The 72,089-nt window shown below is 32.1% G+C and overlaps 2 protein-coding genes and 3 long non-coding RNA genes across 6 annotated transcripts in view; 4 read left to right on the forward strand and 1 right to left on the reverse strand.

The window, feature by feature from the left end:
- Positions 1–2,246: 2,246 nt before the first annotated feature.
- Positions 2,247–6,013, forward strand: LOC133034640 (uncharacterized). The gene is made up of 3 exons (XR_009686033.1): positions 2,247–2,634; positions 3,052–3,099; positions 5,481–6,013. It is a non-coding gene; the product is annotated as an uncharacterized LOC133034640 (long non-coding RNA).
- A 1,259-nt stretch (positions 6,014–7,272) lies between these two features.
- LOC115721295 (uncharacterized) lies at positions 7,273–8,968 on the forward strand. Of its 2 annotated transcripts, XR_009685926.1 has the most exons (4): positions 7,273–7,814; positions 7,895–8,083; positions 8,185–8,540; positions 8,640–8,968. XR_009685926.1 is itself a non-coding variant. In XM_061108969.1 (3 exons), the coding sequence occupies exons 1-3, from the start codon at positions 7,561–7,563 to the stop codon at positions 8,288–8,290; spliced, it is 549 nt and encodes a 182-aa protein (XP_060964952.1). In that variant the 5' UTR covers positions 7,273–7,560; the 3' UTR covers positions 8,291–8,968. The 2 variants fall into 2 exon arrangements, 1 of the variants encoding a protein (XP_060964952.1); XM_061108969.1 differs by having other exon boundaries at positions 8,185–8,968.
- A 51,723-nt stretch (positions 8,969–60,691) lies between these two features.
- On the forward strand, positions 60,692–64,179 carry LOC133033896 (uncharacterized). Its single transcript, XR_009685927.1, has 4 exons — positions 60,692–61,013; positions 61,133–61,174; positions 61,602–61,649; positions 64,035–64,179. It is a non-coding gene; the product is annotated as an uncharacterized LOC133033896 (long non-coding RNA).
- Positions 64,180–66,679: 2,500 nt separating this feature from the next.
- LOC133033897 (uncharacterized) lies at positions 66,680–67,646 on the reverse strand. Its single transcript, XM_061108970.1, has 4 exons — positions 67,465–67,646; positions 67,262–67,363; positions 67,008–67,182; positions 66,680–66,908 (listed from the first exon to the last, which is right to left on the reverse strand). Exons 1-4 carry the CDS (start codon positions 67,626–67,628, stop codon positions 66,810–66,812), a joined length of 540 nt encoding a protein of 179 aa, XP_060964953.1. The 5' UTR covers positions 67,629–67,646; the 3' UTR covers positions 66,680–66,809.
- Positions 67,647–71,492: 3,846 nt separating this feature from the next.
- Positions 71,493–72,089, forward strand: part of LOC115695761 (uncharacterized) — a 2,921-nt gene continuing 2,324 nt past the window's right edge. Inside the window, exons 1-2 of the long non-coding RNA XR_004007543.2 lie at positions 71,493–71,648; positions 71,765–71,852. This is a non-coding gene — a long non-coding RNA (uncharacterized LOC115695761). The remainder of the gene's footprint in view (positions 71,649–71,764; positions 71,853–72,089) is intronic.

Here is a 72,089-nt window from a genome sequence, read left to right on the forward strand (position 1 = left end):
CGTAATAACCATAACTTTATTATGGTAGACGATGCGCTAGGTGAGACAGATGACTCTTTGTTCATGATTAGGCATGATGCACAGACGAACCAAAAGGCATTATATTGTGTGGGAAATGACAAGTACTGTGACTCTTTTACCCTAAGCCCAGCACAGGACTGTCTCAATGCCAAATCCTCCACAGTGGGCGAGGCTGCTAAGTTGGATGTCATCGACATTTAAGGGGTCTCTTCTATATAAATATATATATATACACACGTACGTATTCTGGTTTAATTATTTGGCAAAATAAGGGTCTCCCCTAGCTATATTAATTAATAACTAATATCTGTCTATGTGTATGCAACACTTAAATTGTTGCAACAGATAATTAGTTAATTAATTAATTAATATTGATCCATATTCATATATTTGTATGTCTTTCCATTTCCATGTACTTGTTCTTGATCATGAGTTCTCCTCTTTATTGTAATAAATAATTAAGCTCATCATGCATATGATGAGACTACGTACCTAGCTAGCTACGTACTGATCATCATCAGGGCTTAATTATTTATTAATTATATATTGTTTGTATTGTTATATATACTTTAATCTTGATCATGTTATATATTTTGTTAATTAAATAATATAAATTAACTGTCACACACAATATAATACATATATATATAAATATAATTATATAGCTACCACTTTTAATCCTTTAATTATTAAATGTCATGTGATCGTATACTTATTACGATCATCTATAAGTATTTATTTTCCTTAATACTATAGTTAATATTTAATAATATATAGCAATTGTATGACAAAAACTTGAGAAAGATACAACTTTGAAAAATTAATAATTTTTCTGATGATGTATAGAGAGATTAAAGAGGCTCTTAGTTGGGAAAAGAGCAAAAAGATTGCAGGTTGTAGAAATATAGTATATGCTCACTATTCAATGCCTTTTTGATTGTCAACTTTTGTTTTTCTCTTTACATAATGTGAGTTTATATTTTATTATGCGATCAGCAAATTTAGTAGCAGTGTTGTGGCTAGACATTTTCGATTTCTCTCTAGTCGTAGCATCTTTGGGCATAATGTTTGAGCTAATTTCCAAGTTCTTTTGTATTGTGAATGCTAATATCTTTAAAGAAGTTGCTATTTTATTTTCAAAAAAAGAAAAATAAATAACAATTTTTGTATGAGTATATTGGTGGCTCCAGTTCTAAGAAAATGTAAAATTTTATGATCAAACTTAAATTTTTTCATGATTTTTCATTTAAGGAAAAAGACGTAAAAAATATATATATTTTTCCCAACTTTCTAAATCATGTTGAATCAACTCATTTGGTATTCGAATGAAAAAAGTTGTCATTTTCGAGAAGTATTTTGAGTCAAAAAAATGTCTAGAATTCACCTTGTTCACAAAAAATCTACCTCATGGTCTTTCTCTCTCTTCTTTAGTGTCTCTCCATCTTTTACTCATCGGTTTTAAGCTTTGGCTTTTTTTATTAATACAAGCATCATCTATTATGATAACTTCTCGTTCGTGTTATTACCTATTTACTTTAAGAAAAATTACCATATTGGAAGAACCAAAAATACTCCATTATAAGGAATGGATCTACTCTAACATTCTACGCATGCGGAAGGAAATGATTTGGGCTTCTAACTATCTCATCTACCCTATCGATGATGATCTAACTATAAGAAATATGGGTCAAAGCCCCCCTAATCTCAATTCAAGCTTGCCAAACTTGGAGCAAAAATTAAATGGAACGGAGAATTACCTATTCCGAATGTACTCACTCATAGAGTACGTCCATTCGGAACAACTTCCTTAAAATGGATCTCAAGCTCTCACTACTACAATATTAGCCTTTAGAGGCAGTTTTTTCAACCCTATTTATAAAAAGGGAAGCTAAAGGGTGTGAAAATACCCGCTATGTTCGAAATTGACATTTAGAGGCGGTTTTTTGATAAAAACCGTAGGTATAAAATTGTATTATACCATTTAGAGGCGGTTGGAAATAATTTTTTTTTTCTGAACTACCCTATGGCGTCGGTTCCTGTATAGGAACCGACGGCATAGGGTACACAGTCTGCTGACACGTGTACCCTATGCCGTCGGTTCCTATGAAGGAACTGACGCCATAGGGTCGATCAGAGTATATCTTTGCTCGACCTTCCTTCTTCCTCCCCACTTCACTCGGAACCCGGAAAATAAAAAACCGTAGACCCCATTTTCTCAGCCAAAACCCTCGCCTCCACCACCTTCTCCCCACCCTATCTCCCTCATTTCTCAACCATTTCAGCCCATTTTTTTTTAAAAATCCTCCATTTTCGATACTTAATAACATACACCTAAAAAGTTTTGATTTTTTAGCCTCTAAAAGTGTCATCCGAACCCAAATAGTAAATTTTGGGTGTGAAATCCGGCCACCCATTTTTGTTGAGAAATTGTTCAATCTCAACCTCGTTTAAGGTATAAATATTGCTTCTATTCTTATTGTATTATGTATATTGTTTTATTTTTTGTTTTTGTAAATTATTATTTGAGTTTTTTTATTTTATTAGTAATATTATTGTGTTTTATGTGTATAGTGTCGGGATTTTTTACGGTGGTCGTCGGATTGCGGTTATTAGGTAATAATTTATACCACAATGTATAGTATATATATGTATTTGTATATTTTATTGAATATTTGTATATAATGTGTGTATATATTGTGTGTGTATATTGTGTGTGTATATTTTTTATGAAAATAAATTTTGTAATTGTATTTTATATATTTTTTGCAATATATATTTATTGTGAATAAAATGACATTAGAGGGATTTCATTAGTTTCAAAAAAAAAAATTAGTTTAGAAATAAAATTTTTAAAATGGAATTAGTGTGTGATATAATTTTATTTTTTTGAGATAATAGTGTGAGATATAATTGATTATATATATGTATGTATAATTTAGTAACTAAGTAACTTGCTACAATTTTTTATAACTAGTTATAAGTTATGAAATAATTAATTTTGTAATTTCGTTGTATTTCTTTATATTATAGGGGTTCGGCATAATTTTGTGTGTAGCGTATTTGGGCTTGCAATTATAGGTATATACTTTTACTAACTTTTTCTTAATATATAATTAATTATCAATGCATGTTAGTTGAGTTTGAATATCTTAAATATTCATCCGTAGTGAAGTAGGTTCTGCGAATACATGTACTGCGGTCGGATGGGTGGATTAATTTTGTATTGTTTATCTGTTTTGTTTGTTATTTTAGGCACTTGTAAAATTTTTGGGAACGTCCAATTACAGCCGTTATGCTGCCGAAATTTCGGTAGAATTAGGATAAATCTTACTAAAACCATTCATAATATAGTTAATTATAACATAGTAATAAGAAGTTAGGTCACATAAAAAATAATAATATTCACATTTATGTAAACTTTTTAATTTTACCAACATTCTAATCAACTAAACAACCTAATAACATGAACTAATGTAAAACGAAAATTTGAGTAATTTTTAGATTAATATGAATAAATTGTGTGAGAGACTTAGTTAGTTACATTGTGTAATTAGTAACTAGATATAATTAGTTACTAAATAAATTAACAAAATAAACATATAAAATCCTTCTTTTTTTATTTTTTTTTTCTTTCATTTGAGAGGTTCAATGTGGATTTTTATTTTTCAAAGAAAATAAAGAGCAAAAGTTAATTAAAAGGGGAAAATATTAGTTAATACCTTTATTGCTTTACCAAAAATTTTTCCCCTCAATTTTATTTATTAAAAATATTTAACATTTTAATAACATTCTAATCAACAAAACAACCTAATAATATGAACTAATCTAAAACGAGAATTTGAGTAATTTATAAATTAATATGAATAAATTGTGAGAAACTTAGTTAGTTACATTGTGTAATTAGTAACTAGCTATAAGTAGTTACTAAATACTGAATTTTTTTGGATAGGATTTTTGTTATGGATAAATCATGGATGCGTGAGGAGAGAGACACAGTGCGATTTCAAGTAGGGTTCGATGCATTTTAGAGTTTGCCTTAAAGAATTCTACAAATCACGATCGTATTCATTGTCCGTGTGTAGATTGTTGTAATGTATCTAAAGGGAATATTACAATGATTAAGGACCATGTGTATTAACGAGGTTTCAATAGAAGTTATACTAATTGGTATTACCATGGCGAACATTTACCTAATGATCCATATCCATTAGGAAAGCGGGGGTAGATGATATCGAGGGTAATGATTTCGATGATTATCCATTGGACTTGCTTAACGAAGCACAGGAGGAATTTCTTAATGATCCTGAGAAATTCGATAATTTTCTTAGTGATGCTGATAAACCTCTGTTCGATGGTTGTAAAAAACTAAGATTACCAACAATGGTAAAGTTTTACAACATAAAAGCAGAAAATGGAGTGAGCGATAAATGTTTTACTCAATTTTTAGCTGCTTTTAAAGATATCTTACCATTTGCCAACTGCTTTTCGGAATCTACTTATGAAGTGAAAAAAACGTTAAATTCTATAGGATTGAAGTATGAAAAAATTCATGCATGTCCGAACGATTGCATTTTATATCGTAAGGAATATGCAGACATGAATTATTGCCCGACTTGCGGTTTATCCCGCCATAAAGTAAACAAGAGTAAGGAGAATAGGAAACTTATCCCCCAAAAAGTGATGTGGTACATGCCTTTGATTCCGCGACTGAAACGATTATATCGTAGTGCAGAACATTCTGAAAATTTGATTTGGCATGAGACCAAGAGAGTGAAAGATGGAAAACTTAGACATCCCGCATTCCCAAGCTTGGAAAAAAGTGAACTACATAAATCCCGAATTCAAATCAACCAAGACACATTCGTCTCGGTACGTACGCGGATGGAGTAAATCCACATAGATCTCTAAGTAGTCGTCATAGTTCTTGGGTTGACAACAACGTTGGAGTAAAAACTGACGAGCTTGGTTTTACTTTGGTTGATTTAAGTAAGAGAGGAAGCAAGAATGATCCATTCATCATGGCTAGCCAAGCAGCTCAAGTTTTTTACATTTCTGATCCGGCTAATGATAAATGGTCTATTGTTTTATCGACACCAGAGAGGAGGTTCTTAGAGACTAAAGAGGATGAGGAGAATGCTGACTTATGTTACGATGACTTCATTGTTGGACAACCAATTCATGAGCAACTCATGGGAATTGATCGTAACATTGAGGAAGACGACGCTGAATACATTAGAAACGATATCAATGAGGGAATATGGGTCAATTGTGATTCAGGAAAACATAAACAAAAAAAGAAAAGAAAATGTGTCTAATTGGTAACTTGATATATAGCTTACTTTATATTGTGGTTGTGAATGGTCCTGAATACTTAACAATTTGTTTATGCTTTTAATATTTCATATACACTACTTGTTATATATGTTGCTAACTTTGAAGTTTGTTTGTTAATGGTGTAGACATGGCGAACTCAGAATCAGGATCTGATTCGGGAGCAGAAAATGAGTGTCCAACCACAATACCTACACGAGGGCCGACGCAAATGAATGAAATATCCAAACTAATGGATCAGGGCAAAAGAGTGGCCCTCGAAGTTAATGATAAAGGTCAATACTGTGGAAAAAGCTACGCGAAGCTCGTATCCACTCTGGGAGTCAGATGTCGGCAGACAATAGGGTTGGCTTATAAAAACTGGAAAGAAGTCAACCAGACTCTGAAAAATAAAGTTTGGAAAGACATTCAGGTAAGCTATTATTTGTTAGAATTTTGATTTGTTTTTCTATTACTCCAAATGTTGACTCTAACCGTGTTTGTTTTCCTTCAAAATAGACGGGGTTCATTGTGTCGGACACCTTCAAACATGATTGTCTCATCCTAGCTGGGAAGTTAATGAAAGACTTCAAGAATAGGATGACAAAAGACATCATAATGCCCGCGTTGAAAGAGAATGATCTGGGACGACTGGCACAAGTCCCTGAAAAGCACCCGGAGATCGACGCCGCCGATTGGTGCAAATTTGTTGAAAGTCGACTAACTCCCGAATTTCGGTACGCTAATTATATTAACACTAAGATAAACTCTTAAATACAAGTACATGTATCTAATGTATTTTTTTGGCATTGTAGGAATTGAGTAAGGTGCAAAGTGAACGTTCCTCAAAAATTCAATCCATACATCGAAGTGGTCGGAGTGGAATGGTGAACGTACGGGAAGCTGTGGTAAGTAATACTTAAAATTTAATGTGCTATAATGTGCTATACAATTTAATTGGTACTCATTTCATTGTTATAACGTTATGTAGAAAAAGGACCTCGAAGTTGCAGATCCTCCCCGCCACCGTGTTTGGATTAAATCTCGCACCAAGAGTAGAAAACTTGTCACTGATTACGACAAGGAAATTGCCGAGAAGATAGTAAGTATATATTAATCCTTAATTGAGTTCTACTCATGAGTTAGTGTATATAATTCATATACTAATTGCTTGAATATATGCGTGCATTAGGCTCAATTAGAGGAGAAGCTTAGTCAGGGACAAATTCAGGTCCAGGGCCAAAACGATATCCTCACGCAGGCGCTCGGGACACCAGAGCATCCTGGACGTGTCAAGGCTGCTGGGTATGCTATTACTTCAAATGTTATTTATTTAGTTACACAAATGAAATCGTTGCTAATTTGCATTTTATGATTTGTAGGTTCCCGACCGTGGCATCTCAACTGTTCGGCGGGGAAGAAAAGGGAAGTGTCTGATGTTGTGGCTCGGCAAGCGAAGGAGATTGAAAAATTAAAAGCCGAAGTCCAATCCCTTAAGCAGCAGAGGAACGCTGCCGAACAAGAGGAAGAAGGAGAGGTGGCTGGTGAGGCGTATGTTCCACAACCATACGCTCCTCAGGATGAGGTACAACCACAAATTTATGCTGAGGAGTTCATTTCCCTCAACGACCAAGGTATCCTATACAATTTTGAGGACCATGCGGCCCTTAATCAGACAGTACATCTCTGCTCTGACAACATCGACAATATTGTGGCCCGAGGGTATTTGTACGAGCATGTGGGTACGATCAAAGTTCACTGCCAGGATTACGATGATTCACATGCTCGGATCATGGTTACGGAAATCCTGCAAGAGGACGCTGAAATCCCAGTCCCAATTGAAGAGTGCAGATATGTTAGGGACGTGTACCAGATGTTCCTTCCTTGGCCTAAACACTTAATTTTAACAACCGAGGTAACTTCTCAACTAAAATGAATTATTAATGATTAGTGGAGTTTGAATATCTTCAATATTCATCCGTAGTGAAGTAGGTTCTGCGAATATATGTGCTGCGGTGGGATGGATGAACAAACTACTGTTATATATGTGTTATTTGTCGTTATACAGGCATGTTCAAAATTTTTGGGGTCATTCAATTACAACCGTTATGCTGCCGAAATTTCGGTAGAATTTAGATAAAATTTGATATATATATTATGTTCTGTTTTGTTTAGGGTCCACTCGCTCAACCGCCCTCAAGACGTGATGCGTCAAAGGGGAAAGCTTCGATGCTTTCTCCACAAGGCCGTGGTGCACGGGAAGATGACTTGTTCACGGAAGAGAAGATGGCGTTGATCCCTAATTCGCTAAAATGGATGATTCATGAATTCCTAAGGCTCAAAGATAAACGTGATATAATCACAATTCCTGTCCCCCGAGCATTCATTGCACCGCGTACCCAGATCACGTTATCTGGAGAGGATTTGCAGCAGGTTGCTACGTGTGACTACATCGGCAACCAGGGAATGCTGTTTGGAATGATGTATACTCTTCTTTAATCTAATTAACCTTATATCAAATTATAGTTAAATTATTATAAGGCACTAACACTTTTTTTGGCAGGCACATATGGGAGAGCATCAACGGTCTGAGAAAAATTTTCAAGTTTTACGACCCAGAGCTTCTCACAGTGCATGGGATCAACGATGAAGAACAGAGTCAGTCTTTTGACGATGCGGCAAGACGATTGGCTAATTGGTTATCATTAATGAACAACAACCACCAAATGTTCTTTATTCCTTGGAATATCGGGTAAACTTTATTAAATTCTTTAGTGCTAATTGTTCATTTCTATATTATGTCTTCAAATTATTTTTATACTATCTTACTTATATTCCAATATAATTTTCTAGGATGCATTGGACGCTAGTGGTGGTTGCGCCAAGGAAAATTATCCATTTAAACCCTGTAAAAGGTCGCCCAATTGCCGAAGAAATAGAACAAATGATCGGAAGGTAATAATTTAATGACTTCTTATGTAACGAATTTAAATTAACTAACGAATTGAAATGCTAATATAATTTTCCTAAACAGGGCATTCATGTATATAGGGGACGCACATCAGTATCTTGGCCCGTGGCAAGGAATTTCACAAGCAAACTGTCCAAGACAACCTAAAAGCCAAGAATGCGGTTTTTATGTTTTGAAATATATCACTGACATCGTCGCACGTGCCAACCCCAACCGTTACATACAAGATCAAAAAGCTGTAAGTTTTAATTATTGATCATAGTATATAAATTTTATAATAACAAATATATAATATACATATACATAAACTAATATAAATTTTTAATTTTTTTAACAGTTTGGTGGTAAGAAGCAATACGATCCAAAAACAGAATTGTTACCACTACAGCGAAAGTGGATCGAACAATTGATGGCGGTGATTCACGGTGACGATTGAGGTTCAAAGGACGAAGAATTTTTCTTCATTATGTTATTTTTATAGATTAACTTGTAATTAGATTTATTAACTTATTAATATTTTTAACTAATTTTACATGTTTGTGTAATATTTAATTACTTTTATGAAATCAAATTATGTTTTTACCCAAATTTAATTACTATTTAATTTAAAATGTAATTAATATATAATTAAATTAAATAAATATGTAATTAATATATAATTAAATTAAATAAATATGTAATTTATATATAATTAAATTAAATAAATATGTAATTTAAAATTTAAATAAATATGTAATTTAAATTAAATAAAATAATATATAAATTAATAAATATAAAATTAAAATAATATAATTAAATTAAAAAAAATGAAAAAAACTGAAATCTGAGGAGTTTTGGCGTCGGTTGCTACGCCACATATGGCGTCTAAGAGTTGCTTCAGGAACCGACGCCATAGATACCCCTATGGCGTCGGTTCCTAGCTAATAACCGACGCCATAGGGGTATATATGGCGTCGGTTCATATAAACCCTTTAGCGTCGCCCTGATCAGCGTCGGTAGCGAATTTCGCGAAAACCGACGCTGAAAGGGCTTAAAAACCGCCTCTAAAGGGTGTTTTTGTAGTAGTGTCTGCCTCTTAACTCAAGGGCTCTGGATAAAGGTTGGCCCAGTCTGCTAGCTAAATTTGGCCCTTTTTGATGGCTTTTCGTGCTTCATAGCAACAATCTCCACAATAACCTCTTTGAGATCTCGAGAGTCACTATGAATGGAGTCTTTAATAGGGTCCATGACGTGAAAGGCATCAATACTTTGGTGAGAAGCAAGCAAAGCAACTTGCCCATGGTTGCCCAAGGCAACTTTTATCTTCTTACTGGGCGTTAACTCACGGGCATTCTGTGTGCCGGTAATGACAAAACTAAACAGTGAGGATGGCGAACTTGAGGCATGGATTACATGTTAGGGGATTGTCACGATGTTTTGGTTTAAAAATATTTCATTAAAGATTATGATTCAAATAATTTTTGTAAAGCTTTATATTTTAAGGTTATGAATAAATAAATATTTTGTTTTAAAAATAATGAGATCTCATGCTTAGTTATTTTTCATTAAAGAAGTTTTTTATTGTCTTTATCTTAAATGGTTTTAAACGGACTAGCTACTGTAACGTCTCGGGAAATCGGGGCGTTACAGGTCATGCCACCTCTGAAGGTTGGTCATGCCACCTCTAAAGGTTGGCCATGCTAGGTTGGTTGTGCCACCTTTGAAGGTTGGTCATGCCACTTCCAAAGATTGGCAATACCAGGTTGGTCATGCCACCTCCGAAGGTTGGTCATATTGGTCATAATTGTCATGTTAGTCAGGCATCTACGTATATGTGTGTACTGTAATGAGTTGGTCCCATAAGCTATATATTAAATTAATAACTTAATTAAATTTAGCTATCTAATTAAACAATTTAATTAAATTTTTCGCTCATGATCAAGGTATACTCGATGGTCACTCATTGAAAGAGTGCCTTACAACCTTTTCTTCATAAATATATTTGAATATGTTATAAATATTAATAATTATGTGGATGTCCAAATCTTTTATTTATTACCATGAGTTGTAATCAACATTCCTCTTTTCCTTAGTTTCCCTTTTTCTTAGTTTCTTAATATCTCACTCTTGTATTTGTATAAATATGGGTTCACCCCATTGGAATAAACAACTCAGAAATTCTCATTCACTTTCTCTTTCTCTCTTCATCTTCTTCTTCTTTCTTTTCATCTACTTTATATTATTTTATATTATTTTATAACACGTTATCAGCACGAGTCTCTGCCCAAGCTTCAAGCATGAGTCTCTGCCCAAGTCCCAATGTAAGTATCTTGTTAAAGTTCTTGAATTGATTCAAAGTCAAAATACACTAAATATATATATATATTTATATATATACTATTCTGAAACAATTTTAAGAATCATTTGGTTTTTTTTCTTCTATTTATCTATATATCTATATATTATATATGTATGTATATATTTTTATATATTTATTATTGATTTCATATATATATATAATGGTCTTATCATTCATAATAATTACAATATATGTGTGCCTATGATATGATAGAGAAAATCTATATAAATTATACATATATCCAGAAGATTATGTATCATCGATAAAATATTGCATATATCCTAAAGATTATGCATCATCGATAAAATATTGCATATATCCTAAAGATTATGCATCATCGATAAAATATTGCATATATCCTGAAGATTATGCATCATCGATAAAATATTGCATATATCCTGAAGATTATGCATCATCGATAAAATATTGCATATATCCTGAAGATTATGCATCATCGATAAAATATTGCATATATCCTGAAGATTATGCATCCTCGATAAAATATTGCATACATCCTGATGATTATGCGTCCTCAATAAAATCTTGCATATATCCTGAAGATTATGCAAACGTAATATTCATTATATAGTTGATGAATATAAATGAAAGAGATGAATACATATTTATATATATGTTCTTGTATTCTTTGAGGACAATGAAAAAGAATCTAATATAAATATAGATTTTGACAAACATTTTCTGAAGTAAATGTTTTATATTTATTGAAGAAAAAAAAATGATTGTATTTATGTGAATACAACTAAAGAATCATTAAAAATGATTATTATTGATGCAATTTTATAGTGGGTTTTGAATACCCAAAAAGAATGTTAACAAAATTGCATTGAAACATTAAAGTATAAGAATAACAATGAGCATGACTAATGTTATTTAAATACATGAGGCAGTATTTATTGTTCATCATTCCCTGCAGAGAATGATACGAATTGAAGTCAATCACTTTTAAAGATTCCTCGTATTAGTCATGTTATTATACATTGTTATTACTTGCAATGTTGGAAATTATTGAATCTGACATATGTTAAAGATTAAATTTTGCATAGATCTTGGAGACTATGCAAAAATTGCATTCATATATTCTTTGAAATATCGTAAAAGAAATTGTTGAATAATTTCTTATATTTTTTATGGATGAACAAGTAATAAATTTTTAAGAAATTTATAATAATGTTCTACTTGTTCAACGTCATTCCCCGAATAATCAATGACATTATTTACTACTCAAATATTTCCAGAAAAAAGTGGAAACAACCAAAAGATGAGATACCACACACAATCAAAGTACATGAAATCCATATATCATGTGTGGAATTGAATAATAGTGGTCGCGTACCTGTAGTATGAACACACTTATAATCAAGATAAAAGTATACTTGATTATTTAATAGAATGTGAATTGTACAAACTTATTGTACATTTAGAATATTTAAATATCATTACCTAAAGAGAATGAATAGACATGAAATTCTATTTCAAAGAATATAGATTTCACATATATTGGCAATGCCAGAAGTAAATTAATATATACATATTTTATTATTTCTTGAAATCAATAGTTTCAAACTATTGTTGGTGCAGAATATGTGTATATATATAGTTACTATATAATTTAGTTTGCATATTCCCAAAAGTGGATATATAATTTACTAATATTTGTTAGTGATCTAATATAATCAAAGTGATAAAGAATCACAAAATGATTATTTGAAAAGCTTCCTGAAGAAGTACTCTTACATACAATTGCTACTTTGAGTAGTAAAATATATTTGTATGTACCTAGATGTATAACTTTTATCTAGTTATGAAAGTATAATAAGAAATAACTTATTATATGTACTGGTTGTACATTTAAATATATAATATATCAAGTCATGATAATTAGACTGATGAATAGTCTATTAATAAATTAGACGACTTGTTAAAAAGATACCAGGAAACATGAATGATATATTATGGTTATATCTATTTGACCATTATAACAACATGATGAAGTTGTCATGTACATTTTATATTATACACATCATTGAATTGATGATAGTGATTCCTGAAGAAATATAAAGTTTGATAAACATAATAGTGACTCCTGAAGAGTGTATATGTTTTGGAGAATAATATAATTATATTATTCGTGTATATAAAATGAAACTTGTAATGATTATGTTGTAATGAATTTACATTACCTTTTGAAAGTTTCATTGAAATACAAATTATAGTGAACCTGAAGTTCATGAATTGAATTTTTTGACATGATCAATCATATGCAATAAATTGTCAAAGAATTTGACTAAATTTTGTTGAAGAATCAGAAGATTCTTCTCATTGTTAATTTATAAGGCTCAAAAGAAGAATGTGCATATATTTGCACATAGAAAATATTTAAATTATATTTTCTTAACAATCTTGAGCCATTGTTAGATTTTTATTGCATAGTTTCTTATCGATGTGATAAGATTATATGATCATGCAATTACAAAATGTGTAAATTTATGTATTTCTAATTATACACGTATGACTCATTCTTAGAAATGAATTAAGTTCATAAGTATTGAACTTGAAACTGAAGTTATTGAACCTGAAGTTCAATGTCATATAGTATATATGAGTTTAAACAAATATTGATTTATTGTGATATACTGAAATCCCTACAGGTATATTAATATTATTAGATATCACAGTTTTTAAAAATTCTCTCGATCAGGGGGAGAGAAGCAGTTGGGATCGATGATAATTTTTAAAAAATGATCCTTGCACAAAGTATATAAGAACAATATAGTTCAAAATGATATATACCAACTGCAAATCAATATTATTCAAAGTTGAGATAGAATGAGTTGAAAACGCCTGAAGCGTAAATGAACAATGTAAAAATTATTAATAAATGTTCATTTGATTTGCCCTGAAGTTGTTTAATCTAGAGGTACTCATGGAGATACCTTAATGTTATAAAGTATTAAAATGATAACCGTGATGAAAACGGTACTCGAAAAGACTCCCAAGAGAAGTTAGACATAACACATTTGATCATAATTGAATCCCTGAAGTGATTCTATATAGGTACCTATAAATGATAAACATATTTGAAAATATGTAATTTAAAGAGATCTCTATAAGTTATGTCAATATGGGAGGAAATTATCATTTATTGAAATTTTTGTCGACAATAAATATTGAATGTTTGCATATGCAATAAACTAACATGAGATAGCAAGGATCATGGTATTAGATTTGTCGAGAATCATCGACATACATTTTGATTTTTGGCCAAAATATTATGACGCAATCCAGGCGAATTTACTCACATAAAGTGAAGTAAGACCTGTAGGGTGTGCAAATAAATATTTCTAATGAGAAATTTGCATATATGTAGGTACATAATGAATTGTTGTACAAAGTTTGCATAGACATGAGATTGATTGAAGTAAGGCTTAAATATTGAGAAATTATAATCATGATTTGATTATAGCCTGGAATATATTTTATGAGGATTTATAAGCGTCACATAAATGTTGCAACAAAAGGTTATTTATTTGGAGCTCCTAATATAGTGAGAATTTGAAATAAGCCTTATCTAAAAATTCTAGAAGAATTTAATACATGTCTTAAGTGATATAAATTCAAAGTCGCGCGCACTATATGACAAAGATCTTTGTATGAAATAAAGACATGTAAGTAAATTATTATTTGAAAAATACCTATGGTTGTCTATGCAATATAAATACGTAAATTATACGTTGTGATAGACTCTTGAAGAGTTTTTGATTAATTGAAGAACAAACTTTTATTTCTTTTGTATTTCAAGAAATATTAATGTATAAAGTTTGTTCATTAGTATTGAAGTCCTGAAGTACTTCATATGTATTAAGAATTATAGATATATGATCATTTGATATGGAAATTAAGATCATAAAACAAGATGGAATAAATATATGGTCTTGGAGTACCATCATTGTCACAAATGAAAATTTGTAGTACCATTAATGTGTTATGTTCATATCTACTTGAAATTTTAAATTTTCGTATGAACAAAGTTGTGTACACACATGAATGATACAATTAGTTGGATAAAGACTAATGTTCCACGAACCCCTCATCTATAATTTAGAAGTCCATACATACTCTGGAAGAGTTATAGAAAATATATGATCAAAGATTATATATGCTGATATTTTAAAAGTGATAACAATAATCTTATGAGATTTATTATCACCAAAAGAATTATGGATCATATGTGCATGAGGGGGAGACATATTCATGTTGCACTCTTTTTTCCTTAGTTCAGGTTTTGTCCCAATGGGTTTTCCTGTCAAGGTTTTTAACGAGGCAACTTGCAAATAATTATGAATATGAAATATATATTATACTCTTTTTCCCTAGCTCAGATTTTGTCCCACTGGGTTTTTCTGGCAAGGTTTTTAACGAGGCAACTATAAATCATGTTAACATACTCACATTTTTTGAAGCAAGTAGAGAATGTGTGTGAGTGAGATCATTGACATAGCATATTCGGGAAACATATGGATTGCACTCAATAAAGAAGTATCAACCCAAGCAATTCTCTATGGATAATACTGCTTGCATCGCTCAACTAAAAGGATGGTACATTGAAGGAGATAGAGTTAGAACACATTTCACGAAATTCTTCTTTATACGCTTCAAGAAAATGCATATTGGTGTTCAACATATTCAATCAAGTGTCAATCTTACAAACTTATTCACAAAGTTATTACCAACATCATCATTTGAGAAGACGGCTGACAAGATCGAAATTCGTCGATTAGAAGATCTCCACAAATGCCTAAATGAGGGGGAGGGGGTTAGTTTACACTATACTCTTTTTCCTTTGACCAAGTTTTCAGCAAGATTTTTAATAAGGCAGTTATTATGGACATCCAAGGGGGAGTGTTATAAATATTAATAATTATGTGGATGTCCAAATCTTTTATTTATTACCATGAGTTGTAATCAACATTCCTCTTTTCCTTAGTTTCCCTTTTTCTTAGTTTCTTAATATCTCACTCTTGTATTTGTATAAATATGGGTTCACCCCATTGGAATAAACAACTCAGAAATTCTCATTCACTTTCTCTTTCTCTCTTCATCTTCTTCTTCTTTCTTTTCATCTACTTTATATTATTTTATATTATTTTATAACAGAATATTCTTTTTTTCAAAATCAGAGTATAACAATAGGTAAGGAATTGAACATGAAAATTGCATTAAATCATCAATCGTGAGTAAATTAGGATAGCATTTATTTGGTACTCCTACAAATAGGACTAAGTGAGATAACACTTCAGTGGCAAGATTTCAGGAGGTGAAGAAGTTATTGTTTTAAATTTTTGATCAACGAGAAATCAATTTTGAGGCAGCGTTTGAAGCAACTTTGGCTTAATGTGGGTGATGAAAACAATAAGTTTTTTCACGCTACTAGTACTGGGTCTCAAAATCGTACAAACCATATTCATAAACTTCAAAATTAGAGGGGTGAGTACGTGGGTTGATTGGGAAAGTTGTTTATTAGATCTTATTACTATTTATTTCCAAGAGTTATTTAGGTCTTCTCATTCCAATTGGGCAGAAGTGATCAATTGTATCCCTTGTTCTATCACGATTGTCCAAAATATGGAACTTCTTAAACCAGTCTTGGAGAAAGAGGTCAAGGATGCTTTGTTTTAGATGCATCCAAATAAGTCTCCGAGCCTAGATGGTATGGCACCACCATTCTATCAGAAAAATTGGGCGGTTGTTGGTAGTGATGTAGTGAGTTTGGTTCGACAGTTTTTTGCTCGTGGTGTTTTAAAAGATGGCTTGAACAACACAAATATAGTCCATATTCCGAAGAAGAAGAGTCATGTTTCTCTTAGAGACTTACGTCCTATCTCTCTTTGTAATGTTTTGATGAAAATAGTTACAAAGGTTTTAGTAAATAGGATGAAAGGTTTTTTGGAAACTGTGGTGGCTGATACTCAGAGTGCATTTATACCAGGCCACCTTATCTAAGATAATGTCATGGTCCTTTATGAAGTTATGCATTATTTGAAAAGGAAGCGTTGAGGAAATGGTGGAAATATGGCCCTTAAGATCAATATGAGTCAGGCTTATGATAGAATTGAGTGGGCTTATCTTGAGGCTATTTTGAGGAAAATGTGATTTCTTGAGTGGTGGATTCACTTAGTTATGGTTTGTGTTTCTACTTTGTCTTATCATGTCATTCATGATGGGCATGAAGATGGATCCAATTATACAATGTGGTGGCATTTGGCAAGGGGACCCTTTCGTCACTACTACAAAAGTGAGTTTTACTGACACTCTTAAGTGACACGCACAAAAGTGTGGGTCACTAAAAATTTAAGGGTGAGTTTTAGTGACACGCACAAAATGACTACAAATTCAGTGTTAGTGTCCCGTAATGCATGTCACCAAAGATATGAGGTGTCACTAAAGAGTAACTCCAATAATTTATATTATTTTTTTTAAAAAAAAAATATTGGCTTACAGTAACACGCCAAACGCGATTGGATAAACATACCCCAACACACTTGACTCGTCACTATATATATCATGTATTAAGAAAATCTTAAGTGGCTAAGTATACACTACTTAATAAAAAAACATTTATAATTAATATATTATTTTTATTTAAAAATGAATGTCTGTTTAAAAAAATAGTGATACACACGTATACACTAATTATTAATAACACACCAACACTTTACCTTTAATTTTTTTTTAAGTAAACTATTTTAACTCTCAAATGAAAAGAAACCCTAACAGCTAGATATTTCTTTCAGCCGCCTCTTGATTTTCTGCGTTCATCTCTCTCAGTCCAGATGAGCGAACGACCTCTCTCTCTTTAAACCGTCGACGACAACCCACCAATATGTTCTCTTCCTCTCAATTCTTTGTGCGAACTCAGCTCCACTGTCGGTCGTCGCCCCACAGAAACGCCCAAGACAGTAGCCTGAAGACTCGAACAAAGACCCCCCACTGTATTGGCGTCGTTATTATCCCAGAAAATTCGAGACCCAAATCGTGCTCTTCTTCCTCCCATCTCCGTCTCGCTCTGTCGTGGATCACTAGACGAGTCGCTATTCATGGAGATCCGAGCTACACCAACAACCAGATCTTTTTTTTTATATCTTTTAGGTTTTTACATGCCTAAAAACTTGTTACAGCCAGAAATTATTTGTGGAGATACTTAAGTTTTAGTCTTTTTGTTCATGAAAAATTGTTCTTGTTTGCAGGAACAATGGTGGCCTCAGTTGTACTCGAGTATACAGATTTATTGTGTACATTTTTTGTATTTGTATCTTTTTAATTGTTCATGAAGTTTCTATAATTTCCACATCTGGAGAATTTTATTTTCCTTTTTATTGCTTAGTGAGATTATAAAAAACTATTCTTCTAATTTTTTTGGGGCTTTTTTATTTTTACACTTTAAAACAGTTTTTTTTTTGCATTTTTACGAAATTCTACATAGAAACCCCTATTGCAACTAGCGCTGCAACCTAAATTGCAACAAAAAATCGTATAGAAACCCCTATTGCAACTAGCGTTGCAACCACTTTAGAAACCCAAACTGTCAATTTAAAAAAAAATAGTTAAAAAAATAGTATATTAGGTAATTCCCCTTTTTTTTGGTATAAAATCAGTGTAAAAATAAATTGTAAATTTTGTGTTTTTTTTTAATTTGTTTCCATTTTAATTTTAGCACCAACTAAATAAATTATTAAATAATTTATTAAAATATTATATATTCAGCTAAAATTAAAAAATTAAAAAAAAAAAAAGAAAAGAAAAGATATAATGTATATATAGTGACGCTCTACGAAGGACACCATTATTTTTGCAGTCTGACAAATGTGAGACTCTGAAAGGCTACAGTGACGCGCAGTGGGTGACACTAAAATGGTTTAGTGACCCAATCTGAAGGGTCACTAAATACTGCTTTTCCAGTCACCCACATTAGTGACACGCAGTGATGTGTCACTAAAAAGATTCAGAATCTCTCAATGCGTGTCACTAAAACTCATTTTTGTAGTAGTGCGTATTTGTTTATTATGTGTGTGAAAGGGCTCTCTACGCTTATTCATAAGTACAAGACTAAGAAGTGGATTCATGGTATTAAAGTTTGTCGGTGGACACCAGTTATCTCTCACATGTTTTTCGTTGATGATAGTTATCTTTACTGTAAAGCTACAATATCTGAGGCTTTGAAGGTGTTGGAATTGCTTTAAAAATATGGGAATGCTTAATGTAGAAAGTTAATCTTTCTAAATCTTTAATTTTTCTCAGTACTAATGTGAGATCACCATCACATGTTTCTCTTTGTCACACTCTTCAAATGGTGGAAGCTAATAAGCATAGTATTTACCTTGGTTTTCCCAAACCTTTGTGTCGTAACAAAACAACTATCCTGGGTTTTCTTAAGGATAAAATTAGAAAGAGAATTCAACATTGGGATGGGAAATTACTCTCTAGAGTTAGGAAAGAAATTCTCATTAAAATGTTTGTGAAAGCTCTTGCTAATTTTTCCATGAGTATTTTCCTACTTTCTTTGGATGTGACTAAGGATTCAGAAAGATCCATTACCAAGTTCTGGTGGCATACTAATAGCTGTCAAGGTAAAGGTGTTCACTGGATCCGTTAGGATAGGATGGCTATGCATGAAGCTTAAGGTGCATGGTTTGGTCCCATGATTTTAATCATGCTATGTTAGGAAAGCAACGATCGATGGAGATTTTTAACTCAGCCAAACAGTTTGGTAAGCAGCAAACTATATAAAGCTCAGTATTTCTCCTCTGGTTCATTTTTAGATCCTGGGCCAGCCTTGGCTTCTTGATGATTCAAATCCTTTTGTTAGTTCTGTTTCACCTACCTTGGTCGGTAATAAGGTATCATCTCTGATGAAAGTTAATGCATGCTTGGGATTTGGAAGTGTTGTAGGTTTTGTCCCAATGAGCTAATGCCAAATCATCATTCTATTCAACTATTTACATTGGTTAGTTAAGTTAGTTATCTAGCTTGACATCTAAGCTCTACCTACTTGATTCAACCAATGCCTATAAAAGGAAGCACCAAGTCCTCATTCAAGGGAGTCCAATCCGAGCCTCTCATCTAGAATTCTCTCTCTCTTTCTCTCTAATTTCTGTACAAATCTTGTGAGTGTTTAGGAGGGTTGTAAAAGTAGAATTGCTCATCCATTGAGATGACTTCTACCATGTGAGGTTTGATATGTAATGTGTTCTACACTTAGACTCAATTGAGTACATGAATCGGATTGTAAAGGTGCTATACATTTGAATAAAGTTCATTTGATTCAATGTTAAGTCTCACTGAATTTCTCATTCATTTCTGTTTTTAGTTTTTCTGATTTGTTTTAATCTTGTTTGCTTGTTATGTTGGTGTTGTTCTTGTTGTTAATTGGCACTGATTTGGCCAAGAATTGAGGGTGTTTTTCACCACAAATGGTATCAGAGCAAGGCTGTCTTTGAAGATCAAGAACAACAATCAAGTGATCAAGATTCATCTTCAAACTTTCAAGAACCAAATTCAAGTCATCAAGAATCAGATTCAAGCTTCAAGAATCTGATCTGAAATGACTTCTGCAAGGTTTGAGGTGGACAAATTCACTGGCTCCAACGATTTCAGCTTGTGGAGAATTAAGATGAGAGCTTTTCTAGTGCATCAAGGGATCTATGAGGCATTGGACCCTGATGCATTAGACCTGATCGATGACAAGAGAAAAAGGCTGGAAATTGAAACAAAAGCACACAGTGCTATCTTGCTCAGTCTTGGAGATGAGGTTCTGAGAGAAGTTGCTGATGAAGAAAAGGCCCTAGGCCTCTGGAACATGTTGTCTTCAATCTATATGAAGAAATCGTTGGCAAACAAACTCTACCTCAAGAAGAAACTGTATACCCTGAGAATGGATGAAACTAAAGAACTAAGGAAGCACCTTGATGACTACAACAAGATCATTTTGGATCTAAACAACCTTGGAGTGAAAATTGAGGATGAAGATCAAGCAATAATCCTGTTAAGCTCACTCCCCAAGATGTATGAACACTTTGTTGATACAATCTTGTATGGAAAAGAGACATTGACAATGACTGAGGTAAAGGCAGCCCTGAACTCTAAGGAAATTCAGAAGAAAGGTGATGAGAAAGGGAATAACAATGGTGATGGCTTGCTCATTGTTACTGGTAAAGTCCCAAGAAGAGAGTTCAAAGGAAGGCATGGCACAAGTGGTTTCAGAGGAAACCAGTCTAGGTTCAGTTCAAAGAACAATTCAGAGAATTCCAATTCCAATGCTGCAGCAGGGAAGAAATGTTACTACTGCAAGAAAGAAGGGCATTTTAGAGATGATTGCTTGGCTTTGAAGGCTAAGTTAAAGAGAGAGAATCAGCACAAGTTCAAGAAACATGGTGTTGCTGATGTTGCAGATGGCTATGTGTCATCAGATGCACTTGTTGTGTCTAGCTCAAGATCAGATGGTGAATGGATCTTAGATTCAGGGTGCTCATTTCACATGACACCAAATAAAGAACTGTTTGATTCAACATTGGAGAATCACAGGGGTACAGTTCTCTTAGGAAACAACAAGGCTTGTGAAATACAAGGTATTGGCACAATTCAGTTAAAGAATCATGATGGAATCATGAAAAGTTTGCAGCATGTGAGGTATGTGCCAGACCTTAAGAGAAACCTTCTTTCTATTGGAATGTTTGATAGACTAGGTTTTATTGTCAGGATTGAGAATGGAGTAATGAAAATTGACCAAGGGTCAGAAACTGTGTTCAAAGGAACACTTAAGAATGGTCTATACTTTCTGGACATTAACACTACAACAGGGAGTGCTGCACCTGCTGTAAATTCAGAAAAACTGAGTCATGTCAAGCTTTGGCATCTCAGATTAGGACATGTTAGTCAAATAGGACTTGAGGAGTTGAATAAGCAAGGTCTGTTAAAGAAGAAATTGACAGAGGGACTCGAGTTTTGTGATGAATGTGTATTAGGGAAATCTTGCAGGCTAAAGTTTCCTAAGGCTGAACACAACACCACTGAAAAACTTGGTTATGTGCACTCAGACCTTTGGGGACCCTCTAGAATTCAAACTAAAGGAGGAGCTCACTATTTCATAAGCATGGTTGATGATTTCAGTAGAAAAGTGTGGATTCATTTACTGAAAAGCAAGGATGAAGCACTGCCTACATTTGACACTTGGAAAAGGCTGCTGGAAAATCAAACAGGGAACAAAATCAAGGTATTAAGGACTGATAATGGCCTTGAGTTCTGTTCTAATGAGTTTAATGAATTGTGTAGCAGGTTGGGAATTCAGAGGCATAGAACAGTGATCAAAACACCTCAGCAAAATGGAGTTGCTGAGAGAATGAACAGAACTCTCCTTGAGAGAGTAAGATGCATGCTGCTGAGTGCTGGAATGGACAGGTCATTTTGGGGAGAAGCCATCAAAACAGCATGTTACTTAATCAACAGATCACCCTCAGTGCCCAACAACTTTAAAACTCCTCAAGAAATGTGGACAGGTAAAGCTCCTAACCTAGAACATTTAAGAGTTTATGGTTGTACTGCTTTTATGCATGTTAAGCAAGACAAACTCCAACCAAGAGCATTGAGATGCATATTTGTGGGTTACCCTGAAGGAGTTAAAGGTTATAGGCTATGGTGCCTAGAACCTGGGTATAAGAAGTGTATGATTAGTAGGGATGTAGTGTTCAAGGAAGAAGAGATGGCTCTCAAAGCTGTAAACAATTCTAAGAACAATGAAACTACACCAGATGAGAATGTACAAATTGAGGTGGAGCCTCAATCTACTCCAGCACCTGCTAGTCAAAGAGAAATTGAGACTGTTGAAAGTGATGAAAGTGGAAACCAGCATGATCTAAGTGAGTATCTACTAGCAAGGGACAGAGAGAGAAGACAAATCAAAGCCCCTGACAGATTTGGATATGCTGAGTTCATTGCTTTTGCACTTATGGTTGCTGAAGAGATAGATAGTTCAGAACCATTGAGCTTCTTGGAAGCTATGAAGAGTAAGGATGCTGCAGCTTGGCTGCAAGCAGTTAATGAAGAGATGCATTCTCTTAGAAAGAACAAAACATGGATAGTTGTGAGAAAACCAGAAGGGTACAAACCAGTTGGGTGCAAATGGTTATTCAAGCATAAAGAAGGATCTGAAAATGAACCTCCAAGGTTCAAGGCAAGATTAGTAGCAAAAGGATTTACACAAAAGGAGGGTGTAGACTACACAGAGATTTTTTCCCCAGTTGTCAAACAAGCTTCAATAAGAGCTATGATGGCAAAGGCAGCTAGTTTGGATCTAGAAATTAAGCAAATGGATGTAAGGACAGCTTTCTTGCATGGAGAATTAGAGGAAGAAATCTATATGCAACAACCTGAGGGGTTTGAAAATGGTAATCCTAATGATGTTTGCCTACTCAAGAAGTCCCTATATGGCCTCAAACAAGCACCAAGACAGTGGAATTTGAGGTTTGACAACTACATGCAAAGCATTGGATATACCAAAAGTAAGTATGACTCTTGTGTATATTTCAATAATCAAACTTACCTATTGCTCTATGTAGATGACATACTGATTTTCAGTAAGTCTAAACCAGAAATCAGCAAGCTTAAAGGCAAACTCAGTGAGGAGTTTGAAATGAAAGACCTAGGAAAGGCTAAGAGGATTCTAGGCATAGACATTAAGAGACCTTCAACAGGAGTTATTGTTTTGTCTCAAGCCTCTTATCTTCAGAAGGTACTCTCCAAATTTGGCATGTCTAAGAGCAAACCAGTTGCTACCCCTATTGCATAGCATTTTAAACTGTCTGCTGCTCAATCACCCAAAACAGATGCTGAAAGAGAGAAAATGAACAAGATCCCTTATGCTAGCTGTGTGGGAAGTCTAATGTACTCTATGGTGTGTTCAAGACCAGATTTAGCTCATGCAATGAGCATGGTAAGCAGGTATATCTCTGATCCTGGTTCAGAACATTGGGAAGCACTTAAATGGACCATGAGATACCTGCAAGGGACTCTGAATACAGGAATTGTATTCAGCAAGGATAGCCAGTTTCAAGAAGAAATAACTGGCTATGTTGACTCAGATTTTGCAGCCAATCTAGACACAAGAAGGAGCTTGACTGGTTTTGTATTCACTGCTCTAGGAGGCTGCATCAGTTGGAAGTCTAATCTACAGAAAGTTGTTGCTCTGTCTTCAACAGAAGCTGAATATATAGCAGCAACAGAAGCCATTAAAGAAGCTATATGGCTAAAGGGTTTAACTGAAGAACTAGACTTCAAATCTGAGGACATTACAGTATATTGTGACAATCAAAGTGCCTTGCATCTCATGAAAAATCCTATGTTTCATGAGAGGTCAAAGCACATTGATATCAAACTACATTTCATTAGAGACATTGTGTCATCTAAACAGGTTCAAGTTAAGAAGATCAGCACACATGACAACCCTGCTGATATCTTCACCAAGTGTGTTACAAGAAACAAATTTCTTCACTGCTTGAATCTGCTCAATATCAGAAGCTCTTAAGCTTTTCTTCTGACATCAGCTCTTTGGAACAAACCAGGTGGATTTGTTGTAGGTTTTGTCCCAATGAGCTAATGCCAAATCATCATTCTATTCAACTATTTACATTGGTTAGTTAAGTTAGTTATCTAGCTTGACATCTAAGCTCTACCTACTTGATTCAACCAATGCCTATAAAAGGAAGCACCAAGTCCTCATTCAAGGGAGTCCAATCCGAGCCTCTCATCTAGAATTCTCTCTCTCTTTCTCTCTAATTTCTGTACAAATCTTGTGAGTGTTTAGGAGGGTTGTAAAAGTAGAATTGCTCATCCATTGAGATGACTTCTACCATGTGAGGTTTGATATGTAATGTGTTCTACACTTAGACTCAATTGAGTACATGAATCGGATTGTAAAGGTGCTATACATTTGAATAAAGTTCATTTGATTCAATGTTAAGTCTCACTGAATTTCTCATTCATTTCTGTTTTTAGTTTTTCTGATTTGTTTTAATCTTGTTTGCTTGTTATGTTGGTGTTGTTCTTGTTGTTAATTGGCACTGATTTGGCCAAGAATTGAGGGTGTTTTTCACCACAGGAAGTTATTTTTGATGTTGAATGCTAGAGATCAGAGTTGTATCCTTTATATTACATTGAGTAATCACGAGTTACAAGATAGAGTGTTTTGGAGTAAGGAAACTTCTAGTCTATATAGGGTTCAGAGTGCTTATAAAATCCTACAATCTCAAAAAGGAGTTTGGCATCCACATCATCGTGATAGTTTGTAGAGTAAGTTAACTAAAAGTACCCCCAAAGGTTCTCAACTTGCTTTGGAGAGCCTTATATCATTGTTTGCTAACCTTAACTCAACTGCATATTAAAGATGTTCTTGTGCAAAGCACATGTCCTGTGTGTACCTTAATAGTAATATGTGGAGAAATAACTGTTAGCAAAAAATTTATACAACTGTATATTATTTATTTATTGTTCATTAAAGGATGAATTGCTTCTAAAAAATTTATAATGAAGTACTGAAAGTAGTAACTATATCTATATGGTTTTGTGTGATTTAGTTGCTTTATTTAAGAGAGTATTATGCATAGCAGGGCATATTAACATAAGGACTAGTTACAACAAGTTTTGAATTTTGATTGTAGAGAAAAGGGTCTCTTTTGTATCTGCTTTGTTTGGGTTATGGATGACCAGTGAAACATAAGCATACATATATAGTGACCGATTGAATGAAATTAATAGTGACTAATTGTTCATGTTTTGTGCAGTGATTTTTAATAAAGAACATGACACGAGATTACTGCAAAAAGTGTCAAGATTGTTGCTAGGAGCTTGGGTCTCTTGAAGATTGATGATATAGTTTTAGCACAAGACAATGCAGAGTGGAATTTCAATAAATAAATTGTAGTGACAGCTATGTTTTGCTGTTGATCTTATATTTGGTCTAGTTGTTGTCTAGTATTTTGTCTTTTGAATTATTTATTTTTGCTTATAATTTAAATGAATGTAAACTCCAAATTTAAAATTAAAAATAATTTTATAAATTCGTTTTTAAAACTAAACATTTGTCACTAAATAATTAATTTATATAATTATTTATTTATTATTGCCAACTAAAATATTTGGTTAAGAGTTTACATTAATGGAATTCAAATGATTAATATATCAAATTTATTGTGACTAAATGTAATATATTTTGTGACTAAATTTTAGTCATAAAAAATAACACTATTTGCCACAAAATATTTTAGTCACTAAATTTTTTTTACGACCGACTTTCAGTGACTAAATGGCGACTAAAAATAATTGGTCGTAAAAAATTTTGGGTGACTAATTAATGACCAAAAAACTAGTCGGCGAAAATAAGTTTTTTTGTAGTGGTAATGCAACTATTATGAAACAATATTAAAAATCAGAACAGTGTTTCCACGTACGTAACTCTATCTACATGTCTTTTTGTGATTTAATATGAACAAATTTACCATTAGAAATTTGGAAAACACGAAAATACATCAGGATAAATATTTTACTATAGTATTAATGTAATTTTTTTTGGATTATACTTGAGTTAGATTGTTTGGGAACTCTAGTTCAACTTTTTGAGATCTCCATTTCATGGATCTGAAAAATTAAAGTTAGGACATTAGTTTTATGTGAATTAAATTGGATTTCTATTTAAATTCATAGTAGTTTTCTGCACTTTTTTTTTTATGAATTCAAAACAATCCCTATTTTTATTGATTTCGCTCGTCTTTTCAGGTGAAGTCGCCGAAATTAATAGCGGTCTCTTTCTGGTTGAATTTCTTTTCGGTTGTGTTGGGTTACTGGGTGGTTGCCCGAAAGTTTCATCAGACGAAAGTTTCAATCGATCCCAGGAAGCATGGATCATGAGTTGAATGTGTGTAAGAGATATTTGTGTAATTTTTTTTTATTTGGGCTTTATATTTATTTATTTGGCCAGCTGGAAGTATTTTTGTAATATTATTATTTTTTTTTAGTTAAAACTGAAAAAGTCCCATAAAACAAATAATCACAAATATTTTAATTATATAGCACCGCTCATCGAATCATGGCCTACTACATTTATTTTAGGGCATTTTACATAAATGTATACATTTTCTTAATTAATTACATAAAATGTGCAAAAAAAATTAATTGTTACAATGTACACATCTAAAAACATTTTTACATAAAATCATACAAATTCATAATTTAATTATATTGGATTTATTAATGAGAATGATTACCATAATTAGATTTTTATCCTTTTTATAATTATTTTTATGGCTAATTTGTATGATATTAATGAGTAAGCTTCCAAAATAACTTAATAATTACAAACTATAATCAATATAAGGATATTACTCTAAATATTTAATTAATTTTATGAAATTGTTTTTTTTTTTTTAATAAACATGTAATTTATTAAATAATAAAGATATATATTGGTAAAAAAAATATAGATTAATTATAAATATAAAATATATTTATAACTAGTAAAAATATACGTTTTTTTTTTTACTTAATTTTAAATAAACATAGATATAAATTATACAAAAAATAGTATATTTATTATATTAAACTGTTTATTATTTATTTAATTTTATTTTTTTGAAGATATACGTTTTTTTCTACTTAATTTTAAATAAACGTAGATATAAATTATTAATACATTATTGTTTATTATTTTTATTAAATATTCTGTTAAAATAAACATACATTTATAATAAATTATAGTAAAATGGATAATAAACATTTATACTATACAAAAAAAATAGTATATTTATTATATTAAACTTTTTATTATTTATTTTTTTTTATTTTTAAACATATTTATTTATTTTTTATAAAACAACTTATATATATAATAAATCGTATATTTTATAATAAATACACTATAAATAAATATAATATATAATAAATCACACTAAAATAAATCATAAACATTTATATTATAATAAAAAAAATATATTTAGCATGTTTCTTGTGTAAAAGTGTTTATTTTTTTTTTCAAATAAACATGTTATATTATTATTAAAAAAAAATTAAAATATTACTATAATAAACATAGTACATTATTATATTTATAACTATAAGTTATAATAATTTAAACATTAACAATGATATTATTATAAATAAAATATTTTATTAATAAATTTATTAATATTTTATATATATATATATTATTAATATTATTATAATAATTTATATTATTATATTTAAATTTCATTTTTTTTTCATTCATGTACTTATACCATATATATTAATAATAAAACTTAAAGTCACATGTTATATATATTGACTACACATTAATGCTCCTTAATCATATTATTTATAAATATTTATTTATATTAAGTTTAGTAAATATTATATTAAATGATCTAAATATTAGTAAATATGTTATTAAAATGTATGTGTTTTTATAATTAAGTTTTTTTGCACATTTTTTGTAATATATTTATTTTTGTTGTACATTAATGAAAAAACCCCTTTATTTTATACAAATAAGAATTTAATTAAAACATGATTTACAGAAAGTAAACACAAAGTTGTTTAATTCAAATAAAAAAAAATACAAGTTATTTAATATATATTCATACATATATATAAAGAAAGATTAGACTTTTTTATGTAAAGAAGAAAGACTATAATAAATTTATTTATATTAATAAGAATTTAATGAAAACATGATCAAGTATAAACACAAAATCTTTAGAAATTTTTACACTGAAAATACAAAATACAAAATACACAATTATTTAATTTATCTAAAGGAAAAGTGTAGACTTTTTTTGTTATTTATGAAACAAAGAAAGACTGAACTTATCAATAATATATTAATAAAAGTGTAAATTTATTGCCATGTGTATATTTATTTAAAATGTAATAAAGAATGACTAAAATAAATTTATTTTGTACTAATAAGAATTTAAATCATGAAACATCATAGAAAGTAAACACAATTTATTTAAAATTAAACAAACCAAATCAAGCACATAGAACAAATAATCACAATCATCCCAATTAAAGTAAAATGGTTGAATTTTATTATATATATTAAAAAACTTGATGGTGTTGGCCATGATATTTGATGGCAAAATATTGTAAAACTAATAAAATAAATAAATTAATAATAATAATAATAAAAGACTAGCTATATATGTATTTGAATGGAATAGTAAGATGCTATTTAGGTAGTTATATTATAATTATTTATTGGTATGTATATCTAAGCTAGAAATATTAATCGTATTTGCTTTATGATTAACAAATGATGCATACACACATTGGTGATCTGGAAAAAATAAAAAGAAAGACTAGCTTGAGATAGATACATATATAGTCTTTATATATGAATTAATAATGTATTAATAGCAAGGTTGGTTGGTGTGTATTTTTATATATAGGTCTTTATAGTCTTTGTATATATGTATATTAAAATAAATTAGCTAGGTGCAATAATTAGTGTATAAATAGGTAGGAAAGTAAACATGAGAACTCATTAATATTCATCGAGTAAATTGAATTATAAATATATATATATATATAATTCCCTTTAGTCTTTTGAAAAATTAAACAATCAAAACAATGTCAGGAGCCAAAAGATTAGTGAAAATCATTCAAGTTGTAGATAATAGTTATCTCAGCGTACACGTTAATCCTGAGAATAATAAGGCGTATTTGAAATTCGATAAACTCCCTGAGAATAAAAATCTTGCATATTTTTATCTCATGGATGTTGTTGGCCACGAGAATAATGTACGCATAAAAAACGTAGAGAAAAATGTATTCGCGAGGCTCGATCGTAATAACCATAACTTTATTATGGTAGACGATGCGCTAGGTGAGACAGATGACTCTTTGTTCATGATTAGGCATGATGCACAGACGAACCAAAAGGCATTATATTGTGTGGGAAATGACAAGTACTGTGACTCTTTTACCCTAAGCCCAGCACAGGACTGTCTCAATGCCAAATCCTCCACAGTGGGCGAGGCTGCTAAGTTGGATGTCATCGACATTTAAGGGGTCTCTTCTTGTATTGTTATATATACTTTAATCTTGATCATGTTATATATTTTGCCACCAAAAATAAAGATAAGGGGGTTAAGTGTATAAAAATCAAAACATAAGGGGGTTTCGCCGCAAATTGCTCTTTTTTATTTTATTAGTAATATTATTGTGTTTTATGTGTATAGTGTCGGGATTTTTTACGGTGGTCGTCGGATTGCGGTTATTAGGTAATAATTTATACCACAATGTATAGTATATATATGTATTTGTATATTTTATTGAATATTTGTATATAATGTGTGTATATATTGTGTGTGTATATAGTGTGTGTATATTTTTTATGAAAATAAATTTTGTAATTGTATTTTATATATTTTTTGCAATATATATTTATTGTGAATAAAATGACATTAGAGGGATTTCATTAGTTTTAAAAAAAAATTAGTTTAGAAATAAAAATTTTAAAATGGAATTAGTGTGTGATATAATTTTATTTTTTTGAGATAATAGTGTGAGATATAATTGATTATATATATGTATGTATAATTTAGTAACTAAGTAACTTGCTACAATTTTTTATAACTAGGTATAAGTTATGAAATAATTAATTTTGTAATTTCGTTGTATTTCTTTATATTATAGGGGTTCGGCATAATTTTGTGTGTAGCGTATTTGGGCTTGCAATTATAGGTATATACTTTTACTAACTTTTTCTTAATATATAATTAATCATCAATGTATGTTAGTTGAGTTTGAATATCTTAAATATTCATCCGTAGTGAAGTAGGTTCTGCGAATACATGTACTGCGGTCGGATGGGTGGATTAATTTTGTATTGTTTATCTGTTTTGTTTGTTATTTTAGGCACTTGTAAAATTTTTAGGAATGTCCAATTACAGCCGTTATGCTGCCGAAATTTCGATAGAATTAGGATAAATCTTACTAAAACCATTCATAATATAGTTAATTATAACATAGTTTTAAGAAGTTAGGTCACATAAAAAATAATAATATTCACATTTATGTAAACTTTTTAATTTTACCAACATTCTAATCAACTAAGCAACCTAATAACATGAACTAATGTAAAACGAAAATTTGAGTAATTTTTAGATTAATATGAATAAATTGTGTGAGAGACTTAGTTAGTTACATTGTGTAATTAGTAACTAGATATAATTAGTTACTAAATAAATTAACAAAATAAACATATAAAATCCTTCTTTTTTTATTTTTTTTTTCTTTCATTTGAGAGGTTCAATGTGGATTTTTATTTTTCAAAGAAAATAAAGAGCAAAAGTTAATTAAAAGGGGAAAATATTAGTTAATACCTTTATTGCTTTACCAAAAATTTTTCCCCTCAATTTTATTTATTAAAAATATTTAACATTTTAATAACATTCTAATCAACAAAACAACCTAATAATATGAACTAATCTAAAACGAGAATTTGAGTAATTTATAAATTAATATGAATAAATTGTGAGAAACTTAGTTAGTTACATTGTGTAATTAGTAACTAGCTATAAGTAGTTACTAAATACTGAATTTTTTTGGATAGGATTTTTGTTATGGATAAATCATGGATGCGTGAGGAGAGAGACACACTGCGATTTCAAGTAGGGTTCGATGCATTTTTAGAGTTTGCCTTAAAGAATTCTACAAATCACGATCGTATTCATTGTCCGTGTGTAGATTGTTGTAATGTATCTAAAGGGAATATTACAATGATTAAGGACCATGTGTATTTACGAGGTTTCAATAGAAGTTATACTAATTGGTATTACCATGGCGAACATTTACCTAATGATCCATATCCATTAGGAAAGCGGGGGGTAGATGATATCGAGGGTAATGATTTCGATGATTATCCATTGGACTTGCTTAACGAAGCACAGGAGGAATTTCTTAATGATCCTGAGAAATTCGATAATTTTCTTAGTGATGCTGATAAACCTCTGTTCGATGGTTGTAAAAAACTAAGATTACCAACAATGGTAAAGTTTTACAACATAAAAGCAGAAAATGGAGTGAGCGATAAATGTTTTACTCAATTTTTAGCTGCTTTTAAAGATATCTTACCATTTGCCAACTGCTTTTCGGAATCTACTTATGAAGTGAAAAAAACGTTAAATTCTATAGGATTGAAGTATGAAAAAATTCATGCATGTCCGAAAGATTGCATTTTATATCGTAAGGAATATGCAGACATGAATTATTGCCCGACTTGCGGTTTATCCCGCCATAAAGTAAACAAGAGTAAGGAGAATAGGAAACTTATCTCCCAAAAAGTGATGTGGTACATGCCTTTGATTCCGCGACTGAAACGATTATATCGTAATGCAGAACATTCTGAAAATTTGATTTGGCATGAGACCAAGAGAGTGAAAGATGGAAAACTTAGACATCCTGCAGATTCCCAAGCTTGGAAAAAAGTGAACTACATAAATCCTGAATTCAAATCTGAACCAAGACACATTCGTCTCGGTACTGTCGCGGATGGAGTAAATCCACATAGATCTCTAAGTAGTCGTCATAGTTCTTGGGTTGACAACAACGTTGGAGTAAAAACTGACGAGCTTGGTTTTACTTTGGTTGATTTAAGTAAGAGAGGAAGCAAGAATGATCCATTCATCATGGCTAGCCAAGCAGCTCAAGTTTTTTACATTTCTGATCCGGCTAATGATAAATGGTCTATTGTTTTATCGACACCAGAGAGGAGGTTCTTAGAGACTGAAGAGGATGAGGAGAATGCTGACTTATGTTACGATGACTTCATTGTTGGACAACCAATTCATGAGCAACTCATGGGAATTGATCGTAACATTGAGGAAGACGACGCTGAATACATTAGAAACGATATCAATGAGGGAATATGGGTCAATTGTGATTCAGGCAAACATAAACAAAAAAAGAAAAGAAAACGTGTCTAATTGGTAACTTGATATATAGCTTACTTTATATTGTGGTTGTGAATGGTCCTGAATACTTAACAATTTGTTTATGCTTTTAATATCTCATATACACTACTTGTTATATATGTAGCTAACTTTGAAGTTTGTTTGTTAATGGTGTAGACATGGCGAACTCAGAATCAGGATCTGATTCGGGAGCAGAAAATGAGTGTCCAACCACAATACCTACACGAGGGCCGACGCAAATGAATGAAATATCCAAACTAATGGATCAGGGCAAAAGAGTGGCCCTCGAAGTTAATGATAAAGGTCAATACCGTGGAAAAAGCTACGCGAAGCTCGTATCCACTCGGGGAGTCGATGTCGGCAGACAATAGGGTTGGCTTATAAAACCGGAAAGAAGTCAACCGTACTCGAAAAATAAAGTTTGGAAAGACATTCGTGTAAGCTATTATTTGTTAGAATTTTGATTTGTTTTTCTATTACTCCAAATGTTGACTCTAACCGTGTTTGTTTTCCTTCAAAATAGACGGGGTTCATTGTGCGGACACCTTCAAACATGATTGTCTCATCCTAGCCGGGAAGTTAATGAAAGACTTCAAGAATAGGATGACAAAAGACATCATAATGCCCGCGTTGAAAGAGAATGATCCGGGACGACCGGCACAAGTCCCCGAAAAGCACCCGGAGATCGACGCCGCCGATTGGTGCAAATTTGTTGAAAGTCGACTAACTCCACGAATTTCGGTACGCTAATTATATTAACACTAAGATAAACTCTTAAATACAAGTACATGTATCTAATGTATTTTTTTGGCATTGTAGGAATTGAGTAAGGTGCAACGTGAACGTTCCTCAAAAATTCAATCCAGACATCGAAGTGGTCGGAGTGGAATGGTGAACGTACGGGAAGCTGTGGTAAGTAATACTTAAAATTTAATGTGCTATAATGTGCTATACAATTTAATTGGTACTCATTTCATTGTTATAACGTTATGTAGAAAAAGGACCTCGAAGTTGCAGATCCTCCCCGCCACCGTGTTTGGATTAAATCTCGCACCAAGAGTAGAAAACTTGTCACTGATTACGACAAGGAAATTGCCGAGAAGATAGTAAGTATATATTAATCCTTAATTGAGTTCTACTCATGAGTTAGTGTATATAATTCATATACTAATTGCTTGAATATATGCGTGCATTAGGCTCAATTAGAGGAGAAGCTTAGTCAGGGACAAATTCAGGTCCAGGGCCAAAACGATATCCTCACGCAGGCGCTCGGGACACCAGAGCATCCTGGACGTGTCAGGGCTGCTGGGTATGCTATTACTTCAAATGTTATTTATTTAGTTACACAAATGAAATCGTTGCTAATTTGCATTTTATGATTTGTAGGTTCCTGACCAGGGCATCTCAACTGTTCGGCAGGAAGAAAAGGAAAGTGTCTGATGTTGTGGCTCGGCAAGCGAAGGAGATTGAAAAATTAAAAGCCGAAGTCCAATCCCTTAAGCAGCAGAGGAACGCTGCCGAACAAGAGGAAGAAGGAGAGGTGGCTGGTGAGGCGTATGTTCCACAACCATACGCTCCTCAGGATGAGGTACAACCACAAATTTATGCTGAGGAGTTCATTTCCCTCAACGACCAAGGTATCCTATACAATTTTGAGGACCATGCGGCCCTTAATCAGACAGTACATCTCTGCTCTGACAACATCGACAATATTGTGGCCCGAGGATTTGCAGCAGGTTGCTACGTGTGACTACATCGGCAACCAGGGAATGCTGTTTGGAATGATGTATACTCTTCTTTAATCTAATTAACCTTATATCAAATTATAGTTAAATTATTATAAGGCACTAACACTTTTTTTGGCAGGCACATATGGGAGAGCATCAACGGTCTGAGAAAAATTTTCAAGTTTTACGACCCAGAGCTTCTCACAATGCATGGGATCAACGATGAAGAATGTAGCCGATCTTTTGACGATGCGGCAAGACGATTGGCTAATTGGTTATCATTAATGAACAACAACCACCAAATGTTCTTTATTCCTTGGAATATCGGGTAAACTTTATTAAATTCTTTAGTGCTAATTGTTCATTTCTATATTATGTCTTCAAATTATTTTTATACTATCTTACTTATATTCCAATATAATTTTCTAGGATGCATTGGACGCTAGTGGTGGTTGCGCCAAGGAAAATCATCCATTTAAACCCTGTAAAAGGCCGCCCAATTCCCAAAGAAATAGAACAAATGATCGGAAGGTAATAATTTAATGACTTCTTATGTAACGAATTTAAATTAACTAACGAATTGAAATGCTAATATAATTTTCCTAAACAGGGCATTCATGTATATAGGGGACGCACATCAGTATCTTGGCCCGTGGCAAGGAATTTCACAAGCAAACTGTCCAAGACAACCTAAAAGCCAAGAATGCGGTTTTTATGTTTTGAAATATATCACTGACATCGTCGCACGTGCCAACCCCAACCGTTACATACAAGATCAAAAAGCTGTAAGTTTTAATTATTGATCATAGTATATAAATTTTATAATAACAAATATATAATATACATATACATAAACTAATATAAATTTTTAATTTTTTTAACAGTTTGGTGGTAAGAAGCAATACGATCCAAAAACAGAATTGTTACCACTACAGCGAAAGTGGATCGAACAATTGATTGCGGTGATTCACGGTGACGATTGAGGTTCAAAGGACGAAGAATTTTTCTTCATTATGTTATTTTTATAGATTAACTTGTAATTAGATTTATTAACTTATTAATATTTTTAACTAATTTTACATGTTTGTGTAATATTTAATTACTTTTATGAAATCAAATTATGTTTTTACCCAAATTTAATTACTATTTAATTTAAAATGTAATTAATATATAATTAAATTAAATAAATATGTAATTAATATATAATTAAATTAAATAAATATGTAATTAATATATAATTAAATTAAATAAATATGTAATTTAAAATTTAAATAAATATGTAATTTAAATTAAATAAAATAATATATAAATTAATAAATATAAAATTAAAATAATATAATTAAATTAAAAAAAATGAAAAAAACTAAAATCTGAGGAGTTTTGGCGTCGGTTGCTACGCCACATATGGCGTCGGTTATTGCCTAGGAACCGACGCCATATATACCCCTATGGCGTCGGTTCCTAGCTAATAACCGACGCCATAGGGGTATATATGGCGTCGGTTCATATAAACCCTTTAGCGTCGCCCTGATCAGCGTCGGTAGCGAATTTCGCGAAAACCGACGCTGAAAGGGCTTAAAAACCGCCTCTAAAGGGTGTTTTTGTAGTAGTGTCTGCCTCTTAACTCAAGGGCTCTGGATAAAGGTTGGCCCAGTCTGCTAGCTAAATTTGGCCCTTTTTGATGGCTTTTCGTGCTTCATAGCAACAATCTCCACAATAACCTCTTTGAGATCTCGAGAGTCACTATGAATGGAGTCTTTAATAGGGTCCATGACGTGAAAGGCATCAATACTTTGGTGAGAAGCAAGCAAAGCAACTTGCCCATGGTTGCCCAAGGCAACTTTTATCTTCTTACTGGGCGTTAACTCACGGGCATTCTGTGTGCCGGTAATGACAAAACTAAACAGTGAGGATGGCGAACTTGAGGCATGGATTACATGTTAGGGGATTGTCACGATGTTTTGGTTTAAAAATATTTCATTAAAGATTATGATTCAAATAATTTTTGTAAAGCTTTATATTTTAAGGTTATGAATAAATAAATATTTTGTTTTAAAAATAATGAGATATCATGCTTAGTTATTTTTCATTAAAGAAGTTTTTATTGTCTTTATCTTAAATGGTTTTAAACGGACTAGCTACTGTAACGTCTCGGGAAATCGGGGCGTTACAGGTCATGCCACCTCTGAAGGTTGGTCATGCCACCTCTAAAGGTTGGCCATGCTAGGTTGGTTGTGCCACCTTTGAAGGTTGGTCATGCCACTTCCAAAGATTGGCAATACCAGGTTGGTCATGCCACCTCCGAAGGTTGGTCATATTGGTCATAATTGTCATGTTAGTCAGGCATCTACGTATATGTGTGTACTGTAATGAGTTGGTCCCATAAGCTATATATTAAATTAATAACTTAATTAAATTTAGCTATCTAATTAAACAATTTAATTAAATTTTTCGCTCATGATCAAGGTATACTCGATGGTCACTCATTGAAAGAGTGCCTTACAACCTTTTCTTCATAAATATATTTGAATATTCTTTTTTTCAAAATCAGAGTATAACAATAGGTAAGGAATTGAACATGAAAATTGCATTAAATCATCAATAGTGAGTAAATTAGGATAGCATTTATTTGGTACTCCTACAAATAGGAATAAGTGAGATAACACTTCAGTGGCAAGATTTCAGGAGGTGAAGAAGTTATTGTTTTAAATTTTTGATCAACGAGAAATCTTTTTGAGGCAGCGTTTGAAGCAACTTTGGCTTAATGTGGGTGATGAAAACAATAAGTTTTTTCACGCTACTAGTACTGGGTCTCAAAATCGTACAAACCATATTCATAAACTTCAAAATTAGAGGAGTGAGTACGTGGATTGATTGGGAAAGTTGTTTATTAGATCTTATTACTATTTATTTCCAAGAGTTATTTAGGTCTTCTCATTCCAATTGGGCGGAAGTGATCAATTGTATCCCTTGTTCTATCACGATTGTCCAAAATATGGAACTTCTTAAACCAGTCTTGGAGAAAGAGGTCAAGGATGCTTTGTTTTAGATGCATCCAAATAAGTCTCCGAGCCTAGATGGTATGGCACCACCATTCTATCAGAAAAATTGGGCGGTTGTTGGTAGTGATGTAGTGAGTTTGGTTCGACAGTTTTTTGCTCGTGGTGTTTTAAAAGATGGCTTGAACAACACAAATATAGTCCATATTCCGAAGAAGAAGAGTCATGTTTCTCTTAGAGACTTACGTCCTATCTCTCTTTGTAATGTTTTGATGAAAATAGTTACAAAGGTTTTAGTAAATAGGATGAAAGGTTTTTTGGAAACTGTGGTGGCTGATACTCAGAGTGCATTTATACCAGGGCACCTTATCTAAGATAATGTCATGGTCCTTTATGAAGTTATGCATTATTTGAAAAGGAAGCGTTGAGGAAATGGTGGAAATATGGCCCTTAAGATCAATATGAGTCAGGCTTATGATAGAATTGAGTGGGCTTATCTTGAGGCTATTTTGAGGAAAATGTGATTTCTTGAGTGGTGGATTCACTTAGTTATGGTTTGTGTTTCTACTTTGTCTTATCATGTCATTCATGATGGGCATGAGATGGATCCAATTATACAATGTGGTGGCATTCGGCAAGGGGACCCTTTCGTCACTACTACAAAAGTGAGTTTTACTGACACTCTTAAGTGACACGCACAAAAGTGTGGGTCACTAAAAATTTAAGGGTGAGTTTTAGTGACACGCACAAAATGACTACAAATTCAGTGTTAGTGTCCCGTAATGCATGTCACCAAAGATATGAGGTGTCACTAAAGAGTAACTCCAATAATTTATATTATTTTTTAAAAAAAAAAAAAATATTGGCTTACAGTAACACGCCAAACGCGATTGGATAAACATACCCCAACACACTTGACTCGTCACTATATATATCATGTATTAAGAAAATCTTAAGTGGCTAAGTATACACTACTTAATAAAAAAACATTTATAATTAATATATTATTTTTATTTAAAAATGAATGTCTGTTTAAAAAAATAGTGATACACACATATACACTAATTATTAATAACACACCAACACTTTACCTTTAATTTTTTTTTTAAGTAAACTATTTTAACTCTCAAATGAAAAGAAACCCTAACAGCTAGATATTTCTCTCAGCCGCCTCTTGATTTTCTGCGTTCATCTCTCTCAGTCCAGATGAGCGAACAACCTCTCTCTCTTTAAACCGTCGACAAAAACCCACCAATATGTTCTCTTCCTCTCAATTCTTTGTGCGAACTCAGCTCACCGCTCTGGCCGTCGCCCCACAGAAACGCCCAAGACAGTAGCCTGAAGACTCGAACAAAGACCCCCCACTGTATTGGCGTCGTTATTATCCCAGAAAATTCGAGACCCAAATTGTGCTCTTCTTCCTCCCATCTCCGTCTCGCTCTGTCGTGGATCACTAGACGAGTCGCTATTCATGGAGATCCGAGCTACACCAACAACCAGATCTTTTTTTTTATATCTTTTAGGTTTTTACATGCCTAAAAACTTGTTACGACGTAAATTATTTGTGGAGATACTTAAGTTTTAGTCTTTTTGTTCATGAAAAATTGTTCTTGTTTGCAGGAACAATGGTGGCCTCAGTTGTACTCGAGTATACAGATTTATTGTGTACATTTTTTGTATTTGTATCTTTTTAATTGTTCATGAAGTTTCTATAATTTCCACATCTGGAGAATTTTATTTTCCTTTTTATTGCTTAGTGAGATTATAAAAAACTATTCTTCTAATTTTTTTGGGGCTTTTTTATTTTTACACTTTAAAACAGTTTTTTTTTTGCATTTTTACGAAATTCTACATAGAAACCCCTGTTGCAACTAGCGCTGCAACCTAAATTGCAACAAAAAATCGTATAGAAACCCCTATTGCAACTAGCGTTGCAACCACTTTAATTAGAAACCCAAACTGTAAATTTGAAAAAAAAAAGTTAAAAAAATAGTATATTAGGTAATTCCGCTTTTTTTGGTATAAAATCAGTGTAAAAATAAATTGTAAATTTTGTGTTTTTTTTTTGTTTCCATTTTAATTTTAGCACCAACTAAATAAATTATTAAATAATTTATTAAAATATTATATATTCAGCTAAAATTAAAAAATTAAAAAAAAAAAGAAAAGAAAAGATATAATGTATATATAGTGACGCTCTACGAAGGACACCATTATTTTTGCAGTCTGACAAATGTGAGACTCTGAAAGGCTACAGTGACGCGCAGTGGGTGACACTAAAATGGTTTAGTGACCCAATCTGAAGGGTCACTAAATACTGCTTTTCCAGTCACCCACATTAGTGACACGCAGTGATGTGTCACTAAAAAGATTCAGAATCTCTCAATGCGTGTCACTAAAACTCATTTTTGTAGTAGTGCGTATTTGTTTATTATGTGTGTGAAAGGGCTCTCTACGCTTATTCATAAGTACAAGACTAAGAAGTGGATTCATGGTATTAAAGTTTGTCGGTGGACACCAGTTATCTCTCACATGTTTTTCGTTGATGATAGTTATCTTTACTGTAAAGCTACAATATCTGAGGCTTTGAAGGTGTTGGAATTGCTTTAAAAATATGGGAATGCTTAATGTAGAAAGTTAATCTTTCTAAATCTTTAATTTTTCTCAGTACTAATGTGAGATCACCATCACATGTTTCTCTTTGTCACACTCTTCAAATGGTGGAAGCTAATAAGCATAGTATTTACCTTGGTTTTCCGAAACCTTTGTGTCGTAACAAAACAACTATCCTGGGTTTTCTTAAGGATAAAATTAGAAAGAGAATTCAACATTGGGATGGGAAATTACTCTCTAGAGTTGGGAAAGAAATTCTCATTAAAATGTTTGTGAAAGCTCTTGCTAATTTTTCCATGAGTATTTTCCTACTTTCTTTGGATGTGACTAAGGATTCAGAAAGATCCATTACCAAGTTCTGGTGGCATACTAATAGCTGTCAAGGTAAAGGTGTTCACTGGATCCGTTAGGATAGGATGGCTATGCATGAAGCTTAAGGTGCATGGTTTGGTCCCATGATTTTAATCATGCTATGTTAGGAAAGCAACGATCGATGGAGATTTTTAACTCAGCCAAACAAGCTTTGGTAAGCAAGAACTATATAAAGCTCGCATTTCTCCTCTGGTTCATTTTTAGATCCTGGGCCAGCCTTGGCTTCTTGATGATTCAAATCCTTTTGTTAGTTCTGTTTCACCTACCTTGGTCGGTAATAAGGTATCATCTCTGATGAAAGTTAATGCATGCTTGGGATTTGGAAGTTATTTTTGATGTTGAATGCTAGAGATCAGAGTTGTATCCTTTATATTACATTGAGTAATCACGAGTTACAAGATAGAATGTTTTGGAGTAAGGAAACTTCTAGTCTATATAGGGTTCAGAGTGCTTATAAAATCCTACAATCTCAAAAAGGAGTTTGGCATCCACATGATCGTGATAGTTTGTAAAGTAAGTTAACTAAAAGTACCCCCAAAGGTTCTCAACTTGCTTTGGAGAGCCTTATCTCATTGTTTGCTAACCTTAACTCAACTGCATATTAAAGATGTTCTTGTGCAAAGCACATGTCCTGTGTGTACCTTAATAGTAATATGTGGAGAAATAACTGTTAGCAAAAAATTTATACAATATATTATTTATTTATTGTTCATTAAAGGATGAATTGCTTCTAAAAAATTTATAATGAAGTACTGAAAGTAGTAACTATATCTATATGGTTTTGTGTGATTTAGTTGCTTTATTTAAGAGAGTATTATGCATAGCAGGGCATATTAACATAAGGACTAGTTACAACAAGTTTTGAATTTTGATTGTAGAGAAAATGGTCTCTTTTGTATCTGCTTTGTTTGGGTTATGGATGACCAGTGAAACATAAGCATACATATATAGTGACCGATTGAATGAAATTAATAGTGACTAATTGTTCATGTTTTGTGCAGTGATTTTTAATAAAGAACATGACACGAGATTACTGCAAAAAGTGTCAAGATTGTTGCTAGGAGCTTGGGTCTCTTGAAGATTGATGATATAGTTTTAGCACAAGACAATGCAGAGTGGAATTTCAATAAATAAATTGTAGTGACAGCTATGTTTTGTTGTTGATCTTATATTTGGTCTAGTTGTTGTCTAGTATTTTGTCTTTTGAATTATTTGTTTTTGCTTATAATTTAAATGAATGTAAACTCCAAATTTAAAATTAAAAATAATTTTATAAATTCGTTTTTAAAACTAAACATTTGTCACTAAATAATTAATTTATATAATTATTTATTTATTATTGCCAACTAAAATATTTGGTTAAGAGTTTACATTAATGGAATTCAAATGATTAATATATCAAATTTATTGTGACTAAATGTAATATATTTTGTGACTAAATTTTAGTCATAAAAAATAACACTATTTGCCACAAAATATTTTAGTCACTAAATTTTTTCTACGACCGACTTTCAGTGACTAAATGGCGACTAAAAATAATTGGTCGTAAAAAATTTTGGGTGACTAATTAATGACCAAAAAACTAGTCGGCGAAAATAAGTTTTTTTGTAGTGGTAATGCAACTATTATGAAACAATATTAAAAATCAGAACAGTGTTTCCACGTACGTAACTCTATCTACATGTCTTTTTGTGATTTAATATGAACAAATTTACCATTAGAAATTTGGAAAACACGAAAATACATCAGGATAAATATTTTACTATAGTATTAATGTAATTTTTTTTGGATTATACTTGAGTTAGATTGTTTGGGAACTCTAGTTCAACTTTTTGAGATCTCCATTTCATGGATCTGAAAAATTAAAGTTAGGACATTAGTTTTATGTGAATTAAATTGGATTTCTATTTAAATTCATAGTAGTTTTCTGCACTTTTTTTTATGAATTCAAAACAATCCCTATTTTTATTGATTTCGCTCGTCTTTTCAGGTGAAGTCGCCGAAATTAATAGCGGTCTCTTTCTGGTTGAATTTCTTTTCGGTTGTGTTGGGTTACTGGGTGGTTGCCCGAAAGTTTCATCAGACGAAAGTTTCAATCCCAAGAAGCATGGATCATGAGTTGAATGTGTGTAAGAGATATTTGTGTAATTTTTTTTTATTTGGGCTTTATATTTATTTATTTGGCCAGCTGGAAGTATTTTTGTAATATTATTATTTTTTTTTAATTAAAACTGAAAAAGTCTCATAAAACAAATAATCACAAATATTTTAATTATATAGCACCGCTCATCGAATCATGGCCTACTACATTTATTTTATACAAATAAGAATTTAATTAAAACATGATTTACAGAAAGTAAACACAAAGTTGTTTAATTCAAATAAAAAAAAATACAAGTTATTTAATATATATTCATACATATATATATAAAGAAAGATTAGACTTTTTTTTATGTAAAGAAGAAAGACTATAATAAATTTATTTATATTAATAAGAATTTAATGAAAACATGATCAAGTATAAACACAAAATCTTTAGAAATTTTTACACTGAAAATACAAAATACAAAATACACAATTATTTAATTCGTCTAAAGGAAAAATGTAGACTTTTTTTGTTATTTATGAAAAAAAGAAAGACTGAACTTATCAATAATATATAAATAAAAGTGTAAATTTATTGCCATGTGTATATTTATTTAAAATGTAATAAAGAATGACTAAAATAAATTTATTTTGTACTAATAAGAATTTAATTCATGAAACATCATAGAAAGTAAACACAATTTATTTAAAATTAAACAAACCAAATCAAGCACATAGAACAAATAATCACAATCATCGCAATTAAAGTAAAATGGTTGAATTTTATTATAGATATTAAAAAACTTGATGGTGTTGGCCATGATATTTGATGGTAAAATATTGTAAAACTAATAAAATAAATAAATTAATAATAATAATAATAAAAGACTAGCTATATATGTATTTGAATGGAATAGTAAGATGCTATTTAGGTAGTTATATTATAATTATTTATTGGTATGTATATCTAAGCTAGAAATATTAATCGTATTTGCTTTATGATTAACAAATGATGCATACACACATTGGTGATCTGGAAAAAATAAAAAGAAAGACTAGCTTGAGATAGATACATATATAGTCTTTATATATGAATTAATAATGTATTAATAGCAAGGTTGGTTGGTGTGTATTTTTATATATAGGTCTTTATAGTCTTTGTATATATGTATATTAAAATAAATTAGCTAGGTGCAATAATTAGTGTATAAATAGGTAGGAAAGTAAACATGAGAACTCATTAATATTCATCGAGTAAATTGAATTATAAATATATATATATATAATTCCCTTTAGTCTTTTGAAAAATTAAACAATCAAAACAATGTCAGGAGCCAAAAGATTAGTGAAAATCATTCAAGTTGTAGATAATAGTTATCTCAGCGTACACGTTAATCCTGAGAATAATAAGGCGTATTTGAAATTCGATAAACTCCCTGAGAATAAAAATCTTGCATATTTTTATCTCATGGATGTTGTTGGCCACGAGAATAATGTACGCATAAAAAACGTAGAGAAAAATGTATTCGCGAGGCTCGATCGTAATAACCATAACTTTATTATGGTAGACGATGCGCTAGGTGAGACAAGATGACTCTTTGTTCATGATTAGGCATGATGCACAGACGAACCAAAAGGCATTATATTGTGTGGGAAATGACAAGTACCGTGACTCTTTTACCCTAAGCCCAAGACAGACCTGTCTCAATGCCAAATCCTCCACAGTGGGCGAGGCTGCTAAGTTGGATGTCATCGACATTTAAGGGGTCTCTTCTATATAAATATATATATATACACACGTACGTATTCTGGTTTAATTATTTGGCAAAATAAGGGTCTCCCTATCTATATTAATTAATAACTAATATCTGTCTATGTGTATGCAACACTTAAATTGTTGCAACAGATAATTAGTTAATTAATTAATTAATATTGATCCATATTCATATATTTGTATGTCTTTCCATTTCCATGTACTTGTTCTTGATCATGAGTTCTCCTCTTTATTGTAATAAATAATTAAGCTCATCATGCATATGATGAGACTACGTACCTAGCTACGTACTGATATATATGTTATGAGCACAAATTAAATAATCTTGAATAAATTGAATCTCACATCTAACTTAACAGCATACCATATTATATATCATAAATCGACAAAATATTAATAGCCTAACTTACATAAGAAAAGCATGACTGAACTTATATAAAAGATACTATTAAATTTGGAAGAGAAATTAGAAGACGAAGAACAATTTAATAAATAAGATATGGAGATGAAGCACAAAAGAATCAATATCAATATTGAGAATAAAAAGTACAAAGCTACACTCTAACCTCACCAATATTTCTAAAATAGTTCACTCATTTTTGTCACTAAAATAAGTAAAATAAAATAGTAATAAGAGAGAACAAGATGAGAAAGTGTATTTCTCTACTCTAAAATCTGATGCTGTGCACTCTCTAAAATGATCTATTTACGTAGAAAATATTGGTCACAAAATGTATTTTGGTGTACCACTTAAGTAGATTAGTGGCACAAAAAGCTGAGGAAAATGGGACACTTCTTGTACTGTATGCATAGTAGAAAATTGGGAGACATGTGGCGTGCTTTTGATGGTTCTCGCTTGAATATGGGATGGTGTGAAATGAATATTTATTGGGAACTTGTGAGTGGGACACGATATATTAAAGGAAATGCTTCAATTGCGCTACTTGTACGACCACACTCCTTCCTTGATTGATGAAAAAGCAATAACCATTTGACTATTGCTTGGGCCACTAAATTTGGATCTTTTCTTTTTCTTTTTGCAAGAATACCACTTTTCAAGAATGCCAATATTTCATTTATATCATTTTGCTCAAATCTGAAAAATAACACAAAACTTAAAATAAATTAAATATTTCCAACTAAAATAAATTCATTATTAAAACCATGGAATACTTAATTTATATTAATTATATATGCATAAATAAAGGCTAAAAATGTACAAATTTGAGCCTTAATCACAGCGACACACATACATGTACAGAGTTTTTAGTATTTTCAGTATTAAGATGTTAGTCGGTTCCACCCTTGTTTACTTTATTTTTAGTCAACGACGTGCAGTCAATAAAATGACAAATATGTTAGATAAATAATAATAACCGAGAACAATAAACAACAAATATTTATAGAGGTTTGGCCCCAAATTTTGGTAATGACCTACTCCCCTTTGATTTTATTTTTTAGAAAAGATCACAAGAAGATTTTAGCAGTGTAATGGCTCTCTCAGGAAAACGGAATTCGATCCTTGAATAGTGAAAGTGACCCACTATTTATAAGGATAAAGCGTGAATAAATTACATTAAATTATAGAATAAATAATTAAGGTTATCCGTTGACGTTGTTGTGATGGGTGACACTCATTCCTCCTACCATGGCCATTGTTCTCACGAGAAGGTCGTTATGGTATGGTATTACGAGTAGTATCCTGACTTTGGGTCATCATCATTCGTGACCTAGACCTCTCTTAACTTTTGACAGGGTAACGAGTCGAGTAACTCCCACGAGGTTGTCCCCTTCTTTCCGTACCAGGGTGCCCACAGGCTCCACTTTGTGGTGGTCTCGCGGTCTCTTGGGCATCATGCCTCTCTTGTGACTCTCTATTGAGTCTAAGAATCTCATCTTAGTGTTGACATTGCACCTCGTTCTCCATGAACACCTCATGAACGTTAGTGGTCCATTGTACACCATGAGATGGCGATGACAAACTTCCAGCATCTCAGATTTGACTATCGTCATCAAACATGGGTTGTTTGCCTTGACATTGTCCCTTCAACAGCGGGCTCAGCAGGTTAAAACTCTTGTTGGTGGTCCATGGCATTTTCTATGTTTTAGGGGACCTAGATTTACTAACAAGTATGTTGGATTAACAACCTAATATGAATTCTAAAACAATGAAAATAAACACATATAAAGTTAGAAAACCTTACAGTGGGTGCAGCGGAATATTATGACTCCTTCCGTTCAGATCTCTAGCCCTTGATTCCTTTCTGTAGCAGAGCATCACCAAGATCTGAACTTGGATCTTCTTTTCTCCTTCTTTGATGCAGAATTTTCATAGTCTTACATACTATGATTGAGGTACCACTTGATGTGTGTGGGCACTACTCATCTCACAAGGATTTCGAAATTTTTCTCTCTTTTTCTCTCTTAATTTCGTGGCTTATGATCCATGCAAGAGAAGAGAACAAGGTTGCTTTATATAGGAAAAGGGAGAGCACAACTTTCCAAATAAACAGTTTCCTCTTTTAGTGTGTAATTGATTAACTGCCTTATTTAGTGTGATCCACCACTTTCCTATTTTTGCTAGGCTTTGATTAGCAATTACATGGCAATTAAAAAATGAAAATAATAATTGGGAAACACAAACCATGTGGCCGGCCATAGGGTGATATGGGCCTCACTTGGATTTTGCAGTTTCCTCAATTTTATTTCTATTTCTCCAAAAATGCCATTTTTCCAATTCTAATCATTTAAATGCCAAAACTAATTATTTAATAACTAAAATAGATTATTAAATAATATTGTCATTTAAAATAATTATTAATTAGACATGCAAAGTCTCTCAATTATTAATAATTAAACCTAGAAACCCTTTTCTTTACAATTTCATCCTTAAACTGTGAGAATTCGTAAAGTAGACATAGTCTAACTTTTAGAATTATAATTGATTAATTAAAATCAATTAACTGAGTCTTACAAGCAGTATGGTCTCAACTAGTATGGGGACCATGGGTCTATATAACCGAGCTTCCAATAAGTCGAACCGAATTTACCAAGTAAATTCCCTAACTTATTAATTCCTCATTGAATCCACACTTAGAACTTGGAATTGCACTCTCAGTCATATAGAACGCTCTATATGTTCCATGATATAGATACGTCATTAGTTATCCATTGTTATAACCCTAATGTGATCAATGATCCTCTATATAGATGATTTACACTGTAAAGGGATTAAATTACCGTAACACCCTACAATATATTTTATCCTTAAAACACTTAACCCTGTATAAATGATATTTCACCTAAGTGAAATGAGATCTCCACCATTTATCTTCGTTTGGTTAAGCTCGAAGGAAATCATCCTTTACTTTATATTTGCCAAATAGAAGCTATAGATTCCATATTTATGTTAGCGCTCCCACTCAAATGCATTACCGTGTTCCCAAAATGTACGTATCACCCTGACCCAAAAGTAGGCTTAACTAACAAATCAAAGAACACGGATAACACTCTTGAGATTGAACCTAACCATATCAAGATTAAGATCATTTTATCTAGGATCAACAGATGATATTGAATTGAATAGATATTACGGTAAATTTTAATATATCTAATCAAAGTTCAATATCGGTCCCTTCCGATGTATACTCCATACATCCGATACTGGTAAACTTTGCCAATGTCCTGGAAAGGACATAACACTTTTCCAAGGTGTAAGAATACCTATCGCTGATTATACCATGTCAGTCTAAATCCAGTGTTCTGACAAATCAGGGAATAAACTTTTGAACATATAATAAAGATTATATTCCACTGTGTTGACAACACTATAATCTTTAACAAACACATATGATCTGGACTTAAAAGGAATTCATACATTATATACATATAATCATGAAATAAATCATGTGAACCATGCAACATAAAATGTTATTTCTGATCTTTATTAATAAGTAAATCTGATTATATGAAATGAGTTTTATTTAGGGCATAAAACCAAACAAACTCCCACTTGCACTAATATAAAACAAAAAGTGCATTTCAAATAATCATTAACACCTTGATATACCAATCAAGTGTAACAGTAGTAAACTCCTCGTAATAGGATCTGATAGGTTGAATTAAACACAACCTATTCTCCACCATTACTCTTCCTTAATCACAAAATCCTTGATAATGTGAAATTCCTCTCTATATGTCTACTTTCTTGGGATACTGGATTCTATACTTTTGGGCAACTACTCTTTGGTTATTCAGGAAGTAACCCTAGTAGTTAAGGCAAGTTGGAACAGTGCCACAAATGTATAGAACTTTCCTTAGACTGAATAAGTATCTTTCCTGCAACTTTTAACATTCAGTCTCTCTCTGGTAGACCAAGAGATTTCAGATAGGTTTTTACACTTCTCCAAAATCACTACTCCACCCCCCAAAGTAATCACCATCTCATCAGCAGACTTTCTAGCACACAGGCAAGTCTCGAAATCTGATGTGGTGTAGTCTAAGAGTTTTAAACACACCCTTATCGACTAACATATAGTTTCTCCTCTTAATCTTAAGATTTACTTGGTTGTCTTCCAATGTTCCTCTCCTGGATTAATCTGATACCTACTCATTACTCCCACTCAACAGCAGGTGTCTGGTCTAAGGCATACAAAAGCATATATGAGACCTCTCACTGTTGATTTAAGAAATTCTTTCATGGCTTTATCTTCTCTGGAATAGTTGAGACTTTTCCTTAGATAAACAAAATCTATATCTAAGAAGTTGTGAAACTTCTATAGATTGCCATTGGAAAGAAAATGCTCCAGCATCTTATGCTTGCATTAGAGTAAGTAATTACCAGGTATACCACAAGCCATAGGTTTAGATAAACTCAAACCTATTATACTAGGAACAGGAACTTTTGTTAAGTCCATTGAATAGACTTATGAATGAAAATTTCCTTTCATGTCCTTGTAACAGAAAACTTTAGGTTACTCCATGTGAATGGATCAAACCATAGTTCTATTGGCTTTCTTCTTAGTTTCTTATCTTGACAATCCATTACTTGTTTAAACTCACAATGGATTGTAATCACTAGTGTCTTCCAAGTTATAAGAAGGTGAGTTCCTAGAAACTCTCCCACTACAACAAGGTACCGTGAACTATGTCAAAGAAAACTAAATGGTATTGACCTCTTCAGTTGTGTTAAGACAAAAGAGGCAGTGGGATCATCTTGCAACGAATAAGATGATAGAACACTTATGGAATCAAGAAAAAATATCTCCTTTATTTGATACTTTATTTTCAGACTTAGTCATTTTCTTAGAAAAGTAGTATTTGTTTAAACAAACACTTTCTTGTCTAATGACTATGGGATGCTCCACCCCTAATCACTTAGACTAGCTAACAAACATGCAAACCAAGGTTAGCAGTTCTAGCTTTTCTTAAGATTTTGATTAGGTCATCCATGAATCTAGTAATGATTTACATTAAGTATACAACCATTGCATCATTCTGAAATTTTATTACCATAGAAGGATTTAGGCAACTACTAGTAACTAATCATCAATATGCAACACAAATTTCTGGGGAGGTAAGTTTGGATATAATTCAAAATCAAATTAATGATCTTTGAACTGCATATCTCCTAACTTTTTCTCCACCCCTATCAGTTCGCAAGATCTTTAACCACTTACCATTGCTAGAAATTCATGAAATTTTTCAAACATTTCAAATTTCTTTTGCGTAAGGTAAAATCTAGAGTGATCGTTTTAAGAATACAACGTAAACTCATATCCACCCCTGAATGTATACCCATCTGCGAATGAGATGAAATTACTTTCAATGGATATAGGCATATTAACTCTTTGCAGAGAATGATCTTGTCAAAACCACTATGAACAAGATACAAATGCCATAGATTTATAAAAAAAAATAGTTGTATCTTTTGATGACTTACTTTAGTTACATCAAAGAGTTCTTAGAATAGTGCAAGTGGATTCTGGTCACAGAATACTAAACTCATACAGTTTGAATCCATTGATAGAAAATGTTTATGAAACACTTGTGAAAGTGTAACTGTATAATTAGTCATTTTTTCTTGGACCACCACTACTAATCTAACTCTATGATTTGCCTATACAAGTAGGAGATATCTAAGATTGAGGATATATATCATTTTGGGATAGAATTCCGGGAATATAATCATATGCGTCATCTAATTTCTTAAGAGAAAATAAGACTTTATATGATTTATAGACCATTCATCCAATGATATGTCATTAAGCTGATTCGAAATGAATAAGCTAAGAGGAATTAGGATAATTTCGTTTTAAATAAGAATCCAACGATGCTCCGATTAGCGAGAGTCAAAGTAATCTTATTTATACAATCTTCTTGTTTCATATTGTAAAATACTAGTCTAAGGTATCATCAATTGATGAACAACTAGATGTTGCATATACAATATTTATCTTTCGAGATCTAACACTATTATGTTAGTCTAATGGTGAAAATCCATTAGGGATTTATCTCATTAAAAAAACAAGTCAAGTTAGACCAACAATGAAGATTCGAAATTAAACTACAATTTAATAACAGAAAATAACATGGTTCAATATAAATTCATACACAATTCAGAAATTATCAAGCATTTAGCAAGCAGGAATGACAAGTGAAAATACTAAAACATACAATCCTAAATAATTTCCAAGGTTTTCAACAAAATGATATCAGTGTCCCGTTTAGGCGAGAGTCAAAGCTACCATTCATTGAATAGAGTTGTCAGCTCATCTAAAATGTCAAACATTCTAGCAACCTTTTATTCGATCAAGATGTGAATCCGCGTTGTCCCGTTTAGGCGAGAGTCAAGGCTATTCTATCTTATGAGCTTCCACCATTGTTTCATATTCTTGCAAGTCTTATACAGTCGCCACCATTAGGGTGAGCATAAACTATATAAAAAACTTACAAGATTACTTATCTTTCGAGATTAAACGGTGCTAACTTGCTAATGAACATTCCTCCATTAGGGAGGATTACTCACTAAAACAAAAGCTATGTAAAACCAACAATGGAGATCGAATATCCTTATAATAATAAAGCTCATTATTTAATGAAGGTTGTATTTTCTTCTAATATTTATTTTAATCCATTTATTTTAAATATATATTTATTTAATTAAAATTTCCAATTTAGAATGAAAAATTCTAAATATAAATTTTAATTTAATATTTATAAATTATACTTAGATGGATATGAAAATAACGTGAATTATTTCCATCTTAGTAATAATTTCCATAAATATTTAGAAAATTATTCAATTTAAGTTGTTTCAAAATTAATTTAAATTAATTTACAACTCAAATTTAATTTTCTATAAATATATATTGCATTTCGAAAATGCTTTAAAATAAAATAAAATAAATCCTGGAAAATTACTCTAATTTTATTTTGGCCCCAAATTAATAAAAATTAATTTTCAACAAAAAATATAATTTTCCTATTTAATTAAATATCCAAGAAAAATTTAAAATATTTAAGTATCATGATTAAAAAATCAACTTAAATATTAATTTTCTATTTAATTAAATATACTAGAAAAATACTTCAAGCAAAACATATAATATCTATCTAGACTTTCATAGACTAATTAATCCAATTTCTAATTATAATATATTTTAGTTCATTTATTTTAATTAATCATTAACTGAAAAAATCAATGATTTAAGTTGGTCCAAAATTAAATAAATAATTTTCAACTTTAATCTATTTTTCAAATAAAATTCAAAATTTCTACATTAAAGAAATGTAATTTCGAAATTTTGGGAATTGATTAATAAAATAAAAATAAAATATATTTTGAAAATTATTCAAACTTAAGTTATTCTGAAATAAGATTCCAAACTTAAAATAATTTTCAACTTTAATTAAATAACATGAAAATAACAATATTAAAGTATCATGATGAAAATCAACTTAGATATTGAAATTTTCAATTTAATTAAATGTATTAAATTCAAGAAACAAATGATTAAGTAAAGAGGAAACCTAATTATTAATTCTAGTTTAATACTAGGAAAATATTCTAAACTTAGATTGTACCAAAATTAATTATGAGACAATTAATTTCACAATCAATGATATTTTCCTATTTAATATTAGAAATAATAACTAGTACTAGAAATAACTATCTAGAATATATCATTGACTAAGTGTTTTTCTAAAATTAACTTTAAAATATTACAATGAAAAATAAATTTCATATATTTTAAAAGTTAATTATGTTGCTAATTCAATTTTAATTAGGTTAGACTAATATAATTAACCTAATACAATTATTTAAATAAGGCAAATGGGCCTTCACAATTGGGGTAGTTCATGTGAGGGGGAGCTGGGTTCAGTATGTCGTACCCACTTCTATGGCCCCCAACTCTCACACAAGGCCCAAAAGAGAGGAATTTAACCTTAAAATAAACAATTGTTATTCATTGAATAAGCCCAAATCTAATTGGACCTAAATAAATTTCCTTATGTCAAAATTTATTTTAGCAACCTAGTCCATTTACTTAGTAAAAACTTAAATGGGCTTCCTATATGCATCTAAGCCCAAAAGCAAACATATAGGCTCACACAGGTCAAATGATTTGGATGGACCCTATCATGTTACTAGGTTTACACAGATGAAAGAAGTACAAAAATTTACATGTTACAAATTATTTATAAGATCTATTGACAATTGGACTATGATTAAAATCAGATCATTGGATCTGTCAACAAGTTAATCATAGCAATTTAGATCAGATAAATAATAGGTTTGTTAAAAAGTTTTGAATAAACAATATAAATAAACAAACATTGTCCATGTAACAGATATGGAATAAGATATTAATATAATTAAATTATTATTCTTAAACTAACCAAATAAAGGAAACTAATTTTAAAATATCTAGGTTTATTTGATTCAAATTAAATATCTAATAAGATCAATGATTTGAAAGGAAAGAATCTTCAATATCACTTTCGTATCTTATAATTTAATAAACCAATTTTAAAATAGATTTGGTTAGATAATTATTATTTTAGGAATAAAATAATAAATGAATAATAATTACCATAATTATATGTCAAAATATCTCAAATTAAGCAATATTCAAATCTCTACAAAATATCTATGTTATTTAAATATTTAAGATATGATTTATAAATTTCCAATAAGAAAAAAAAAATGATATATATAGAAAAAATATCATTTTTAAACTTATAATTTATAAATAATGAAATATTTAACAAAATAACAAATTTTGAATTTGAAAATATTATGGTAAGTATATCTATAAAAATATCTATGTTAATTTCAAATTTATTAATTATTTAATTTGTCATATAAGATAATTTTAACATAATATTTTAAATAAAAAGACAAAGTTATCTTTTAATTTAAAATATCTTAAATATCAAAATATCTAACCTTATAATTAAATAATAAATAAATATTAAAGAAGTTAACAAATTTTTAAATCTGACCATAATAGGAAATATTTAAAATTGGAAACATTCCAAAATAGAAATATTTAAAAAATTGGAAAAATTCCAAATTGAAAATATTTAAAATTGGAAACATTTCAATTTAGAAATATTTAAAATTGGAAAAATGAATTTTGGGAAACAATCCCATGAAAAAATTGGATTTTTGGGAAAAAAATCCCAAAAATCGCAACTTTTTGGGAAACTGCCACTAGGGCTGCAAGTGCAGCCCAGATAGGCTGCAAAAAGGGCCTTACGCGCGCGGATATGGAGGATTGCAGCCCCATCTACCGAGAAAACTCGGCGGGCTGCAGGGTTCCCAGGCGAGACGCACGGGCGTGCTGCTGGGTAAATGACCCAGGTACGCGCGCGGATGGAGAGGCTGATCCGAGGGTCTGGTGCGCATGAGCACCACCCTCGACAGCCTTGAATCTCGATTTTCCAAAATTCATATCTTTCTCAATTTTTATCGGAATCGAGTTCCGTAAAAAACAAAATTGCTTAATTTTTCACAAGGAATCCAAATAAAATATTTTCAAAAATTGAAAAAATATTTTTCATGGAAAACGAAACTGTACAACATCAACATTCATCAACTAACACATAAACCACATGAAACCATCCAAATCAACACAGAAACATGCAATCATCGTTTTAATTCATATTACATGAAAGTAAATCATTACCATGGCTCTGGTGCCAGTTGTTGGAAATTATTTTACCAGGATCTAGATTTACTAACAAGTATGTTGGATTAACAACCTAATATGAATTCTAAAACAATGAAAATAAACACATATAAAGTTAGAAAACCTTACAGTGGGTGCAGCGGAATATTATGACTCCTTCCGTTCAGATCTCTAGCCCTTGATTCCTTTCGTAGCAGAGCATCACTAAGATCCGAACTTGGATCTTCTTTTCTCCTTCTTTGATGCAATTTCCATAGTCTTACATACTATGATCGAGGTACCACTTGATGTGTGTGGGCACTACTCATCTCACAAGGATTTCGAAATTTTTCTCTCTTTTTCTCTCTTAATTTCGTGGCTTATGATCCATGCAAGAGAAGAGAACAAGGTTGCTTTATATAGGAAAAGGGAGAGCACAACTTTCCAAATAAACAGTTTCCTCTTTTACTGTGTAATTGATTAACTCGCCTTATTTAGTGTGATCCACCACTTTCCTATTTTTGCTAGGCTTTGATTAGCAATTACATGGCAATTAAAAAATGAAAATAATAATTGGGAAACACAAACCATGTGGCTGGCCATAGGGTGATATGGGCCTCACTTGGATTTTGCAGTTTCCTCAATTTTATTTCTATTTCTCCAAAAATGCCATTTTTCCAATTCTAATCATTTAAATGCCAAAACTAATTATTTAATAACTAAAATAGATTATTAAATAATATTGTCATTTAAAATAATTATTAATTAGACATGCAAAGTCTCTCAATTAATAATTAAACCTAGAAAACTTTTTCTTTACAATTTCATCCTTAACCTGTGAGAATTCATAAAGTAGACATAGTCTAACTTTTAGAATTATAATTGATTAATTAAAATCAATTAACTGAGTCTTACAAGCAGTATGGTCTCAACTAGTATGGGGACCATGGGTCTATATAACCGAGCTTCCAATAAGTCGAACCGAATTTACCAAGTAAATTCCCTAACTTATTAATTCCTCATTGAATCCACACTTAGAACTTGGAATTGCACTCTCAGTCATATAGAACGCTCTATATGTTCCATGATATAGATACGTCATTAGTTATCCATTGTTATAACCCTAATGTGATCAATGATCCTCTATATAGATGATTTACACTGTAAAGGGATTAAATTACCGTAACACCCTACAATGTATTTTATCCTTAAAACACTTAACCCTTGTATAAATGATATTTCACCTAAGTGAAATGAGATCTCCACCATTTATCTTCGTTTGGTTAAGCTCGAAGGAAATCATCCTTTACTTTCTATTTGCCAAATAGAAGCTATAGATTCCATATTTATGTTAGCGCTCCCACTCAATTGCATTACCGTGTTCCCAAAATGTACGTATCACCCTGACCCAAAAGTAGGTTTAACTAACAAATCAAAGAACACGGATAACACTCTTGAGATTGAACCTAACCATATCAGGATTAAGATCATTTGATCTAGGATCAACAGGTGATATTGAATTGAATAGATATTACGGTAAATTTTAATATATCTAATCAAAGTTCAATATCGGTCCCTTCCGATGTATACTCCATACATCCGACACTGGTAAACTTTGCCAATGTCCTGGAAAGGACATAACACTTTTCCAAGGTGTAAGAATACCTATCGCTGATTATACCATGTCACTAAATCCGGTGTTCGACAAATCGGGGAATAAACTTTTGAACATATAATAAAGATTATATTCCACCGTGCCGACAACACTATAATCTTTAACAAACACATATGTTCTGGACTTAAAAGGAATTCATACATTATATACATATAATCATGAAATTAATCATGTGAACCATGCAACATAAAATGTTATTTTTGATCTTTATTAATAAGTAAATCTGATTATATGAAATGAGTTTTATTTAGGGCATAAAACCCAACAGGGCAGCCTTGGCTTCTTGATGATTCAAATCCTTTTGTTAGTTCTGTTTCACCTACCTTGGCCGGTAATAAGGTATCATCTTTGATGAAAGTTAATGAGCATGCTTGGGATTTGGAAGTTATTTTTGATGTTGAATGCTAGAGATCAGAGTTGTATCCTTTATATTCCATTGAGTAATCACGAGTTACAAGATATAGTGTTTTGGAGTAAGGAAACTTCTAGTTTATATAGGGTTCAGAGTGCTTATAAAATCCTACAATCTCAAAAAGGAGTTTGGCATCCAGATGATCGTGACAGTTTGTAGAGTAAGTTGTGGAAAACACGAAAATACATCAGAATAAATATTTTACTATAATATTAATGTAATTTTTTTTGGATTATAGTTGAGTTGGATTGTTTGGGAACTCTAGTTCAATTTTTTGAGATCTGCATTTCATGGATCTGAAAAATTAAAGTTAGGACATTAGTTTTATGTGAATTAAATTTGATTTCTAGTTAAATTCATAGTAGTTTTTTACACTTTTTTTTTTTATGAATTCAAAACAATCCCTATTTTTATTGATTCCACTCATCTTTTCAGGTGAAGTCGCCGAAATTAATAGCGGTTCTCTTTCTGGTTGGATTTCTTTTCGGTTGTGTTGGGTTACTGGGTGGTTGCTTGAAAGTTTCATCAGACGAAAGTTTCAATCCCATGAAGCATGGATCATGAGTTGAATGTGTGTAAGAGATATTTGTGTAATTTTTTTTTATTTGGGCTGTATATTTATTCATTTGGCCGGCAAGAAGTATTTCTATAATATTATTATTTTTTTTAGTTAAAACTGAAAAAAAGTCCCATAAAACAAATAATCACAAATATTGTAATTACATAGCACCGCTCATCGAAACATGTCCTACTACATTTATTTTATACAAATAAGAATTTAATTAAAACATGATATACAAAAAGTAAACACAAAGTTATTTAATCCAGATAAAAAATACAAGTTATTTATATAAATTTATATATATAAAGAAAGATTAGACTTTTTATTTTATAGAAAGAAGAAAGTCTATAATAAATTTATTTTATATTAATAAGAATTTAATAAAAACATTATCATAGAAAGTATAAACACAAATTATTTAATATATATAGGAAAAGTGTAGACTTATTTCTTTTATTTATGGAACAAAGAAAGACTGAACTTAGCAATAATATATAAATAAAAGAATAAATTTTTTGCCATATGTATACTTATGTAAAATGTAATAAAGAATGACTAAAATAAATTTATTTTATATTAATAAGAATTTAATTCAAACATCATCTATAGAAAGTAAACACAATTTATTTAAAATTAAACTAACCAAATTCAAGCACATAGAACAAATAATCACAATCATCCCAATTAAAGTAAAATGGTTGAATTTTATTATATATATTAAAAAACTTGATGGTGTTGGCCATGATATTTGATGGCAAAATATTGTAAAACTAATAAAATAAATAAATTAATAATAATAATAATAATAAAAGACTAGCTATATATGTATTTGAATGGAATAGTAAGATGCTATTTAGGTAGTTATATTATAATTATTTATTGGTATGTATATCTAAGCTAGAAATATTAATCGTATTTGCTTTATGATTAACAAATGATGCATACACACATTGGTGATCTGGAAAAAATAAAAAGAAAGACTAGCTTGAGATAGATACATATATAGTCTTTATATATGAATTAATAATGTATTAATAGCAAGGTTGGTTGGTGTGTATTTTTATATATAGGTCTTTATAGTCTTTGTATATATGTATATTAAAATAAATTAGCTAGGTGCAATAATTAGTGTATAAATAGGTAGGAAAGTAAACATGAGAACTCATTAATATTCATCGAGTAAATTGAATTATAAATATATATATATATATAATTCCCTTTAGTCTTTTGAAAAATTAAACAATCAAAACAATGTCGGGAGCCAAAAGATTAGTGAAAATCATTCAAGTTGTAGATAATAGTTATCTCGGCGTACACGTTAATCCTGAGAATAATAAGGCGTATTTGAAATTCGATAAACTCCCTGAGAATAAAAATCTTGCATATTTTTATCTCATGGATGTTGTTGGCCACGAGAATAATGTACGCATAAAAAACGTAGAGAAAAATGTATTCGCGAGGCTCGATCGTAATAACCATAACTTTATTATGGTAGACGATGCGCTAGGTGAGACAGAGATGACTCTTTGTTCATGATTAGGCATGATGCACAGACGAACCAAAAGGCATTATATTGTGTGGGAAATGACAAGTACTGTGACTCTTTTACCCTAAGCCCAGCACAGGACTGTCTCAATGCCAAATCCTCCACAGTGGGCGAGGCTGCTAAGTTGGATGTCATCGACATTTAAGGGGTCTCTTCTATATAAATATATATATATACACACGTACGTATTCTGGTTTAATTATTTGGCAAAATAAGGGTCTCCCCTAGCTATATTAATTAATAACTAATATCTGTCTATGTGTATGCAACACTTAAATTGTTGCAACAGATAATTAGTTAATTAATTAATTAATATTGATCCATATTCATATATTTGTATGTCTTTCCATTTCCATGTACTTGTTCTTGATCATGAGTTCTCCTCTTTATTGTAATAAATAATTAAGCTCATCATGCATATGATGAGACTACGTACCTAGCTAGCTACGTACTGATCATCATCAGGGCTTAATTATTTATTAATTATATATTGTTTGTATTGTTATATATACTTTAATCTTGATCATGTTATATATTTTGTTAATTAAATAATATAAATTAACTGTCACACACAATATAATACATATATATATAAATATAATTATATAGCTACCACTTTTAATCCTTTAATTATTAAATGTCATGTGATCGTATACTTATTACGATCATCTATAAGTATTTATTTTCCTTAATACTATAGTTAATATTTAATAATATATAGCAATTGTATGACAAAAACTTGAGAAAGATACAACTTTGAAAAATTAATAATTTTTCTGATGATGTATAGAGAGATTAAAGAGGCTCTTAGTTGGGAAAAGAGCAAAAAGATTGCAGGTTGTAGAAATATAGTATATGCTCACTATTCAATGCCTTTTTGATTGTCAACTTTTGTTTTTCTCTTTACATAATGTGAGTTTATATTTTATTATGCGATCAGCAAATTTAGTAGCAGTGTTGTGGCTAGACATTTTCGATTTCTCTCTAGTCGTAGCATCTTTGGGCATAATGTTTGAGCTAATTTCCAAGTTCTTTTGTATTGTGAATGCTAATATCTTTAAAGAAGTTGCTATTTTATTTTCAAAAAAAGAAAAATAAATAACAATTTTTGTATGAGTATATTGGTGGCTCCAGTTCTAAGAAAATGTAAAATTTTATGATCAAACTTAAATTTTTTCATGATTTTTCATTTAAGGAAAAAGACGTAAAAAATATATATATTTTTCCCAACTTTCTAAATCATGTTGAATCAACTCATTTGGTATTCGAATGAAAAAAGTTGTCATTTTCGAGAAGTATTTTGAGTCAAAAAAATGTCTAGAATTCACCTTGTTCACAAAAAATCTACCTCATGGTCTTTCTCTCTCTTCTTTAGTGTCTCTCCATCTTTTACTCATCGGTTTTAAGCTTTGGCTTTTTTTATTAATACAAGCATCATCTATTATGATAACTTCTCGTTCGTGTTATTACCTATTTACTTTAAGAAAAATTACCATATTGGAAGAACCAAAAATACTCCATTATAAGGAATGGATCTACTCTAACATTCTACGCATGCGGAAGGAAATGATTTGGGCTTCTAACTATCTCATCTACCCTATCGATATATCATTCACGGGATATCTATGATGATCTAACTATAAGAAATATGGGTCAAAGCCCCCCTAATCTCAATTCAAGCTTGCCAAACTTGGAGCAAAAATTAAATGGAACGGAGAATTACCTATTCCGAATGTACTCACTCATAGAGTACGTCCATTCGGAACAACTTCCTTAAAATGGATCTCAAGCTCTCACTACTACAATATTAGCCTTTAGAGGCAGTTTTTTCAACCCTATTTATAAAAAGGGAAGCTAAAGGGTGTGAAAATACCCGCTATGTTCGAAATTGACATTTAGAGGCGGTTTTTTGATAAAAACCGTAGGTATAAAATTGTATTATACCATTTAGAGGCGGTTGGAAATAATTTTTTTTTTTTCTGAACTACTATGGCGTCGGTTCTCGTATAGAACCGACGCATAGGGTACACGGTCTGGCCGACACGTGTACCTATGCCGTCGGTTCCTATGAAGGAACTGACGCCATAGGGTCGATCAGAGTATATCTTTGCTCGACCTTCCTTCTTCCTCCCCACTTCACTCAGCAACCCAGAAAATAAAAAACCAGAGACCCCATTTTCTCAGCCAAAACCCTCGCCTCCACCACCTTCTCCCCACCCTATCTCCCTCATTTCTCAACCATTTCAGCCCATTTTTTTTTAAAAATCCTCCATTTTCGATACTTAATAACATACACCTAAAAAGTTTTGATTTTTTAGCCTCTAAAAGTGTCATCCGAACCCAAATAGTAAATTTTGGGTGTGAAATCCGGCCACCCATTTTTGTTGAGAAATTGTTCAATCTCAACCTCGTTTAAGGTATAAATATTGCTTCTATTCTTATTGTATTATGTATATTGTTTTATTTTTGGTTTTTGTAAATTATTATTTGAGTTTTTTTATTTTATTAGTAATATTATTGTGTTTTATGTGTATAGTGTCGGGATTTTTTACGGTGGTCGTCGGATTGCGGTTATTAGGTAATAATTTATACCACAATGTATAGTATATATATGTATTTGTATATTTTATTGAATATTTGTATATAATGTGTGTATATATTGTGTGTGTATATAGTGTGTGTGTGTGTGTATATTTTTTATGAAAATAAATTTTGTAATTGTATTTTATATATTTTTTGCAATATATATTTATTGTGAATAAAATGACATTAGAGGGATTTCATTAGTTTTAAAAAAAAAAAAATTAGTTTAGAAATAAAAATTTTAAAATGGAATTAGTGTGTGATATAATTTTATTTTTTTGAGATAATAGTGTGAGATATAATTGATTATATATATGTATGTATAATTTAGTAACTAAGTAACTTGCTACAATTTTTTATAACTAGTTATAAGTTATGAAATAATTAATTTTGTAATTTCGTTGTATTTCTTTATATTATAGGGGTTCGGCATAATTTTGTGTGTAGCGTATTTGGGCTTGCAATTATAGGTATATACTTTTACTAACTTTTTCTTAATATATAATTAATTATCAATGCATGTTAGTTGAGTTTGAATATCTTAAATATTCATCCGTAGTGAAGTAGGTTCTGCGAATACATGTACTGCGGTCGGATGGGTGGATTAATTTTGTATTGTTTATCTGTTTTGTTTGTTATTTTAGGCACTTGAAAAATTTTTGGGAATGTCCAATTACGGCTTAGTTATCTTTGCCGAAATTTCGGTAGAATTAGGATAAATCTTACTAAAACCATTCATAATATAGTTAATTATAACATAGTTTTAAGAAGTTAGGTCACATAAAAAATAATAATATTCACATTTATGTAAACTTTTTAATTTTACCAACATTCTAATCAACTAAACAACCTAATAACATGAACTAATGTAAAACGAAAATTTGAGTAATTTTTAGATTAATATGAATAAATTGTGTGAGAGACTTAGTTAGTTACATTGTGTAATTAGTAACTAGATATAATTAGTTACTAAATAAATTAACAAAATAAACATATAAAATCCTTCTTTTTTTATTTTTTTTTCTTTCATTTGAGAGGTTCAATGTGGATTTTTATTTTTCAAAGAAAATAAAGAGCAAAAGTTAATTAAAAGGGGAAAATATTAGTTAATACCTTTATTGCTTTACCAAAAATTTTTCCCCTCAATTTTATTTATTAAAAATATTTAACATTTTAATAACATTCTAATCAACAAAACAACCTAATAATATGAACTAATCTAAAACGAGAATTTGAGTAATTTATAAATTAATATGAATAAATTGTGAGAAACTTAGTTAGTTACATTGTGTAATTAGTAACTAGCTATAAGTAGTTACTAAATACTGAATTTTTTTGGATAGGATTTTTGTTATGGATAAATCATGGATGCGTGAGGAGAGAGACACCCTGCGATTTCAAGTAGGGTTCGATGCATTTTTAGAGTTTGCCTTAAAGAATTCTACAAATCACGATCGTATTCATTGTCCGTGTGTAGATTGTTGTAATGTATCTAAAGGGAATATTACAATGATTAAGGACCATGTGTATTTACGAGGTTTCAATAGAAGTTATACTAATTGGTATTACCATGGCGAACATTTACCTAATGATCCATATCCATTAGGAAAGCGGGGGTAGATGATATCGAGGGTAATAATTTCGAGGATCATCCATTGGACTTGTTTAACGAAGCACAGGAGGAATTTCTTAATGATCCCGAGAAATTCGATAATTTTCTTAGTGATGCCGATAAACCTCTCGTTCGATGGTTGTAAAAAACTAAGATTACCAACAATGGTAAAGTTTTACAAACATAAAAGCGAGAAAATGGAGTGAGCGATAAATGTTTTACTCAATTTTTAGTCGCTTTTAAAGATATCTTACCATTTGCCAACTGCTTTTCGGAATCTACTTATGAAGTGAAAAAAACGTTAAATTCTATAGGATTGAAGTATGAAAAAATTCATGCATGTCCGAAAGATTGCATTTTATATCGTAAGGAATATGCAGACATGAATTATTGCCCGACTTGCGGTTTATCCCGCCATAAAGTAAACAAGAGTAAGGAGAATAGGAAACTTATCCCCCAAAAAGTGATGTGGTACATGCCTTTGATTCCGCGACCGAAACGATTATATCGTAATGCAACATTCGAAAATTTGATTTGGCATGAGACCAAGAGAGTGAAAGATGGAAAACTTAGACATCCCGCATTCCCAAGCTTGGAAAAAAGTGAACTACATAAATCCCGAATTCAAATCGAACCAAGACACATTCGTCTCGGTACGTACGCGGATGGAGTAAATCCACATAGATCTCTAAGTAGTCGTCATAGTTCTTGGGTTGACAACAACGTTGGAGTAAAAACTGACGAGCTTGGTTTTACTTTGGTTGATTTAAGTAAGAGAGGAAGCAAGAATGATCCATTCATCATGGCTAGCCAAGCAGCTCAAGTTTTTTACATTTCTGATCCGGCTAATGATAAATGGTCAATTGTTTTATCGACACCAGAGAGGAGGTTCTTAGAGACTGAAGAGGATGAGGAGAATGCTGACTTATGTTACGATGACTTCATTGTTGGACAACCAATTCATGAGCAACTCATGGGAATTGATCGTAACATTGAGGAAGACGACGCTGAATACATTAGAAACGATATCAATGAGGGAATATGGGTCAATTGTGATTCAGGCAAACATAAACAAAAAAAGAAAAGAAAACGTGTCTAATTGGTAACTTGATATATAGCTTACTTTATATTGTGGTTGTGAATGGTCCTGAATACTTAACAATTTGTTTATGCTTTTAATATTTCATATACACTACTTGTTATATATGTAGCTAACTTTGAAGTTTGTTTGTTAATGGTGTAGACATGGCGAACTCAGAATCAGGATCTGATTCGGGAGCAGAAAATGAGTGTCCAACCACAATACCTACACGAGGGCCGACGCAAATGAATGAAATATCCAAACTAATGGATCAGGGCAAAAGAGTGGCCCTCGAAGTTAATGATAAAGGTCAATACGTGGAAAAAGCTACGCGAAGCTCGTATCCACTCTGGGAGTCGGATGTCGGCGGACAATAGGGTTGGCTTATAAAACCGGAAAGAAGTCAACCGGACTGCGAAAAATAAAGTTTGGAAAGACATTCGGGTAAGCTATTATTTGTTAGAATTTTGATTTGTTTTTCTATTACTCCAAATGTTGACTCTAACCGTGTTTGTTTTCCTTCAAAATAGACGGGGTTCATTGTGCGGACACCTTCAAACATGATTGTCTCATCCTAGCCGGGAAGTTAATGAAAGACTTCAAGAATAGGATGACAAAAGACATCATAATGCCCGCGTTGAAAGAGAATGATGCGGGACGACCGGCACAAGTCCCCGAAAAGCACCCGGAGATCGACGCCGCCGATTGGTGCAAATTTGTTGAAAGTCGACTAACTCCCGAATTTACGGTACGCTAATTATATTAACACTAAGATAAACTCTTAAATACAAGTACATGTATCTAATGTATTTTTTGGCATTGTAGGAATTGAGTAAGGTGCAACGTGAACGTTCCTCAAAAATTCAATCCAGACATCGAAGTGGTCGGAGTGGAATGGTGAACGTACGGGAAGTGTGGTAAGTAATACTTAAAATTTAATGTGCTATAATGTGCTATACAATTTAATTGGTACTCATTTCATTGTTATAACGTTATGTAGAAAAAGGACCTCGAAGTTGCAGATCCTCCCCGCCACCGTGTTTGGATTAAATCTCGCACCAAGAGTAGAAAACTTGTCACTGATTACGACAAGGAAATTGCCGAGAAGATAGTAAGTATATATTAATCCTTAATTGAGTTCTACTCATGAGTTAGTGTATATAATTCATATACTAATTGCTTGAATATATGCGTGCATTAGGCTCAATTAGAGGAGAAGCTTAGTCAGGGACAAATTCGGGTCCGGGGCCAAAACGATATCCTCACGCGGGCGCTCGGGACACCGCAGCATCCCGGACGTGTCGTGGCTGCCGGGTATGCTATTACTTCAAATGTTATTTATTTAGTTACACAAATGAAATCGTTGCTAATTTGCATGTTCTGATTTGTAGGTTCCTGACCAGGGCATCTCAACCGTTCGGCGGGGAAGAAAAGGGAAGTGTACGATGTTGTGGCTCGGCAAGCGAAGGAGATTGAAAAATTAAAAGCCGAAGTCCAATCCCTTAAGCGACGGAGGAACGCTGCCGAACAAGAGGAAGAAGGAGAGGTGGCTGGTGAGGCGTATGTTCCACAACCATACGCTCCTCAGGATGAGGTACAACCACAAATTTATGCTGAGGAGTTCATTTCCCTCAACGACCAAGGTATCCTATACAATTTTGAGGACCATGCGGCCCTTAATCAGACAGTACATCTCTGCTCTGACAACATCGACAATATTGTGGCCCGAGGGTATTTGTACGAGCATGTGGGTACGATCAAAGTTCACTGCCAGGATTACGATGATTCACATGCTCGGATCATGGTTACGGAAATCCTGCAAGAGGACGCTGAAATCCCAGTCCCAATTGAAGAGTGCATATATGTTAGGGACGTGTACCAGATGTTCCTTCCTTGGCCTAAACACTTAATTTTAACAACCGAGGTAACTTCTCAACTAAAATTAATTATTAATGATTAGTGGAGTTTGAATATCTTCAATATTCATCCGTAGTGAAGTAGGTTCTGCGAATATATGTGCTGCGGTGGGATGGATGAACAAACTACTGTTATATATGTGTTATTTGTCGTTATACAGCCATGTTCAAAATTTTTGGGGTCATTCAATTACAACCGTTATGCTGCCGAAATTTCGGTAGAATTTAGATAAAATTTGATATATATATTATGTTCTGTTTTGTTTAGGGTCCACTCGCTCAACCGCCCTCAAGACGTGATGCGTCAAAGGGGAAAGCTCCGATGCTTTCTCCACAAGGCCGTGGTGCACGGGAAGATGACTTGTTCACGGAAGAGAAGATGGCGTTGATCCCTACACTACTACAAAAACACCCTTTAGAGGCGGTTTTTAAGCCCTTTAGGCGTCGGTTTTCGCGAAATTCGCTACCGACGCCTATCAGGGCGACGCTAAAGGGTTTATTTGAACCGACGCCATATATACCCCTATGGCGTCGGTTATTAGCTAGGAACCGACGCCATAGGGGTACATATGGCGTCGGTTCCTAGCCAATAACCGACGCCATATGTGGCGTAGGAACCGACGCCAAAACTCCTCAGATTTCAGTTTTTTTCATTTTTTTTTAATTTAATTATATTATTTTAATTTTATATTTATTAATTTATATATTATTTTATTTATTAATTTATATGTTATTTTCTTTTATTTAATTTTAATTTAATTATATATTATTTTATTTAATTTAAATTACATATTTATTTATATTTTAAATTACATATTTATTTAATTTAATTATATATTAATTACATTTTAAATTAAATAGTAATTAAATTTGGGTAAAAACATAATTTGATTTCATAAAAATAATTAAATATTACACAAACATGTAAAATTAGTTAAAAATATTAATAAGTTAATAAATCTAATTACAAGTTAATCTATAAAAATTACATAATGAAGAAAAATTCTTCGACCTTTGAACCTCAATCGTCACCGTGAATCACCGCCATCAATTGTTCGATCCACTTTCGCTGTAGTGGTAAAATTTCTGTTTTTGGATCGTATTGCTTCTTACCCCCAAACTGTTAAAAAAATTAAAAATTTATATTAGTTTATGTATATGTATATTATATATTTGTTATTAGAAAATTTATATACTATGATCAATAATTAAAACTTACAGCTTTTTGATCTTCTATGTAACGGTTGGGGTTGGCACGTGCGACGATGTCAGTGATATATTTCAAAACATAAAAACCGCATTCTTGGCTTTTAGGTTGTCTTGGACAGTTTGCTTGTGAAATTCCTTGCCACGGGCCAAGATACTGATGTGCGTCCCCTATATACATGAATGCCCTGTTTGGGAAAATTATATTAGCATTTCAATTCGTTAGTTAATTTAAATTCGTTACATAAGAAGTCATTAAATAATTACCTTCCGATCATTTGTTCTATTTCTTCGGGAATTGGGCGTTCTTTTAGAGGGTTTAAATGGATAATTTTCTTTGGCGCAACCACCACTAGCGTCCAATGCATCCTAGAAAATTATATTGGAATATAAGTAAGATAGTATAAAAATAATTTGAAGACATAATATAGAAATGAACAATTAGCACTAAAGAATTTAATAAAGTTTACCCGATATTCCAAGGAATAAAGAACATTTGGTGGTTGCTGTTCATTAATGATAACCAATTAGCCAATCGTCTTGCCGCATCGTCAAAAGACTGACTCTGTTCTTCATCGCTGATCCCATGCACTGTGAGAAGCTCTGGGTCGTAAAACTTGAAAATTTTTCTCATACCGTTGATGCTCTCCCATATGTGCTCGCCAAAAAAAGTGTTAGTGCCTTATAATAATTTAACTATAATTTGATATAAGGTTAATTAGATTAAAGAAGAGTATACATCATTCCAAACAGCATTCCCTGGTTGCCGATGTAGTCACACGTAGCAACCTGCTGCAAATATATCAAATTTTATCTAAATTCTATCGAAATTTCGGCAGCAGAACGGTTGTAATTGAATGACCCCAAAAATTTTGAACATGGCTGTATAACGACAAATAACACATATATAACAGTAGTTTGTTCATCCATCCCACCGCAGCACATATATTCGCAGAACCTACTTCACTACAGATGAATATTGAAGATATTCAAACTCCACTAATCATTAATAATTAATTTCAGTTGAGAAGTTACCTCGGTTGTTAAAATTAAGTGTTTAGGCCAAGGAAGGAACATCTGGTACACGTCCCTAACATATCTGAACTCTTCAATTGGGACTGGGATTTCAGCGTCCTCTTGCAGGATTTCCGAAACCATGATCCGAGCATGTGAATCATCGTAATCCTGGCAGTGAACTTTGATCTTACCCACATGCTCGTACAAATACCCTCGGGCCACAATATTGTCGATGTTGTCAGAGCAGAGATGTACTTGCTGATTAAGGGCCGCATGGTCATCAAAATTGTATAGGATACCTTGGTCGTTGAGGGAAATGAACTCCTCAGCATAAATTTGTGGTTGTACCTCATCCTGAGGAGCGTATGGTTGTGGAACATACGCCTCACCAGCCACCTCTCCTTCTTCTTCTTGTTCGGCAGCGTTCCTCTGTTGCTTAAGGGATTGGACTTCGGCTTTTAATTGTTCAATCTCCTTCGCTTGCCGAGCCACAACATCAGACACTTCCCTTTTCTTCCTGCCGAACAGTTGAGATGCCCTGGTCAGGAACCTACAAATCATAAAATGCAAATTAGCAACGATTTCATTTGTGTAACTAAATAAATAACATTTGAAGTAATAGCATACCCAGCAGGCCACGACACGTCCGGGATGCTGCGGTGTCCCGAGCGCCCGCGTGAGGATATCGTTTTGGCCCTGGACCTGAATTTGTCCCTGACTAAGCTTCTCCTCTAATTGAGCCTAATGCACGCATATATTCAAGCAATTAGTATATGAATTATATACACTAACTCATGAGTAGAACTCAATTAAGGATTAATATATACTTACTATCTTCTCGGTAATTTCCTTGTCGTAATCAGTGACAAGTTTTCTACTCTTGGTGCGAGATTTAATCCAAACACGGTGGCGGGGAGGATCTGCAACTTCGAGGTCCTTTTTCTACATAACGTTATAACAATGAAATGAGTACCAATTAAATTGTATAGCACATTATAGCACATTAAATTTTTAGTATTACTTACCACAGCTTCCCGTACGTTCACCATTCCACTCCGACCACTTCGATGTCTGGATTGAATTTTTGAGGAACGTTCACGTTGCACCTTACTCAATTCCTACAATGCCAAAAAAATACATTAGATACATGTACTTGTATTTAAGAGTTTATCTTAGTGTTAATATAATTAGCGTACCGTAAATTCGGGAGTTAGTCTACTTTCAACAAATTTGCACCAATCGCCAGCGTCGATCTCCGGTGCTTTTCGGGGACTTGTGCCGGCCGTCCCGCATCATTCTCTTTCAACGCGGGCATTATGATGTCTTTTGTCATCCTATTCTTGAAGTCTTTCATTAACTTCCCATAGGATGAGACAATCATGTTTGAAGGTGTCCGGCACAATGAACCCCGTCTATTTTGAAGGAAAACAAACACGGTTAGAGTCAACATTTGGAGTAATAGAAAAACAAATCAAAATTCTAACAAATAATAGCTTACCTGAATGTCTTTCCAAACTTTATTTTTCAGAGTCTGGTTGACTTCTTTCCAATTTTTATAAGCCAACCCTATTGTCTGCCGACATCTGACTCCCAGAGTGGATACGAGCTTCGCGTAGCTTTTTCCACAGTATTGACCTTTATCATTATTTTCGAGGGCCACTCTTTTGCCCTGATCCATTAGTTTGGATATTTCATTCATTTGCGTCGGCCCTCGTGTAGGTATTGTGGTTGGACACTCATTTTCTGCTCCCGAATCAGATCTTGATTCTGAGTTCGCCATGTCTACACCATTAACAAACAAACTTCAAAGTTAGCTACATATATAACAAGTAGTGTATATGAAATATTAAAAGCATAAACAAATTGTTAAGTATTCAGGACCATTCACAACCACAATATAAAGTAAGCTATATATCAAGTTACCAATTAGACACGTTTTCTTTTCTTTTTTTGTTTATGTTTGCCTGAATCACAATTGACCCATATTCCCTCATTGATATCGTTTCTAATGTATTCAGCGTCGTCTTCCTCAATGTTACGATCAATTCCCATGAGTTGCTCATGAATTGGTTGTCCAACAATGAAGTCATCGTAACATAAGTCAGCATTCTCCTCATCCTCTTCAGTCTCTAAGAACCTCCTCTCTGGTGTCGATAAAACAATAGACCATTTATCATTAGCCGGATCAGAAATGTAAAAAACTTGAGCTGCTTGGCTAGCCATGATGAATTGATCATTCTTGCTTCCTCTCTTACTTAAATCAACCAAAGTAAAACCAAGCTCGTCAGTTTTTACTCCAACGTTGTTGTCAACCCAAGAACTATGACGACTACTTAGAGATCTATGTGGATTTACTCCATCCGCAGATAGACCGAGACGAATGTGTCTTGGTTCAGATTTGAATTCAGGATTTATGTAGTTCACTTTTTTCCAAGCTTGGGAATCTGCAGGATGTCTAAGTTTTCCATCTTTCACTCTCTTGGTCTCATGCCAAATCAAATTTTCAGAATGTTCTGCACTACGATATAATCGTTTCAGTCGCGGAATCAAAGGCATGTACCACATCACTTTTTGGGGGATAAGTTTCCTATTCTCCTTACTCTTGTTTACTTTATGGCGGGATAAACCGCAAGTCGGGCAATAATTCATGTCTGCATATTCCTTACGATATAAAATGCAATCGTTCGGACATGCATGAATTTTTTCATACTTCAATCCTATAGAATTTAACGTTTTTTTCACTTCATAAGTAGATTCCGGAAAGCAGTTGGCAAATGGTAAGATATCTTTAAAAGCAGCTAAAAATTGAGTAAAACATTTATCGTTCACTCCATTTTCTGCTTTTATGTTGTAAAACTTTACCATTGTTGGTAATCTTAGTTTTTTACAACCATCGAACAGAGGTTTATCAGCATCACTAAGAAAATTATCGAATTTCTCAGGATCATTAAGAAATTCCTCCTGTGCTTCGTTAAGCAAGTCCAATGGATAATCATCGAACTCATTACCCTCGATATCATCTACCCCCCGCTTTCCTAATGGATATGGATCATTAGGTAAATGTTCGCCATGGTAACACTACTAGAAATTAGGTTTTTAGTGACACTATATAGTGACACGCATAAAAATGTGGGTCACTAAAAAATTAGGAGTAAGTTTTAGTGACACACACTATGAGACTCTAAATATTCGGTGTTTACCACCCGAAATGTGTGTCACTAAAAATATGGAGTGTCACTAAATACTAAAATCCAAAATTCATAATTTTATAAAAATAAAAAAACATGGCCTATAGTGACACGCCACGCGTGTGGCCAAAACTATTTGCCAACGCGTTATGCGTGTCGCTAAAGCCAAGTGTTAATCATGTGGCTTTAGCGACACGCATAATGTGTTGGCAAATAGTTTTAGCCACACGCGTGGCGTGTCACTATACACCCTTTTATTTTTTTTAAAAAAAATTAATATATCAGCCGTAATTATACTGCTTTCATCGTGCCCACATACCACACACAGACCAAATACACACAAACGGCCATTTCTTCTTCTCTCTGCGCGCTATACCTCTTATATATATATTTATATTTTTTTAATTGCCCACAAAGGAGCTGCTAGCTGATCGAAAGTATTATGTAAGGTATTTTATTTTTATTTTTTCTTTAATTTTTGTTTAATTTGTTTTATAAATTATTTAGGTTTTTTAATTTCTTCATATTCATTGAACTGCCTCCTTTCGATCCCTCTGCGCACCAGTCCTCTGTGCTCCTCCATCTCAGGCGCACCAAACCGTGATCCTCCATCTCAGGCGCAGCAGACCCGTGCTCCTCCATCTCAGGCGCAGGTAATAAATTTTTTTTTTTCATTTTTTTTTTAATTTTTTTTTTGTTCATTTCAGATTATTTGAAAATGAAATTTGTTGAGTACAAGCTCAAAAAAATTGAACCACTAAAAAATTAATTAAAATTTGGTATACCCTTTTTTAAAATTTTGACATGTATGGATTATTAGCTCATAGTACTAGTAGTCCATATGGGAAATCAAGAGCAAGTGTATTTTGGCACTGTAAAGGTGAGAAAAT

Source organism: Cannabis sativa, chromosome 2 (assembly GCF_029168945.1).
Source record: "Cannabis sativa cultivar Pink pepper isolate KNU-18-1 chromosome 2, ASM2916894v1, whole genome shotgun sequence".
Taxonomy (NCBI): domain Eukaryota; kingdom Viridiplantae; phylum Streptophyta; class Magnoliopsida; order Rosales; family Cannabaceae; genus Cannabis; species Cannabis sativa.

Bases quoted from the DNA above. Each gene is read 5' to 3' on its own strand.
- LOC115721295 (XM_061108969.1), top strand. From the start codon at position 7,561: ATGCTTTCTCCACAAGGCCGTGGTGCACGGGAAGATGACTTGTTCACG. The intron at 7,815-7,894 runs GTATACTCTTCT...TTTTTTTGGCAG, and splicing joins GGAATGCTGTTTGGAATGAT to GCACATATGGGAGAGCATCA. The intron at 8,084-8,184 runs GTAAACTTTATT...ATAATTTTCTAG, and splicing joins TTTATTCCTTGGAATATCGG to GATGCATTGGACGCTAGTGG.
- LOC133033897 (XM_061108970.1), bottom strand. From the start codon at position 67,628: ATGAGAAAAATTTTCAAGTTTTACGACCCAGAGCTTCTCACAGTGCAT. The intron at 67,183-67,261 runs GTAATTATTTAA...TTTCCCAAACAG, and splicing joins ATAGAACAAATGATCGGAAG to GGCATTCATGTATATAGGGG. The intron at 66,909-67,007 runs GTAAGTTTTAAT...TTTTTTTAACAG, and splicing joins ACATAGAAGATCAAAAAGCT to TTTGGGGGTAAGAAGCAATA.